The 71712-nt window shown below is 44.6% G+C and overlaps 2 protein-coding genes across 4 annotated transcripts in view; one reads left to right on the top strand and one right to left on the bottom strand.

Annotated features, from left to right (window-relative positions):
• SLC31A2 (solute carrier family 31 member 2) overlaps positions 1 to 3938 on the bottom strand; it is a 14353-nt gene extending 10415 nt beyond the window's left edge. Inside the window, exon 1 of the mRNA XM_035112813.2 lies at positions 3797 to 3938. Within this exon, the coding sequence (XP_034968704.1) occupies positions 3797 to 3805 (9 nt within the window). The 5' untranslated portion in view covers positions 3806 to 3938. The remainder of the gene's footprint in view (positions 1 to 3796) is intronic.
• A 10333-nt stretch (positions 3939 to 14271) lies between these two features.
• On the top strand, positions 14272 to 70698 carry STXBP1 (syntaxin binding protein 1). 3 transcript variants are annotated; one of them, XM_035112798.2, is made up of 20 exons: positions 14272 to 14477; positions 32409 to 32458; positions 35186 to 35267; positions 36167 to 36243; positions 37599 to 37677; positions 39120 to 39223; positions 44190 to 44338; positions 45325 to 45409; positions 45774 to 45904; positions 46541 to 46648; positions 47906 to 47966; positions 49183 to 49248; positions 49447 to 49527; positions 51071 to 51209; positions 52020 to 52129; positions 54154 to 54255; positions 55761 to 55846; positions 57957 to 58111; positions 63997 to 64128; positions 67377 to 70698. In XM_035112798.2, the coding sequence occupies exons 1-19, from the start codon at positions 14441 to 14443 to the stop codon at positions 64104 to 64106; spliced, it is 1812 nt and encodes a 603-aa protein (XP_034968689.1). In that variant the 5' UTR covers positions 14272 to 14440; the 3' UTR covers positions 64107 to 64128; positions 67377 to 70698. The 3 variants fall into 3 exon arrangements, with proteins under 3 accessions (XP_034968689.1, XP_060126129.1, XP_034968691.1); XM_060270146.1 differs by lacking the exon at positions 32409 to 32458; XM_035112800.2 differs by lacking the exon at positions 63997 to 64128.
• Positions 70699 to 71712: the final 1014 nt, after the last annotated feature.

Raw genomic sequence — 71712 nt, 5'->3', positions numbered from 1 at the left:
CTTATTTGAGAGCTACTTTAGGGATGGGCAAATATGCAAGTTTCTTATTTTTCCAATGTCAGGTTCACTTCTTCACGTTTTTACATCACTCTACCATTTTTTATTTTTTATTCAGTTTTAAAAAGGCCTCTTTAAAATACAACAGAATTTGAGTGCAAATGTCCCCATATAGAGAGAGAGCCAAATATACATATTTTTGCAAACCGAGTAGGCCCCCAACACAGATATTAATATAGGCACGTACACTCTGTCTTGGTATATGCAGTTTCGTACCTGTTACAAGGCTAGGGAAAGGCCTTACAAAATTCGTAGAAGTTCAAATTTTGACAGTGGCGCTGTTTCAGTTTGTGACGTGTATTGTTTTGGAAAGCACAAATTAAACCATCTATGGCTTTTAAACTGTGTGTGAGAGGGTAATTGTTTTTGTTTGTTACTACCGGTATGTTGCGTATTTTGGTGCTTTTATATTGTAAAATGCCCTGTGATTCTCAGATGAAGGTGGTATGGAAATTTAATTATTATTATTAATAATAATAATACAGTGATGCCTTGCAAGACGAATTTATTTCATTCCGCGAAAAATTTGTCTTGCGAATCACAGTTTCCCATAGGAATGCATTGAAATTTCTTTTCCTTTTTTTGCCCATAGGAACGCATTAATTAAATTTCAATGCATTCCTATCGGAAACTGCGATTCGAAAGATTAATTTTTCGCAAAACGAATTCGTCTTGCGAGTCACCATCAGATTGCAAGACGCATTCGTCTTGCGAAAAATTCGTCTTGCAGGGCATTCGTCTTGGGAGGTACCACTGTAAATTAGTCAGGCTTGTGAACGGAATCAGATTTCTCCATCCATCCCTACAATGAATGCAGTGGGACTTCTGAGAAAATAGGAATAGGACTCTTTCACATTGAAATCAAGGGGGCTTAAAAGGACTTTGCCTTGACTGGCTTGTTCTCATAGTGTTTACGCTGGGGACTACAATAAATATCAGAGTCCTCTTCCATAGGAAGTTGCATCAGCCTGTTGCAGCAAATGCAAAAGAATGTGACTGGCCTATTGAGACCTACTTCCAAGTATGCATACACAGGATCGCTCTACTGAGGTGGGACAGTTTGGCACATCCTCAAGTAGGGCTTCCTGAGTAAACTGGCAGGTAGTCAGGATGCGGAAGCTGTACTGTCTAACCCACTTTCCTGGAACCAAAGAACAGCTTCCGATTATGCTGGGAAAGCCCACTGAGGAAGCATGACTCATATCACCCGACTGCCTTTTTCATGCACACACACGTTGCATTATTTTAACTAGTAAAACACTTCTTTAAAAGCCATTAGTAGGGGGACGGGATTGCAACAAGAAAATTCAGAGCCTTGTCAAATTACAGCAGAGTCACCTCCAAACCCAGTAGTGGCTGGCGCCCTCTGAGAGACAACTTTTCCTCAATTGGTGGCCTTCGGAATGACTAGGAAATACCTGGATGCAGTGGTGATTGGTGCCCATTGAGACAGATGGTGCCATAGTCAATGAGAGGCAGAGGCAACTCATTCTAGTTTTGCTCCCCCCCTCCCTGTTGAGTTCTACAAGGGCAACACTGAAACCAAGGAGCAAGCTGACTGGCAGTTCCACCCCCTGGACTGGCTGTAAGTACGGTAGGAAGGCAGGGAGTAGGAAGGCTGGCTGTGGTTGGTAGAACAGGGCTCCATTTGTCCCAATGGACCAGCCCCCATTCTCCAGCTCTCTCTTGTCCTCCACTTGCCTTTTGGGAAGACAATAGGATTGGGTTGAGACTCAGGCTGCAAATCCACACACAGCAGTCCAAGGGCCATTTCACATTGCTAAAGGCTCTTCTGTTTCTGCAGCCCATTTACCTGGTGGTAGTCCAGTTTAGGCTGGTCCAGTTGGGCACTGCCCCATCAACCCCAACTGCTCCTGCCTGTCTGCCCTTTTACTTGCAACCAGTCCAGGGGGTGGCCCTGCCTGCCAGCTTCCTCGTCCTTAGTCTCAAGTGTTGCCCTTGAAGCCAGAAAGGAGAAGGATGGCAGGGGACTAGACCATAATTAGTTGGTTCTGGCTCCACTGGTCTGAATGAGCTCCAGCAGTTGCCTGTCTTGTGCTGACCTCTGAAGCAGGAAACCCATCTATCTGGACAGGAGGTTATGGGGGTGGGGGAGGAATGAAAGTCTGTGTGGGGGCATTTTACATCCCTAGCCATACCAATTAGCTCTCAGGTACAATTTAGCAAGGACCTTTCAAACCCTAGCTTGGAGCCAGGGTACTTGAGGGATCACCTCCTCCTGTACTCTCCCAACGATCAGGAGGAGATAAGTGTCAGACCTAGGATAGAGGCATTGCTGGTGGTAACAAAGGTGGCACTGTAAGGGAGGATTTGGGGGCAGGTGCCTGCAGCCCCACTCAGCAACACAAGTAGGAAGGTTCTCAAAGCATCAGGACTCTCTCATTACATTCTGAAGTAACAGGTAGGTAGCCATGTTGGTCTGAGTCGAAGCAAAATAAAAAAATTCCTTCAGTAGCACCTTAAAGACCAACTAAGTTTTTATTTTGGTATGAGCTTTTGTGTGCATGCACACTTCTTCAGATACACTTGAAACAGAAGGGTCTGACTCTTCTGCTTCAAGTGTATCTGAAGAAGTGTGCATGCACACGAAAGCTCATACCAAAATAAAAACTTAGTTGGTCTTTAAGGTGCTACTGAAGGAATTTTTATTATTATTCTGAAGTAAGTGAAACAACACATGTCTCCATCTAAAGAGGGTCACCCTTGCAAAACCATGAAGTCCAGAGTCCGAAATTGCCTAACTATACCACTTCCAGACAGTTAGGGGGAGATTCTATAGCATAGCAGCAAATTCTGGGTGTACAATTCAGGGTGATTAGGCATGCCTGTGCAACAAACCTATTCCAGCCCACCCCACCATAATCATTTTCATAGCCTTCTATATACTATGACGTTAGATTCTTCTGAGCTGCCTGCATGGTGCATAGCCACTGGGAGAGCTGGACCAAAATTTTCTTTATATATCTAAATTTTATATTCATGCACTCTGGACCCAAGATATATCTCCCCAACCCCACTCAAGGATTTAGTGCCGGTAAGGCAAGGGCATAGCCGCAGCTCAGTGGTACAGCATCTGCTTAGAGAAGGTCCCAGATTCAGTCCCTGCCATCTCCAGGTAGGAATGGGAACAGTCCTTTTCTGAAATGAAGAGCAGCTGCCAGTCAGTGTGTGTAAACAATTGTTGTTGTTCTGGCTGTGTAAACATTAGGTGAGCTTGATGAGCAATGGTTTGACTCTGCGTGAGGCAGCTTCTGATGAAACTCGCCAAACGGTAAGAGATGTATGTACATCAAGTCATCCCAAAATCTCTCCACTCCACCCCCCCATTAGGGACAAAATAAAGCTCATTGTTTTACTGTACAAGGAACCAAACAAAACAACAGTCTGTTCCTGGTAAACAGGCAACAGATGGAGACGCTGACTCGCCCAGGGTGCAAATTAAGATCGCAATCGAAATTTCATTACGACGCTCTTAAGAGAGCTAAATAAAGGCTACTTTCTGTGCACAGTTACGTTGTACAGTAGTAAAGTAGTTGATTGTCCGGCATTTGTTTATAAAAATTGGATCAGCATCGATCTCAGCACGAACGAACACGAGCGAGGCGGGGAGAATTTGTCACTTCACTGTCCACAAACTTTAGTTTTTTTTAAAAAACAAACTCTGCATTTTAATAAGTAAATTAAATAGACACCCTCTACAGTTTTGAAACAGACTTGCCTGCATCATCTTGCTGCAGTATTTTCTTCACCTCTTCGTTTTTTCCTCCGGCAGAAGCAGCAGGCGAGTTGCCGTCTGTGTGCAATTAAGTTCGTTCCACTTGATCAGGTTCCTCCTAAATTCAATCCCTCAGTAAAAGATAATGTATTTAGTGAGGAGTCACGTGGGCGAGGGCGCGGAGCATCCTGGGAATTGCAGTCTTATGATTCTGGTTTATTTCCTCTCCCGTCTTCCTCCCCAGTCCCACCCCAGAATAAATGTTATCTTTCGATTTAGATAAGCGACACATTGCAAACCCTTGATTGACTGCATGCATCGCTTTGTGCTTACTCTAGAGTAAGTGGAGAGTAGGAGTTAAGCTCTCACCCATATTTAAGCAGCTCTTCAGGGCGATTCCAAAAAAGATTGCAATAATACTGCGAATCATAAATGTAAATCTAGGTCAGGTAGTCCTAAGGCTCTTTGCAACGATACCGTTTACCTCGGTTCATAGTTGTAGTTCCCTATTTTTAGAGAAGGGAGAGAGGGAGGGAGAGATTGTACACTTTCAAACTACACCTCCCAGAATGCTTTGCTCGGCAAGCCCGGATGCAACAGCTGTAACAGCTGGTGGGGACGCTGAGGGAAGCACTTCTATTCCTGCAATCGAAGAGGGCCTCCCTGCGATTATCTTATTCGGCTAGGCACAATATTAGTTCTATATTTATTTTATCTTACCATTTATAAGCCGCCTTTTAGGCCACCTACCCTCACAAGGCTCCATACATGCACCCCTCGAATAACAAATATTTCAGTATCATCCTATTTATTATACCATCTTAAGCGTAATCAAAACCAAATACCAGAAACAAAACCACCATACTAAGCAACCTGTCGTTCTATTTACAACCAGTAATCTTTTAAATCTTTATAGCCAATTAAAAGAAAAAAACTACAGGATCTCACCAACTTCTTCTTTTTTATTGAAAAAAGATGAGTCTTAAGCACATAAGACAAGCATGTTGGATCAGGTCAGTGACCCATGTCCAGCATCTTGTTCTCACAGTGGCCGAACAGATGAAAAGGACTCCAATTTCACTCTCTCTCTCTCTCTCTCTCTCTCTCTCTCTCTCACACACACACACACACACACACACACACAGAGTGCATTATCTTGATGTCTGTCCTCTCTGGTTCTCACCATATATGTAAGCTTAACCACACATACCTTGTCCCAGATTTTAGTTATCCATTCTCTCAAGAATGGTGTTCTTACCTCCTCCCCAATAAAATTCTGGCACAGGGGTGCCAACTTGAATAAAATATTGTGGGGGCCCAGGTAAGCCCCTCCCTGCATAATCAATCACACACACCGTCAGTCACACACATGATCAGTACACACACACTGTCTGAATGGGTGTCTGAATGCCCATCAACTTTGTGGGGGCCTGGTGCCCACAAGTAGTTTATTGTGGGTGCCGAAGCCCTCATGACCCCTAGGAGTTGGCTCCTAGGTTCTGACATTAGTTAATAGATGATTAATTCCCTGTCCTCTGTGAGTACAATTTTCTTTAACATATCCAAATAGGAGAATTAAAGGGTTCCCATCACTATACTTTCCAGAATTTTCTGGCATGAACTCCAAATATCTCAGCATTTGCAGCTTTACACCTCCAGCAGGTACCACTGGCAGTTGGGTAAATTAGGCTCAGACATTGTGGTGTTAGGTTCCTGCCATTGGTTAATTCGACAGCCTCCTCATCCCATTTAGATTCATTCCTCAGCAAGAGGGGAGAGATGCAACAGCCCCCTTGCGGCTTTGAGGCTCAGTCTTTGCAGCAGACTGCAGCTGAGGCCACCTGATGCTGCATTTAGAAAAGGGAGGTGGAAGAAAACACAGGAGGGTTCTGCATTTGTCCTTGCCAGCCAGAAGCAGGTTGTTGGGGAGCAATGATTTTAAAACTATTTTAAAAGCAGATTTTCCAGCAGCACGAACTCTGCATCAGACTCCACACACCAAAAAAGGAAAAGCCAAACAAATGCAAAGTGTGCCCTGTTCCTTCCTTACACCCTGAATCCGTGGTGGAGTTCTCCATAGGGAGCTTGTAGCTCTTATCCACTATACATCAGGGATTCATCCATCTATGAAGCGTTACCTGACCGAAGGGGAAGAAGAGGAGATTCCAGCCAGAAAGAAGAACGTGATTTAATATGGTCTGGGGAGTTTAAGAATGGAAACTGAGCACATTCTCCCTTTACATAATTTGTGTGTACACTCTGTCTCTGCAGTAGCGTGTAGTTTGTAGTTAAAGTGCTTAATACCGGTAAATGCCTACACCTAATATGTTTGATTTTTGCCCACCCCAATTTTTCAAACCTCACATCAGCTTTCCAACTTCGTGATGGCCTCACTCCAGTCCACATTTTGTACCCAACTGCACACCAAACAAACAAACGATTCACACTTTTTTCTGTGTATAAAAGAATAAAATTGTAGAGTTGGAAGGAACCACGAAGATCAAGGATAATCTATTCCAACCCCCTGCAATGCAGGAATCTTTTGCCCAACTGGGGCTTGAACAACCATGAGATAAAGTCTCATAATCTACCAACCCAGTTATCCTGAGTTATCCTTCGGGGCCTCAGCTTTCACCATGATTGCTTTCACCATGATACATTTTCTTCCACTCTGGGCAGATCCACACCATGCATTTAAAGCACACTCAACACACATCCTTGTGTGAAGCCACTACCCTGATAAAATGCCAATTGCTTGATTCCTCATCAGATTTTACACAGCTTTAAATATTGAATATATATTGTTACCTGAATGGTGAGAGACTCTGGGAAACTCCTTAGAATGAAGGTCAACGGTCAACAGAGACTGTGGTGTCTTTAGGATACAGTATATGGGTTTTTTATACATACAGTATATAAAACCTGAACCCAGACCCTCCAAAGTGTCCCTATTTTCCAGGGGCGTCCCTGATTTAGAGAAGCAGTCCTGGTTTCTGATTTGACCCCAGAATGTTTCACTTTTCCTTAGGATGTCCCTATTTTCATTGGAGAAATTTTGGATGGCATGGAGTTATCCGACCCCCAAGCCATCTGAAGGCAATCTTGTATAGGGGAGTCCATTGGTCTTGCAGTCCATCGGACTGTCAAGAGTCTCCTCCAGCACTATAATTCAAAAGCATCAATTCTTCGGCGATCAACCTTCTTTATGGTCCAGCTCTCACTTCCAAACATCACTACTGGGAAAACGATAGCTTTAACTATACAGACCTTTGTCAGCAAGGTGATGTCTCTGCTTTTTAAGATGCTGTCTAGGTTTGTCATCGTTTCCAGAAAAGCCCCAAAGACATGTAAAAGGGGGCTTAACAGGCTAGGCTAAAACTGTTAACAAAGAGACTAGTTTGACCACTTCCTATAGACTTCCATCTTACATACATCAAGTCACAGGATTGGTGGTACCCAAATATAATCCAAACCAACTCCCCAATCCTATTATTATTTGTTTCTGTTGATTTATTGGTTTATTAATAGTATATAGAAGATATTCTGTATTTTAATATTTGATGTTTTATTATGTTTTTATATATGCTGTAAGCCGGCCAGTGTGTTTGGGGGAACCCAGCCAGATGGGTGGGATATAAATATAAATATAAAACAACAACAACAACAACAACAACAACAACAACAACAACAACAGATTTATGTAGTGTACATTAATAGCTAATTACTTCCAGGCAATAGTTATGGGATAGCCATTGGACTTCCTTCCCACATGCTCCTTTCTCTTAGGTAAATAAAAGCTTGAAAATCATATATTGGAAGCACTTTCTCTATGAAGAAAGACTGTTTAGATCAGGCATAGGCAAACTCCGGCCCTCCAGATGTTTGGGACTACAATTCCCACTATCCCTGACCACTGGTCCTGTTAGCTAGGGGTGATGGGAATTGTAGTCCCAAACATCTGGAGGGCCGGAGTTTGCCTATGCCTGGTTTAGATTGAGAAAAAAGGAAGATGGGAGTTAGTTTATAAGACTTCTCCCTCTACTCACAATAACTGGAAACCATGGCCACCCAAATGAAAGAGATTGGCAGGCAATTCAAGACAGACAAGGGACAGAAATTATTTATCAGACAAAGTGAAACAAAACAAAGTACTGTACCCTGCTATCATTTGTTTATCAAATTAACTGCTGCAGAATCTGGGAATGACCACTAGATGGCTTCCAAATGGGATTTTGAGAAATTAATGGTGGGTTTTTTATTGGTTTTTCCAATCATCAGGTGGTGTTTGTTTTAATGGAGAACAAAGATCCCTCTATTTATGAGCAAACTTAAGAAACACCAGTACTGTAAGTACAAAAAAAACAGGGCCAGCTCTAGGTTTAAGGGACACCATGGAAAACTAGTTACAGGTAGGTAGCCGTGTTGGTCTGTCGCAGTCAAAATAAAAATAAAAAATCCTTCCAGTAGCACCTTAGAGACCAACAAAGTTTGTCGTAGGTATGAGCTTTAGTGTGCATGCACACTTCTTTAGATGCACTGAAACAGAAATCACCATACCCTTATGTATAGTCGGTGTGTGTGTGATGGGAATGGGTGATGGGCTGATAGGAATGGTGAACCTGTTAATGACTGTTAATGACTGCAATTGGTCTTGCAGGAAAAAGCAAGGGCTGAGGTGCTAAAGAAAGCTTGATCATGTATAATGAGATAAGAATCCTATGTCTCTGTTCATACCAGGTCTCTCCATGGTTTTAAGCTTGGTAATGAGTTGCAATTCAGCACCTTCTCTTTCCAGTCTGTTTCTGAAAATTTTCTGCAATAAAACAGCTGCTTTGAGATCTTGTATAGAATGTCCTGGGTGATTGAAGTGTTCTCCTACTGGTTTCTCTGTCTTATGGTTCCTGATGTCAGATTTATGTCCATTTATCCTTTGGTGTAGGGTTTGGACTGTTTGTCCAATATAGAGAGCTGAAGGGCACTGTTGGCATTTGATGGCATACACAATGTTAGAAGATGATGTTGGCATACTGTGGGGCCATGCGGGTGCCCATTGCTGTGCCGCTGATCTAGAGGAACAGGTCATCACCAAATTTGAAGTGGTTGTGGGTAAGGACAAAATGGCAGAGTTTGGTAGCAAAGTCCGCTGTGATTTTATCTGAAATGGTGTTCCTTATGGCTTGTAAACCATCGTTGTGTGGGAACCATCTTCTAACATTGTGTATGCCATCAAATGCCAAGAGTGCCCTTCAGCTCTCTATATTGGACAAACAGGCCAAACCCTACGCCAAAGGATAGTAAAGGTAAAGGGACCCCTGACCATTAGGTCCAGTCGTGACCGACTCTGGGGTTGCGCGCTCATCTCGCATTATTGGCCGAGGGAGCCGGCATATAGCTTCCAGGTCATGTGGCCAGCATGACAAAGCCGCTTCTGGCAAACCAGAGCAGCACATGGAAACGTCGTTTACCTTCCCGCTGTAGCGGTTCCTATTTATCTACTTGCATTATGATGTGCTTTCGAACTGCTAGGTTGGCAGGAGCTGGGACCAAGCAACAGGAGCTCACCCCGTCACAGGGATTCGAACCGCTGACCTTCTGATCAGCAAGCCCTAGGCTCAGTGATTTAACCCACAGCGCCACCTGGGTCCCTACGCCAAAGGATAAATGGACATAAATTTGACATCAGGAATCACAAGATAGAGAAACCAGTAGGAGAACACTTCAATCTCCCAAGATCTCAAAGTACTGTAGCTGTTTTATTAAGAAAAAATTTCAGAAACAGACTGGAAAGAGAAGTTGCTGAATTGCAACTCATTAGCAAGCTTAAAACAATGGAGAGACCTGGTATGAACAGAGACATAGGATTCTTATCTCATTATACATGATCAAGCTTTCTTTAGCACCTCAGCCCTTGCTTTTTCCTGCAAGACCAATTGCAGTCATTAACAGTCGTTAACAGTCATCAACAGGTTTACCACTCCTATCAGCCCATCACCCATTCCCATCACCCCCCCCCCACACCCTCTGACTATACATAAGGGTCTGGTGACTTCTGTTTCAGTGTATCTGAAGAAGTGTGCATGCATGGAAAACTGTGCCTCTGACATAAGTAGGTGATGGGGTTGCTAGGTGGTAGGGGGTAAGCTTGCCAACAGCAGTGTAAAATAAGGTGGGCAGGGCAGGTGTAAGCTCCTTGGCTTTTTTGTCCTGATGTTGGGAATTGATGCTGGGCAGTTAAGACCCAATCTTGAAGCCGCTGCCCAACTAGAGATAGCCAAGCACTGGAAGTACTCCATATAGTTCTCATTGGGATGGTGGTCCAAATTCTGGTCTCTTGCCGTAATGGCTTATGCAAATACAAATAGTATTGAGGAGCAGAGGCAGGAGGGACTGCTAGGCAGGTACACAAAACCCCTTTCTGCATTATGTCGCTAGTCAGAGAGGTGTAATAATACAACTGCCACTTCTGCAGAATTTTGTTGGATTTACAACCAAGATACCTCCCTGAACAAGCAGCTCCTGGTGGATATTACTAAGTGGTTTATTTCGTGTGCTTGTGGATTTCCCTTTTCAACATGTAGTAAACTGCTGCTGTGCACTGCATTTTTTATGTTTATATTAAGATTCCTTTGCAAAGTTATGTACTGTATAGTATGATGCTATGATGTCATGGCAGTGGCAGACTTTGGGCTCTCTTTCAGCAGTGCCCTGTACGATGCTAAAATTCAATGATACCCCACTCCCCCACCTCTCATGCTCCATTCTACAGCATTGTTTTGGTGCCACCTGAAGCTCTAAAACCACCTCTGGTCACGCAGAGGTATATTTTTAAAAGGGGGCAGCTATCAGATAATTTCTAATATTAGATACTGTTAGGATTTTTATATATCCTCTGCTGCACAAGCAAGGAGCACATGTGTGACTGTTGTTTTTCACACACTGAGTCTGAGATACTTCATGAGAGAGGAAGTTTATATTATGTCTCTTCCTGATCATGTGATGTTATTCTGTACACTTTCGCTTCTGGTTCTCAGTGGAGAAGGAGGCAAGATGTGCGTGCTGTCTTCTACAGAGGGGGGGGGGGGTCACATATCATTGGCCTCTGGTCTGTCCAGGCATCAACAGCCAGGGAAGGCCATTTGGAAGTGTCCGGATGGCTGGGGCTGTTTCCAGTCGCCCCACGCACGCATTGCCAACATGCGGCAACCTTCGGATGATTCCAACAAGTACAACTTAGGAACACATCCAAGGTTTCTTGTGTGTGTGTGTGTGCGGTTGGAGGGAAATTGTGCTGTTGGAAAGTTTGACAATGTGCAATTTGAAAAAATGGGTGGGGGTGGAATTGGGCAAGTTAGGTGTAGCTGTTTATTAAGCACTTAACTGAGAGCCAATGTCAGGGACAGCATGCACACAAATTATAGAAGGGTAGAATGTGCTTGGTTTTCATACATAAAAGATATTGCCCAAACCAAATTAAAACACTGTATTCTTTTGGGCTGGAAACTTCTCTTCTTCCCCTTCATCTTTGGGCAGGTCATGCTTCACAACACATCCTCATAAATACATTTAAAGTACTCCTGGTTTTGCACCTGTTACTGAACTAAGGCAGACTGATAACGAACCATTGCTCCATAACAAATACAGGCTCTTGTGGAGAAACCACCAAAGATACAGGGTGTGAGGAAGGAGCGAGCAAAGCACACTTTTTATCATTTGGCTTTTCTTTCTTTTTTTAGTGGGGTGTGTCTGATGCAGAAGTTGTGAAGTTGTAAACAACAACAACAACAAACCTGAACTGGCTAACAAATAGTCACACACAATTTGGGGGAGGGAGACTCAATACTATAACAAATATATTTGAAGTGTATGAGTTCAAAACTCTGTGCAGTCCCACATTCTGAAATTGAAATTAATTTTCTTCTTCTTCCTTTAAGCAGGAAGCCTTAACAGCAGCAATGTCTGCAGACGGGAAGCTTCCTGTGTTGCCAATTAATTCAATCCTGTTTTCAGAGTCACAAAGAGTTGAATCTTTTAAGTGAAGAACAATTCTGTGGTAGTGTGAAGTTTTTATGCAAAAAAAGGTCCCAGGTTCAATGCCTGACAACTCCATGCAGAGCGAGGAAAGTTGCCTGGCATCTAAAACCTTTGTGAGCTGCTCCCATTCAGTTTAGAGCAGGCACGGGCAAACTCGGCCCTCCAGATGTTTTGGGACTGCAACTCCCATCATTCCTGACTACTGGTCCTGTTAGCTAGGGATGGTGGGAGTTGTAGTCCCAAAACATCTGCAGGGCCGAGTTTGCCTATGCCTGGTTTAGAGCAGTGGTGGGTAGGAGATATATTGGGATCTACCACTAGATTTCTGGGTGATTTTTAGTACATTTACAAAGATTTCTTATTCCTTACGGCAGCAATATAGAGGGTCTCCCCTGGAGTTGCTGTAACCAAGAAAATTGGGTAGAGGAAACAATAGTAGATTTGTACATGCTAAAGATTGTAAATTCCATTGCTGGGGTAGAAAAGTCTTCATCTGCCAATGGAAGGACAACAAGAAGGGAGCCCAGGGGCATAGCCAGGGAGGTGCGGTGGGCAGCTGCCCCCCTAAATCAAGTGGCATCAAAAGCTGCCAAGAGGTCCAGCAGAACCAACAGGTTCCTTTCCATCCTAAATAGGTTAGCCAAACCTGCCATTTTAGGTCCTGTAACAGTGCTAATAAACCAAAACAAACCACCACAAACTGGCTAATAAATATAAAAGGGAATTTTGTTGTTGTTTAGTTGTTTAGTTGTGTCCGACTCTTCGTGACCCCATGGACCATAGCACGCCAGGCACTCCTGTCTTGCACTGCCTCCCGCAGTTTGGTCAAACTCATGTTCGTAGCTTCAAGGACACTGTCCAACCATCTCGTCCTCTGTCGTCCCCTTCTCCTTGTGCCCTCAATCTTTCCCAACATCAGGGTCTTCCCCAAGGATTCTTCTCTTCTCATGAGGTGGCCAAAGCTCCAATAATAACTGGACTAAAGATAGACTAAAGACCATTCAAACAAACAAAAACATGTTACAATGCCATGTGCAGATCAATACTAGTTCTGCCAAAGACATGGAATGAATTATATGCACAGTGAACGTTTTAAAGTCTGCATAAATGAACCATTCAACAAGTGGGTAATGTCCAAGCACTGAACAGCAACCTGCTGGCAATAGAAAAATAAAGAATGTTCACGATAGTTTGTAAAAACTGAACTGAATAGAAAATTCTTCAGTTGGTCTTAGGTTGCCACCACCCTGGTGAAGTTAACACAGGTGGATGAAAGGAAGAGCTGGATGGAATGTTCTTCAGTAGGTCTAAATAACCACCACCATGATGAAATAAACGCAGGTGGGCAAAATGAAGGAAGACCTGTCGTCCGGATATGCAACAGGTTTTGCCACAAAGTTCATCAGTTCAAAAGGCCAGTCAGACAAAACAGTTTACACAAAATAAGAAAGTATTCACAGGCACAGCTAACACATTGCCTGTAACAGTGTTGCCAAAGTAGACATTATAATCATCATCAATATTGAGATTGTCTGTAATCTGCTCTTCAGCCTAAAAAGGCTTCCAGAGTGGTTTACATACAATCAATTAAACAAGACTGTCCTTGCCTGCAGGCTTACCATCTAAACAAAATGAAAATACATGACACATAAGGGGAAAGAGAAAAGGACAGAAGGGGTGGGGGTGGGGGTGGGGACAGGCACCAGTTCTTGAAGAGTTGGCATGGAAGTTGGCATCTGGGTCTGAAGCAGGGTCTCATCTTAGTGTCTATATCCCTGTGTCTCTTGACATGTGGGTCTGGTGAATAGCTACCGGTATCTGTTTCATTGGGACTGGGGGTGGTGGTGGTAGCGGAAGCTTCCTATATTTTTAATTATTTATTTATAACCTGCTTAGTGTATTTGAAAAAAATAAAATCTCTAAGCAGCAGTGCAATATCAGTAAGAAAAAAAAGTGTTGCTGTTTTTAAAGCAGCATAAAACCTGCAAATCCAGCTACACGAAAGCAAATTTATAACAAGGACTCTGTGGCAGTGGTTTAGGGGGGATGCCACCGAATATTTGCATTCTGCAAACAAGTAGGCTACATGTGTAAACGCATGTAAGGGAAGTTCATTCATACAGCAGGAGAGGCTGTAATTCTTTCTTTTAGCCACCCCCATCCCTTTATTTGCAGATGTTGGCTCCGCCCCTCACCAGAGTTGGCCGATGAGCAGAGCCGCAGGCGGTTCGTGTGCGTATGTGTGTGTGTGTAAGGGGGGGGGAGAGAGAGAGATGCTGAGCAGGCGGCGCGCTGATTGGCCGGCGGGGGCATGACGCCATCCACGGCACCACCAGCCTCTCTCTGCATCAGCATCAGCAGCCCGCATCACAATCCGACCACGCCCTGCCTGGACCTGCCTCCTCCTCCGCCGCCGCCTCCCTCCGCATCCTTGCCCAGACTGCCCTCCCTCCTTCCTTTTGCAGTCAGCTGAGAAGCCAAACCGGAGTGCAGTTTTGTGCGGGGTTTTGAGCCGAGCAGCAGCAGGAAAAGGAGAAAAGGGGAAACCAGACGCGGGGATTCCTCCCCACACAAACACCTCAAGAAGAAGAAGAAGCAGCGCCAGAGAGGGGCACCATGGCACCCGCTGGGCTTAAGGCTGTGGTGGGAGAAAGTAAGATTAAACTCTTTCATTTAATGGGCATTGAGAGGGGGGCTTTCTATTCCCCCCCCCGCGCTCCGTAGTCCCGATTGTAAAAATAAATAAGGGAGGTAGCTGCTGAAATCTGGAGAGTTGGTGGTAGTAGTGAAGGAAATAGAGTATTAAGAGGGATGGAAGGGGGATATTTGGAGTGCCACTGCAGACCTTATGTTTTTTTTTGTTGGGTGGGGGTGCCCTCGATGGTCGAGGACACTACGGGTAAAGAGATCCCTTCTACCACCACCCTTTTTATACAATTAGTATCTATTCATATTATTGCTAGTCTTGGCCAAAAAAAGAGAAGCGTTCATAACTGGAATGGAAAAGGCAGAGGGGGACGCTGTTATTCTGCAGTATGTACAGTGGAAGATGGGGGGGGGGGACAGCACCGGTTTGACTATCCGCCTCATCCTTGCCCCGTTGTAAAAGGGGGGGGGCTTTTTACCAGTAGATGTATCCTTAACAGATCGGTGTAAGACTGGTGTCTCCTGTGTCCTTAACGGATTTATCTTTTACTGGAAATTATATCAGTTTTATTGCCTGCAATACACAACATGGAGAATGTGTGTGTGTGTGTGTGTGTGTGTGTGTGTGTGTGTGTGTGTGTAACTGTCAACTGAGAAATCCTCTTGTACTTGCAGGTTCATTTGGGGTGGATTCCCCCCCCTCCCCCAAATCCAGTCCTTTATTCTCTCTATCCAACCCCCCTCCCCCATGCACAGTGGAAGATCTAGCGCATATCCTGCAGTGTCAGTGCAAAACAGCCTGGTTGTTATCTCCCCCCCCCCATATCTCATGTATTTTCCTCTCTGCCATCCCCCCTTCAATAAAGCAAGTGCACCATAATTATTGTGTGTGTGGGGGGGGGATACTCGGCGAAGAATCCAACGAAACTGAGAAGTCCTTAGAATGACAGCATATAATGAAAGCTTTTCCCTGCATGGGAGGCTTTTTCCTGAAAATGAGAATTTGGTTTATATGTGCTCGCACTGATTCAAGGGAGGGGGGCCTTTGCGCACGGAACTGAAATGCTATTTTTGGTCCTTTTGACTTTAGGAGTTGTGCATTCTAAAGTATATCCAGGGAATGGTGTGGAAGGGGGATTTGCTTTATTGCTCATGCTGCAAAATTTTGCATTGTGGGTTTTTTTTTTCTTAATGTGCCTGCCACATACTAAAATGTCTCGATTATATAGGTCAAGTGACATATTGCCAAAGTCCTCTTCCATTTGTACAATGCAAGTAAATGATTTCAGCCCTTTGTAGGTACGCAGATAAATAGTGAAGACGATAAGGTGGTGGTTACTTTTAATGGGGGTATGTTGCTATGGCTCCTTTAAATCCTCCGTCTGTCTTAAGCAATTAAGGTTAAGCCATGTTTTCAAAGGCAGTGTTGTCCAAATTACATCAGTCGTTTAAAAAAGAAAAGCAACGTAATGCTAAATTATTATTATTTTTGCTTTCTCATAGAAAATGAAAGGAGCAGAATCATAGCTGGGAAACAGCCCAAAAAGGTGGCAGCTGGGGGGGGGCAGCAGCGGGTTTTTTTTTTAGTATTTAGGAAGGAAGGCATCTTCCTCCATGTTATGACACTGGTTCAGCACTGCAGTCAGATGAGGCTGGAGATGGTGCGTGGTGGCATGACTTGGCGAGGTGGAGGCTGGGGGAAAGAAATAATCCTCTTAGATTTATGGCCTGCTTTATGTTGCACTAAATCACCTGCCTAGAGACCACTGATCAGCATCTCTGCCTGACTGTTGCGTGTTCTCAATTCTTAAAAAAATGCATTGAGACTCAGGTACTGCTAAAGGGGCAGCCTAGGGGGAATGTTTCCCCCCGCTGCTTTAGCCCAAATGCCACCCTTTTCTGCAAGGCAGGGCAGATCCCCCCCTTATGCTTCAAAATTTAATTTTTTTTCAGAGGGGGCAGCATGAAAAAAAATGAGAAGAGATTTGTTTGTGTTCTGTCCCCACTTGCTGGAAACATTCCTAGGTAGGAACTACACAAAAATAAAATCAAAGCGTAATGATTGAAGCAACGAGGGAAATGCTGACCAATCTCAGTGTTTGCTTTTGGTGACCTCTAGCCCATGCACTGTGAATCCCCCCCCCTTAGGTATATTATACCGTAACACAGTTCTGTTACAGCAGCAATTAATCATTACAATCGTCAACCAATGAAGATGCAAATGTGAATTTGTTGGTGGTGATACGCTGTGAAAATTGGACAGAATTCAGGGCCCTGTTCTGGCGTTCCCCTTACAAGCCATGCTTTAGGTCTCTCAAAAGTGTGTGCGGGAGATGCTTAACAGCTGACTATCTGATTTATATTGATAGGAACCTGGCTGCCTATTGAGATGATCACCAGAGGCCTTGCTTCAGAACATTCGCCTTTTATAAGGGTGTCACTGAGCAGGGATTAAAACTCTTGTCTCCCAGCTCATAGCCAGCACTCTAACCACTATATGCCACACTAGCAGTCCTCATAATGTTTACCCTCCAGCACATATTCAGTAGCATACCTACAGTGTCTGAACATCAATATCATTTTAAAGTTATCATGTTTTTATCCTGTTGATAAAGCCAAGGTCAATGAATACCCTATAAACCCAATTGACCATGTCTTGTGACTGTGAGTTGCATGAGTTTTAATGAAGCAGAGGTGCAGAGATACTTAAAAAGCTGTTGGGTGGTTCTGTTGTATCTAAAGGAAGGGTGAGGAACCCATGGAGCTCCAGATGTTTCTGGACTATAGCTTCCATTACCATTGACCATACTATCTAGGGCTAATAGGAACTGGAGACCCAACGACATTGGGTGGGGATTGGGCGGGCACAGGTGCCCTACCACTGATTCTTAAGGCAGAGATATAGGCCTGCCTTACATGTCATGGGCTGTATCCAAATAAGTTCTACTCAGAATAGACCCAGATACCGTAAATTAATGGATTCATGGGAGTCAGCTCCATTATTTTCAGTGGGTCTCCTCTGAGTAGGGCTAGCATTGGATACAAACCAATGCTGTTGTTTTCTGATATATCTGCAATACCAGGGTTGGCTACAGTGCCTTGTCTAGTGTATGTCAATGACAGACATTATTATGATTGTCCATCACTGCAAGCTGCCTTACTGCATTTCCATCTCCACCATTCCCATTCAAAAAAATTCCTGCATGGTTCACAGAGCTTAGCTCTCTCAATTCCTCCTCCCGCATTTGTATTTCTGTCTTGGCAAATCCTGATTTCAGTGAGAGTTCTAATTTTGATTTTCTTTCCTTTTTAAAGTAGAACTTGTGATTTGTTCTTAATTAGACTTTCCTTGGAGTGGGACCCATTGAAATCAATGAACCTAAGTTAGTTCTGCCCATCAGTTTCCATGGGTTTTACAGGTGCTGTACAATACTCATTCCTCACTTGTAATAAAAATTTATTCTGGTATGGCAGCACCTACACTTTGGAACTCCTTGCCTGATGACACCAGGCAAAGGCAGCCACCTTCACAGCTCTCTTTTGGCTCCTGCTGAAAACACTTTTGTTCAGGCAAGTCTCTCCAGATACATAAGATGTTAATTACTTTTAACCCCTCTTAAAATGTTTTGGGTACTTGTTTTTGCAGATCACTTAATTTTTTTTTATTTGAGGTTTTTGTTACAATCAAGTGGTATATAAATTGTTGTTGTTGTTTAGTCGTTTAGTCGTGTCCGACTCTTCATGACCCTATGGACCAGAGCACGCCAGGTACTCCTGTCTTCCACTGACTCCCGCAGTTTGGTCAAACTCATGTTGGTAGCTTCGAGAACACTGTCCAACCATCTTGTCCTCTGCCGTCCCCTTTTCCTAGTGCCCTCCATCTTTCCCAACATCAGGGTCTTTTCCAGGGAGTCTTCTCTTCTCATGAGGTGGCCAAAGCATTGGAGCCTCAGCTTCACAATCTGTCCTTCCAGTGAGCACTCAGGGCTGATTTCCTTCAGAATGGATAGGTTTGATCTTCTTGCAGTCCATGGGACTCTCAAGAGTCTCCTCCAGCACCATAATTTAAAATATAAATATTATTAGTTAAATAAACATTAGGTATGACCCCATGAAATTCATACAATTTGATAAGACCTGATCAAACCCACCCAAGTGAGTGGGATAAATCCTTGCTCATTTCACAAAGGGTCATCTTCCTTTACCACATGGGTGTGGAATCCCAGGCTACATTTCTCATGGATTCTGCTCCATACCCTGCACTGAATCTGAATTGGACCCCTTTGTGGCTGCTGTTTAAAAAGAGGAGGAGGGGGGGGCAACAGTTCAATAGATGACAACATGTTTTGTGTCTAGGTGTGCCCTTTGAATACAACCAGAAAGTGACTGTCAGACTGATGTAGCTTCTGGGTCGAAGTTCCCTAGATGACTCTCAGTACTTTTAAGGTTTGGTGGGTGGGGGAGCTGTGAGCAACTCCCAACATCACTTGACCATTGGTCAGGCTGTCTGTGGCTGAAGCTATCATCCAGCAAAGCCTGGAGGGCCACAGCTCTCCTTACCCCATGCTACTTGAGGGGTGGTTTCTTTCAGCAGTGTGAGTTTGATGACAGTGAACACACACTCTCCCAGTGTTCGAAACTCCCATTGTTCTAGGCACATTTTGCGACAGGGAATTTCATTAAGACAAGCAGTTTCTGAGCTCTGGGCACAGTACTGTGCCTAAGATTTCAGATTACAACTGCAGAGTGGAAGGAAAAGAGGACCTTTTTTCTGCTTCCCCACTTCCAGCTGCTCTCTGAAGACTGGAGAAGAGACCCTCTTGAGAATATTTGGGGAGTGTTAAGAAACCAGAGGCCTTTTTATTGGGAATAGTCGGAAAGGAAATATCCAAGAAAGATGTTACTTTCTTTTTGTATGCCACAACGGCAGCAAGAATGTTGTTAGCAAAGAATTGGAAGACACAAGAAATACCTACGGTGGAAGAATGGCAGATGAAAATGATGGACCATATGGAATTAGCTGAACTGACCAGGAGGCTCTGCGACCAGGGAGAGAAGTCGGTGGAAGAAGATTGGAAGAATTTTAAAGATTATTTGAAGAAATATTGCAATATCAGTCAGTTTGAAATAGATTTGGAAAAATATATAATGTTGTAGTTTTTAGAGATTATTTTTAGGATTAAGATATTATGAAAGAATGATAGATAATGGTTAGATTTAAAATATGTATAGATAGATGGATATAAAGTATGTTTAAAAAGTAAAGAAACAGAAATTGCTAAAGAGGAAATACAGTGAAATGTGGCATGGGGGGTACGAGGAAGTCACCCCAAAATGATAAGAAAGGATGAAAAAATGTTGAAAGATTTTTTTCTTTTTGTTTTTTTCCTCTCTCTCTTTTTTTGCTATGTTGTTTGTTTGTAGTGGTATGTTTTGTATTTTATGTTTTTCTCTTTTTGTTGTTAAATATTTGTTATCATAAAAACAATAAAAATTTGTTGGGGGGGAAAGAGAATATTTGGGGAGTGGGCAGGGGAAAGACTAGACCATGTGAAAAATGAACATAATATTTTGGCTGCAGTTCATTCATTTTCACCTTTGTATTCTTGTTATAAATACGTGCACCTAGACATTCCGTTGTTGCACCCATAACCTAGATTTAAGGTGCTATGTAGCTCCTGGCTTTCATATCTCAGTTTCTGACACTGTTCTCTCCTGTGTACATCCTGTTGCGAAGCAAAATATTGTTGGCAGAACTGTTGTGGCTTTATGAGTGCTGTGCAGGGATGCTTTGACCTCTGCCTGTGTTTATCTGAGGGGCCTCCATAGCGAGACATTGGCCAGATCGTGCAACATGCCTTCACAGCCCCTTTAGTCATGACTTCCTGATGCTTTGCATCCTCGGGGATGAAGTTATTTCCTGCCTTTCAGTTTCCTCTCTGTGCTCATTCCTTGTTTCCATCTGAATTGTCTTGTGATGGTGTAGGTACCTCTGAATGCAGCCAACTTTCTGACCCTCAGGAGGCTCCCTGTCCTGTCCTTGCTGCACATCCTTGAGTTCTTTATTTTTCTGGCTGGGATGTGCCTTGTGGTGATGCCTCTCTCTTGCCAGGATGGAGAATAGAGAATGATGTGTGACTATTGGTAGAAACTTGCCCACCGTACAAAGGTGTTGCTTGCATTTTCTGCTCTGCCCACTTCTGCCTCTGGCTCTGACCCAACACTAGGAATGTGGCCCCTGGAAAGTTGTATTGAAGTGTATACGGCCCTCAGACTGAAAAAGGTTCCTTGCCCCAGTGTACCTTCTTTGAAAAGGTACCTGCTACACCAAAGGCAGTCACATCCACACAATGCATTAAAAGCACATTTAAGGCACATTTATTTATTTATTGTTGGAAAAAACTCCAAGGAGTTTAAGGTGGCACCCATGGTTGTTAACCTCCACGACAACCCAGTGAGGTAGGTTAGACTGAGTGGCAGTAACTGGCCCAAGGTCACCCACTGAGCTTTAAGACCGAGTGGGGATTTGAACCCTAGCCCCCCAGGTCCCAATCTGCACCACACTGGCTTTCATGGCTGCCCATCAACTACCAATCTAGGAAACTACAGATTGGGGGAAGAATGTGGCCTGGGAAGAGCCCCAGGGGCCAGATAGGGACACCAAATTCCCCCACCCCTGTTGTAATGTTGAACTGAAATCCTGCCTTCCTCTGCTTTTCACCCACTGGTTCTAGCCCTGGCCCCTGAAGCAACAGTAACCAACCCTGCGCCAACTTTTCTTCAACAACCCTTCTGATCATACCATGCCTTCCCTGAATCTGGAGACCCAGCATGGTATAGTAGTTAAAGTGTCCTGCTAGGACCTGGGAGACCAGAGTTCAAATTCCAACTAATCCATGAAGCTCGCTGGGTGAACTTGGGCCAGTTACTCACTCTCAGGCTAACTTCCCTCCCAGGGTTGTGCATATGAAATGAGGAGGGAGATAACTGTGTAGGGCACCTTGAGCTTTTTGAGGGAAGGGTGGGATATAAATGCAGTGAATAAATATGAATAAATAATTTTCTCTTCACCAGGCTAACAATATTATGCTCTGTTCCTGAAAGGACATGGTTTCCAGACCCTTAGCATTCTGGGCCTCATCTACACTGTACATTTAAATCAGTATCATACAACTTTAATCAGCTGTGTCTTCCTCCACAAAATCCTGCAGACTGTCGTTTGTTCAGGGAACTGAGAGTTTTTAGATTTCCTGACACCTCCCTTGCAAAAGGGGACATTAAAGTTTTGCTTGACCTGACATTTACAGCATGTTATATGTTAAAAGAGAATTATATGAAAAATAATATATAGGTGGTATCTGCTACCAAGTAAGTTAGCAAAGATGTATAAATCAGAATCATATACCTGCTGGAAATGTAAGGGGATAAAAGGTACAGTACCTTATTCCACATGTGGTGGACATGTAAAGCTGTGAAAGGCTACTGGGACATGATTTATAATGAAATGAAAACTATGTTGAAAAGGGCTTTTATTATTAAAAAAAAACCAGAAGCCTTTCTCTTAGGAATATTAGGTTTGAATATACCTAAAGATCAGGAAAATCTCTTTATGTATGCATCAACGATAGCCCGAATAGTATATGCTCAGAAATTTAAGGAAGGTACAATGCTGACTGAATTGGCTAGTTTAACTGGCAAATTATGAAAACAGGAAGGGATAATTTTTTAAGAATGATTGGAAAATGTTTGTTGAGTATTTGGAAGATTATTGTAAACATCTAAAAACATTAGCGGAATAGAAGAAATCTAGCAGTGAAAATATAAACAAAGGAAAAAATTGGATGAGTTAAAATAGGGTTTTGCAGCAATGAGGGAGAACTGTAATGAACCATGGGGCGGGAGGCGGGGGAAGGAAGTCAATCTTTAATGCTTTAATGTATGGATTGTTCGATGTACTGTATGTTGATTTACAATACTGAAAATGATAAAGTATTTAAAAAACAAACAAGTTTTGCTTACCTGTTGCACTGAACACAGGTACATGCTGTCTCTCCACATGTGCAAGTGTTTGTGTGAAAGTGTGTACATTTGTACCCCTCAGCTGTTCAACACAGGCTGTAAGCTTGTTGAAAATGAGATGTAAATAATTTTACCGGTGTACTGCCCAACAGTTAGGGCTGTTCACATCCAGCAAGGATACAATGAATGACATTCAGCAACGATACAGCTGTACACTTGAACAATCATTCACTGGTATCATTCAAGAGAATACAGTTCTGTGTATACCAGTATACCACAGTTGAATGTACACACATCAAGTGTTCACTCTTTCACACAGATGCTGTTACATTTGTACTTGTACCTGTGGTCAGTGTAGCATACGAATGGACCAGTTGTGTACATATATTGCACGTTCATTGACTGTTACCTGGGAGAATATCTGTACAGTAAATATGCTTTCATATTTGCCAGACAGCTGTAACCTAGGGCTGCATCTCTTTGTTGATTTAGGAATGGAGATGAATTGTTTAAAAATGTTTTGGCTAATTTAAAAAGGCACTCACCCTGATTAATTGGGTTAATTATTTTTAATCTCAGTCCTCAGGGGGTGGGTAGAAACATGGGTGGCTGGTGCCATTTTGGAAGAGGCTTATTTCCTCCTCTTACACAGAACCAGTTTTTTATTTATTAAAATATTTATATTCTGATTTTCATAGAAGTTTACATTTATACATAAAATCACCCAATAAATATAAAAATATTATGATGAGAAATCAGCTAACTAATTATGGAAATACATTCTTAATTGCCTGCTTAAGCCTAATGGAATAGAAAAGTTTTCAACAGGCATTGAAAATTTGAAACAGACGGTGTCTGCTGAATGTTTTGGAGGTGGAGGGAGGGGGTGATTAACAAAATAAATCTTCCTGGCAAACTGGGAATATCCCCTCAGTCACACAATTTAGTACATACCACACCTTTCCTCAGCAGAGTTGCTTTTTCTTTGAGAAAAATAAGTCGCTCACATATATGTAAACTAAGCTTTATCAATAAAGAAAATAACTTAATGAGAAAAACTCAATACAATAACATGAGACAAGTCTGAGGCAAGAAACAAGAAGAGGCAGTTGGTCCCTCATAACTGACACTCTAGCATTCCCGGTTGGACAGTGTTCTTGAAGCTACCAACATGAGTCTGACCAAACTGGGAGGCAGTGGAAGACAGGAGTGCCTGGCGTGCTCTGGTCCATGGGGTCACAAAGAGTCGGACACGACTAAATGACTAAACAACAACAGCAACTGACACTCTTAACTGAACACACCCTGAAGGGAGGGGCTGATTCTGGAGCAAAGCACACAAGTCCCGCCCACCAGATACCAGGCACTCTACTATTCAGATTAGGCCCCAATGTTTTTCTTACAAACCACTTCTCATTGTGCCCACTTTGAATTAATCAATTTTAATTTAGCATGTAAATTCTCAAAACCTTATTTAAACATTCAACAATTTCTGTATAATCTTGTTTGATCTCGGTATACAAAATTGTATCATCTACCTTGCTTTATACCTTTGTACATTTCCATTCTTATCTAACTTTTTCTTAAACACCTATTTGCACCATATAGCCTTTTTACCCTTTGGCAATTTAGTAAGTCTGCAAGTGTTGTTTTTATTCAGTGCTTAAAATTCTTCCTTGGCTGCTTCTATCTACTTGTCAGCTTCTTCTGCAGGAGGTTGGTCAATTTCTTACCATGTGTCAGGTTCACCATTAGGCACTGCTGTTAGGATGCATGATAGTCGCTCTGCTGGCACACTTTTGTTAACTCATGATGTGTGTCTGATTAACGGTTCTAGTTGTTCATCCATATCAACACACACAGCTTCTTCTCCTGACTGTCCTGCTGGTAGATTTTCTGTACTTGGACTAGTTTTCTTTGATCAGTTTTACTTCTTCTTCTTCATTTTGTCCTCAAAGCAAACCTGCAAGGGAAGTTAGTCTAAGAGGTAGTAGTGACTGTGGCCAAGGTCACCCAGTGGGATTTGTGGCTGAGTGGGGTATTTGAACCCTGGTCTCCCAGCTACTTAGGGACCCAGGTGGCGCTGTGGTTAAACCACTGAGCCTAGGGCTTGCTGATCAGAAGGTCGGCGGTTCGAATCCCTGTGACAGGGTGAGCTCCTGTTGCTTGGTCCCAGCTCCTGCCAACCTAGCAGTTCGAAAGCACGTCAAAATGCAAGTAGATAAATAGGAACCGCTACAGCGGGAAGGTAAACGGCGTTTCCATGTGCTGCTCTCGTTTGCCAGAAGTGGCTTTGTCATGCTGGCCACATGACCTGGAAGCTATACGCCGGCTCCCTCGGCCAATAATGCGAGATGAGCGCGCAACCCCAGAGTCGGTCACGACTGGACCTAATGGTCAGGGGTCCCTTTACCTTTACTCCCAGCTACTTAGTCTGACACTCTAACCATTAATACAGCACTGTCTCTCTGTCAAGGTAGTTATGGGCATCTGCTTACAAATCTCCCTAACTAGATTGTGGCTTTTTAAAAGAGTAAAATAAAATGTTGCCCATAGACATTTATGTTACGCAGAGTTTATTGTCGACAGCCCTGATGCTGAGGGATTTGTACCAGCACCAAGGTGAATCGGCAGTAGCGGAAGCTGCTACAGGTTTGTTGATTCCTTTAGTAGGTCACCAGCCTGGCACAGTTCTTCTTTCTTTTTGTTGATTCTAGGAATAAGAAGACTGCCAGCTTCCTAAGATGGCATGGGCATGATAGTATGATTTGTATTTATTAATAGCTTGCTTTTCCTCCAAGGATCTCTCAAAGTGTAGAATGCGTTGCCCGCTAACAATCCCATGGCATTTGGTAGGTTCGTTTTGCTGTGTTCTACCGTACATGGCAACTTGGGATGCGGGTGGCGCTGTGGGTTAAACCACAGAGCCTAGGGCTTGCCAATCAGAAGGTTGGCGGTTCGAATCCCCGCAATGGGGTGAGCTCCCGTTGCTCGCTCCCAGCTCCTGCCAACCTAGCAGTTTGAAAGCAGGTCAAAGTGCAAGTATATAAATAGGTACCGCTCCGGTGGGAAGGTAAACGGCATTTCCGTGTGCTGCTCTGGTTCGCCAGAAGCAGCTTTGTCATGCTGGCCACATGACCTGGAAGCTGTACGCCGGCTCCCTCGGCCAATAATGCAAGATGAGCGCCACAACCCCAGAGTCGGTCACGACTGGACCTAATGGTCAGGGGTCCCCTTTACCTTTACCTTTACATGGCAACTCAAGACTGGAAGACAGGAGTGCCTGGTGTGCTCTGGTCCATGGGGTCACGAAGAGTCCGACACGACTAAACGACAAAACAACAACAACATGGAAACTACTCAGGGGGTGCTATTTCCCCACCCCTCAGAAAGCTAGCACCTCATGGAGAACACTTTTAGCCTAGTTCACACCCTGAAGTGCTTGCTTTCCAGCTGCAAAGAGGATTATTGTTGTAGGCTTTCCCCCCTAATGCGGCAAGTGAATGCGGCCTGAAGTGGAACATAGGAATAGAGGAAGCTGGCAGGTGCATCTAGCTCAGTACTGTCTGCACTGATTGATGATGACTTTCCTGTGTTTCAGGCAAGGGTCCCTTTGAGCCATGGGAGCTTTTGCATGCATAGCAGATGCCCTGCCATTGAGCTATGGCCCTTCCCTTAAAACAGGGAAAATATGAAGCTGCCTTATACTGACTAGGCCATTGGTCCTGCTAGCTTAACATTGTTTACACTGGCTGACAGTGGCCTCTTCGGGTTTCAGGTATGGAGTATCTCCCAGCTTTAACTGAAGATGCTGGAACATTCTGCCATAGCTGCCAAGTTATCCCTTATTTTAAGGGATTTTCCCTTATGCTGAATAGGCTTCCTCGCAAGAAAAGGGAAAACTTGGCAGCTATGACATTCTACATGCAGAGCCATGAAGCTATGACCCTGGTACAGCTCTAGAAGGATCCTTCAGTTCTGCTTGTTTGTTTGTTTATTTAGATCTGCTGGAAAGCAGCCCTGAGAGAGGGCTGGACAGCATGCTTGCATGTATGTTACCATCATACTGCTCAAGCTATACATCTGTAAATAAATGGATCAAAAATATTTAAGGCTTTTGTGCAATGATCTTCAGAGGAAAATATAGTCTCTTTGGCTGCCCAGAATACGTACTATCTCTCTAATAGCAAAATGGGCTAGTTGGTACTGATAGGACTGTAGCCAAAATTGGGCTACTGAGAATCAAGTGGGTGTTATTCACATACTGTGTGGAACCTCAAGCTTTGCAGACATGCAAAAAACCTAGGAAAATACCCTCCGCCGACCCACTGCAGTAAGGACTGCGTGTGTTTGGTGGCCACCGGATGCCGAGGGCCTGTTTAGGGTGGGGAAACAGAAAATGGGGGGGGGGGAAGGAGGTCGGGAATGGAATATATTGGAAAAGATATATCTGGCTATCACCCTGAACAGGAGTATCCTGCACTGCAACATTTTGTTACAGCTCTCACTAGTTACTTATTGGCAATAGAGACATGGGGCTCTTCCAGACTTCATTTTGTGCCATGTTTCTAGGCACTGGTCTGGGCTTTAAAGCGTGGACCGATGTTTGGAAAGCCCAGTGCAAAAGGAAGTCTGGATGAGCCTATAGTGCAGGCACCCCCAAACTTCGGCCCTCCAGATGTTCTGGACTACAATTCCCATCATCCTTGACCACTGGTCCTGTTAGCTAGGGATCATGGGAGTTGTAGGCCAAAACATCTGGAGGGCCGCAGTTTGGGGATGCCTGCTATAGTGCCTTTAAAAAATACTACTAAAATGTATTCCAGTATCGCATAAAGCAAAGGGTGTCCTTTATCTGAGGAACAAGTCCCGCTGTCAGGTCAAGCACACATTTTTTTCCAGCATGCTATTTTAGCAATGTCATGGTGACGGTGTCCATTCTTATCCTTCCTTCTGGGTGTTGTCCTTTATTGATCTGGTTTGCTTTCAGGTTACTCACCTCTCTCCTCTCTTTCCTTTCTCTCCTTCCTAGCAAACTCATGTTGTTATTCGTCCATGTTTTGAGACAGTGTTATTATCCAACCCACACACCTTTTTGCATTTTTTTCAAAAAACCAAAACAAAGAACCAACCGGTACTGTATAGGGAAACTAGACGGTCCCAGTCTTGTGTGGAGTGTTTTAGAGGAAGCGCCCCCCACACACCCAGTTTCCAGAGAAATTCCCCCACCCCTGTGTGTCCCCTTGAAACCTCCTTTCCCTCTTTTCCTTCTTATTAGATTTCCTGAGCTGAAAGCAGAGGGAGAGAGTGTGTATGTGTGACCTGAGCAATGCTGCAATGCAGCTCTGAGGATCAAGAGCATGGCATAAGAAATGGCTGAGAGGGCCATATTGTGCTTTGCTGCAGAAGGATGGGGAGGTTTGCCACTTCACACATCTCCAAAATAACACATCCATCACCCAAATTAATAATACTGTAATAATAATTGCAGAAAACTTTAAATTTAAGAGAGAGAGAGAGAGAGAGAGAACTTTTAATTTCTATGTATATGTGCAAGTTCAGAAATGGTGGCTATAATTCAAATGGAAAAGACTCTGTGCCTGCTCAAGTGCTCTGGTGCCCAAGTGCTCATAGTTCTTCCAGTGTTCTTTTTTACAATCTCTAAGCAGACTTGTACCGGGCAGCCCTTGAAATAGAGCTCTCACCTCTATTTTCACATGGTTAAACAATGAAATATACACCCGCAAGAAATAGCAGTGGCCACTGATTCAGAGGGCTTCAAAAGAGCATTAGACAAATGGAGGATCAGACTATTAGAGATGATGGATATGTGCCTCCTGTACTGTTGCCTCTGAAGACCAGTTCTGGGAAATCACAAGTAGGGAATTGTTATTGCAAACTGGTTCAGCTTCTAGGCTTCCCACTGGGGTGCCTGGTTGGCAACTGTGAGAGCAGGATGCTGAACTTGGTGGGCCTTTGGCCTGATCCAGCAGGACTCCTTCTATGTTCTTAAGATGACACTTTTGAAAAAAAAAACCAAAGGCACCTTCTTGTGGCTTTGAGTCTCGAAGCTTGATCTCACTTCGTACGGTCTGCCCTGTGCTGCCTACGGGGAGCCAATAGTGTCATTCCTTGGAGGTATTGATCACTGCCAGGAGATTTGGTGAGTGGGAATTGGCGGTTACCTCACTGCAAGAAGTGAACTAAGGGAACTAGGCAGAGGGCCTTATCAGCAGTGGTGCCCTCCCTGTGGAATGCCCTCCCATCAGATGTCAAGGAGATAAATAACTACACAACTTTTAGAAGACATCTGAGGGCAGCTCTATATTAGGAAGTTTTTAATGTTTGACATTTCATTATGTTTTTATATTTTGCTGGAAGCCGCCCAGAGTGGCTGGAGAAACCCAGCCAGATGGGTGGGGTGTATACATATGTTGTTGTTATTAGCAGCAATGAATATTCTCTACCTATATACCCACTGTAGCAGAGGGTGTATGCCGCTTAAGACCAGTTGCTAAGAATAACAAGTGGGGAGAGCTCTTATTCTGGGTCCTACTTGTGGATTTCCCTTTGGGGCATCTGGTTGGCCACTTTGAGAACAGGATGTTGGACTAAATGGGCCACTGGCCTGCTCTAGCAGGGCCTTTCTTAAAGTAGATCACAAGGCAGCAGCTCTCCAAGGTACCGGACACAGCTTTCACATCACCTACTGCCTTTCAACTTTAGATGCCAGCAATTGAACTCGAAACTTTTTGTGCAGAGGGAACTGGTGCTGTATCACTGAGCTGTGGCCTCTTCCCTCTCCAGGAAGATTACTGGGAGAGCTGTAGTATTCTTACTTCTGTACATCTTGAAACACAACAGGAGCTTCTGAAGCAGAAATAAACCTGTGCGTATGGTGGTGGTGTTGTTGTTTTTTAAAAAAATTGCTCTTGCCTTGCTTAATTAGAGGTTAAAAATATACACATAGCACAAATGAGGTGGTAGAGTCAAAGAGTGGTAGAAAGGACTGTACCATGCCCAGCTGAAGCTGGAAGTGTGTTCTATTCATAAGGAGATTTAAAAACAAAAATGAAGGAGTCGTTCAGAAATTGTATGCCTCCCCCCCCCCACTATAAGCTCGAAGTGGTGTGATCTCCTCTTCCTCCTGCTGCTGTTGCCTGTGCAGCCCATGCCTAGAAAAGGGGAAGCTGGCAATAGGCTGCGGTTTGGTGCAGATCATAGGGTGGGGTGGGGATACTCTGTGCAAGCTACAGGGTTTGGTTTCTTCTTTTTGCTGAGGCAGATTATGTAAGCAGAAGGTTTGCAATGTCTTGTTACTCTGGAAACTTCCCCTATGCTTTCTGCAGAAAGGGGTGTGTGCAGCTGTGTGTGTGTGGATGTGTGTGTGTGGATGTGTGTGTGTGGATGTGTGTGTGTGGATTTCCCCCTTTTGTCTCATAAAGTATTTGTTGAAAGAAAAATACCTTCACTTTTTAAAAAAGTGAGATAAAAAAAGATGTGTTTACTCCTGCACATTTGCTGTGCACTTTTCTTGGTAGGGATTGGCATAGCTGCCAAGTTCTCCCTTTTTTTAAGGGAAATTCCCTTATGCTGAATAGGCTTCCTCGCGAGAAAAGGGAAAACTTGGCAGCTATGGATTGGTCTGCCAATTTTATTTTCCCTCTGTTTCTCAAGTTCAGTTTTCCACATTTCTGCAACACTTTGTAGTTTTTTGAAATGGTATATGTTCATGAAAGTTAGTCAACATTTTAGTGCAAATTTCTAACTTTCACATTTTTGCAAGCAGTTTTTTTTAAAGCAGTGTTCCAGAAGAATCCACATGGATGACCAATCACTCTCTGCCTGAGTCTTTCCAGAAGACTATGTGGATGACTAACACCTGTTTGCTTACCACTCAAATCATCCTCACAAGGACAATATATATATTTCAGGAGGAAGGGGGAGGGCTATATTAGAGAAGGGAAGTAGCTCAGGGGCGGAGCTCCTGCTTTGCATGGACAATGTCTCAGCTTCAATCCCTGGCATCTCCAGGTAGGTCTGGGAGTGTGTGCTGCCTGAAACCCTGGAGAGCTGCTGCCAGTCGATGTAGACAATACTGAGCTATACATAGACAAATGGTCTGGATTGGTATAAGGTGGCTTCCTGTGTCCCTAGGAGCCAACAGTCCAGATCTCAGCCCATGCAGAGGGTGAAAGTGGTGGGTGATTTGTGTATACAGGGGTCTGGTGTGATGTCACTTCCGCTTAGTGTAAACCATCCATAAAAGGGTTGCCAAATGCGATTTAGCATGGGGATTACAAGGCATCACCTCAAGCTGCTTGTTTCTTGTTTCTAAATAAGGTTCTGATGTCTCTCTCTCTCTATGTGTCAGATTATCAGCTCCTTGCACAGAAGGCAAGCGAATCGAGGGATTGATGCCTCTCTTTGTGTGTGCTCAAAACAAAATAAAAAAAATCCTTCCAGTAGCACCTTAGAGACCAACTAAGTTTGTCATTGGTATGAGCTTTCGTGTGCACTTCTTCAGATACACTGAAACAGAAGTCACCAGACCCTTATATATAATGAGAGGGTGGGGAGGGGTATTACTCAGAAGGGTGGTGGGAATGGGTGATTGGCTGATAGGTGTGGTAAATCTGTTGACGACTGTTAATGACTGCAATTGGTCTTACAGGAAAAAGCAAGGGGTAAGATGGCTAAAAATAGCTTTATCATGTGTAATGAGATAAGAATCCAATGTCTCTATTCAGACCAGGTCTCTCCATGGTTTTAAGTTTGGTAATAAGTTGCAGTTCAGCAACTTCTCTTTCCAGTCTGTTTCTGAATATATATTTTTTGTAATAAGACAGCTACTTTGAGATCTTGTATAGAATGTCCTGGGAGATTGAAGTGTTCTCCTTCTGGTTTCTCTGTCTTGTGATTCCTGATGTCAGATTTATGTCCATTTATCCTTTGGCGTAGGGTTTGGCCCAGGGTTCCCCAAACTAAGGCTCGGGGGCCGGATGCGGCACGCGAGGCTCTTTTATGTGGCCCCCGGCACCCGCCGCCACCCACTGCTGCAGAAAGTTGACATCTGATGGGAGGGCATTCCACAGGGAGGGCACCACTGCTGTTAAGGCCCTCTGCCTGGTTCCCTTAGTTCACTTCTTGAGCTAGATGAACCAATGGCCTGATTGACTCATTAGAAGGCAGCAGTTTCCTCTGTTCCTAATCATGGAAGGGGAAGCTCAACCCTCAATTGTGCATTTGTTGGGAAGAGTGTCTTAGAATCCAGCTACAGGGAGGGGTGGTACTTTGGAGGAGGGAATCCTCTTACTCCTCCCTATCTCTTTCACTTTTGCCTCCTTGCTGTTGTTACCTTTCTTCTGATTACAAAAATAAAATTTGAAGGGCAGGGAGAAGGCAGAGTGCCAGTTGAACATAGGAAGAGCCCTAATGGATCTGCTCAGTGACCAATCTAGCTCAACACAGTGGCCAACAAGTGCAGTAGTACTCTTCCCACTTGAGATTTCCAGACGAGTATTCCCTCCATCAAAGAAGGCAGAACATAAGAGCCTGGCTGCTGCATCAGGCCAGTGGTCCACCTAGTTCAGTATCCTATTCTCATAGAGGCCAGCCAGATGCCTCCAAGAAGCCCACAGGCACCAGCACCATTCCTGCTTATGATTCCTAGCAACTGGTATCCAGAGGCATACTGCCTCCTGAAGTGGAGGTAGAACATGGCTGTCATGGCTAAAAGCTATTGATGCTTGTGCTGTAAAAATAGAAAATAAATAACAGAGTAAACCTTGCTCAGCAAGGCATTCTAAGGTGGTAGAAAAGGAGACGGGCAGATCTCAGCCATAGGACCTTGGGACTGTGTGTAGCATAACACTTCTATTTTCTGATCTTGTTTTCTTCCTTCCTTCCTTCCTTTCAGAAATTATGGCTGATGTGATCAAAAAGGTGAAGAAGAAGGGAGAATGGAAGGTGAGAGGCTTGATCTTGACAGATTGTGAGTGTGTGCTTATGTGTGTGTGTACACAGTTATAACCAATTCTAGCTAGCCATCTGCTGCCTTGTCCCACTTTTCCAGAGAAGGATTAGTTCACTGTGACGTCTTGGGAGGCTCGGGGTGTGCATGTTTTGTAGCATTTGTCACAGAATCCCATGATATGATTCAGGATTTTGCATCCAGAGAAACCTCTTCAATTTTATTTATTTGTTTATTGAGATTTCCTACCTGTCCTTCACCATAGGGTCTGTGAGTTGGTTACAAGTACCTTTTAAAATATAAATTAAATCTTCATTATATCTTCCATTATTGAGACTTTTGTGTGTGTGTGCCATTGCTTCATATATGCTTTTATTGCATTGTAAAACATTTTGAGATGCCTCAGGAGAAGCAATTCATAAATGAAAGAAAGAATAATAATACAGCATACAGATAAAAGCAGTTTAACTATAAAACAACTGAAACCATTCCAAGTGGAACAGAAGAATACAACTTCAGCAGCAGAGGTGGGTCCCACAAAACAAATACCACAGTAAAGACCATGGTAATGAGGTGCATTTTAACATACTGTACAGGGAAGGCTGTATAGGGAAGATGCCAGGTGCATCTCTGTGGCGAGGGACTTTCACAATTTAGGGGCTGCTGCCCAGAAGTGTCTCCCTCCTGGGCTACCATTCTCTGCACCTCTGAGGGTGGCAGACCTCTGCACCTCTGAGGGTGGCAGACCTACCTAGAGAGCCGCACACACATCTTAACACCTGAGAAGGTCAGGAGTGATGGAGATGGTCTTTCAGATCTTTGGGGCCTAAGTCATTTAGGGATTTAAATGTTAATGTGAACACCTTGACTTGAGCCTGGAAATGAACTGTCAATCAGTGCAGCTGTTTTAAAACTGGGCTCATGTGAGTTCCACTGGAACCCTCGACTCAGCAGTTACTGCTGTTCCATATGAAGCATCCTGTGCCATAGTAGGTGATGTGTTGTGGGATCAGTTTCAGCCAATGCGGACTGCTGATGTGGACAAGGTGCTTGCAGCTATACACCTGACTACATGCCCTCTTGACCCCTCTCCCTCCTGGACTACTAAATCTAATAGAACAGGTTTGATTGGTTGGGTCCAGAGTATGGTACATACTTCCTTGCACGAGGGAGTGGTGACTGCTGACTTGAAAGAAGTGGTGGTGTGGTCTCTCCTAAGCAACTTTGGAACCGTTGGACTGGAATCCACGAACCACAAATTCTCCCTTCTTGGGAAGGTGGTGGAGAGAGTTGCAGTGGAGCAGCTGCAAGCATTCTTGGATGACACTGGCTATTTGGATCCATTCCAGTCTGGGTTGAGTTGTCCTTGGTCACTGTAATGGATGACTTTTACAGACAATGAGATAAAAGGAGTGTGACCTTGCTCCTGCTTCTCGATTGCTCGTTGCTGTTGACTATGGCATCCTCTGAACCAGCTCCATGGAATGGGAATTGGGGGCACTGTGTTACAACAGTTTTGGTCCTACCTGTGGGTCTGAGTCCAGAGAGTAACACCGGGATAATGTTTTTCCGTGGTTATGCTATGGGGTGACTAATACCTGAAGTGACTAGGAGCAGTCCTTAAGTAATTTGGAAGCAAGATGCCATCAGTATGGTTATCACACACCTTCTGTTCCTTCTAAACCTCTGAATGAGAGGGTATGGGGCCCTGGACTGCATTGGTGGGATGGATGAAGTAAAGGAAATTGGGTTAAATCCTCACAAGGTGGAGGCACTGTGGATGAATGCTTACCAAGTATGAGTCAGTTGTCTGCCTTGAATAGGGTTGTACTCCTCCTGAAGGAGCGGGTATGCAGTTTGGGGGGTTCTTCTACATCCAGATTTGTCACTGCAAGCCCAGATAGCCTCAGTGACTAGAGGTGGCTTTCACCAGCTGCAGCTGGTGCAACAGCTGCAACTGTTCCTCTGAACCTGGAGAGCTTGACCACCGTAGTTCAGTCACTGGTGACTTCAAGGTTGGATTACTGCAATGCAGAATCTACAACTAGTTCAAAATGCTGCAGTGTGATTGCTTACAGGAGTGAGACCCTGCTAGCATATAACACCTCTGCTTGGGACCAGTTTATCTGCAGGATCACCTTACTCAACACATATGCCTGCTCAACCACCTTGATCTGAGGAACTGTCACTCTTACAGACACCACATGATACTCGTTACACATGTGTAAGAAAACAGTCTTTTAGTATGACAGTACCTACACGTTGGAGCTCCCTGTCTGTTGACATGAGTCAGGTCCCTTCACTGTATCTCTTTTAGTGCCTGCTTAGAACATTTTCATTCAGGCAAGCCAATGCAGACATGTGGAAGCTACATGTGCCTTGTTTGTTTGTTTGAACTACAGTTAGCTACAGTTAACTGTTGTAAGCTGAAGACTAGCCTCTTTATCTGAACCTTGGGCACATGAGATACATATTTTTGGATCCACCATATTATCTTGACTGCAATTCACTTTAAACTGATTTTGATATTGTGTTTTAAAATTGCTGTTACCCCGCTCTAGGGCCTTATGTGAAGGGCAGGTAAGTGATGATGATGATGATGATGATGATGATGATGATGATGATAATGGGGAAGAAGAAGCTCATATGCAGGACAGATTTAGTTCAACCCCAAGCCAAGTCGGCGGAAATTTTTGCATGACTTCTTTATCCTTCTCTCTCAGGTTCTGGTGGTGGATCAGTTGAGTATGCGAATGCTTTCTTCCTGCTGCAAAATGACTGATATCATGACTGAGGGCATAACAAGTGAGTACATTGTTCAGGACTCCCCTCTTCCCTTTCTCCAGCCACCTCCGCCTCGTCTGCTTAGAACCAAACCTGGATACCACCTAGTTTGCCTGGCTTATGGGTTGCCAGGATGATGATTTCAATTTATATACTGCCCCTTATCAAACGCTCTCAGGGCGGTGTAGAAACATATTACAAAACACCAATGGCAAAAAGCATACTGACAGACAGCCCGTGGGCCCACTTGGATTTCTGAGCGAGTGCCATGGGTGCCAATCTCCTCTCAGAGACAGTTATCATACATCTTCTTTTGGACTTAAGCTGTGTTTCCATGAAGTTTCATCGTATGTGAAGCCCTGTTCTCTTGAAACTGAGGTGTTTTCAGTATTCCTAAATGTTTAGCTTTGGAGCATACAATGGTTAAAAAGCTCCTCATTTATACTGAGGCCTATTGGACTGCTAGTTGAAACTTATACCAATACTAACGAAATGATAATGTATTTCACTTCATTAGCGGGCAGCAGGTTAGTGTGGGGGGCCAGGGGCACATGACATTCATAGCTCTGGCCAATCCCCCATCTCAACTTCTGCTGCCTGAGGCAGCTGCCTCACTCTTCCACATCTTAGGCCCTGAATATATCACTGCTTGTCTTCTTGGGAGGTGGCTTCATTTAGTAAGTCAGGAGCACAACAGCCACCCAAGTCCATTTTCTTTTGAGTATTGGCTGTGTTGCTGCTGCTGTTGTTGTTGTTGTTAGTATTCCAAGGGGGAAGCTAACTTCTCACATGGACTGATTGAATTGTAGGCTATTGATCTCTGAGAATGGAGCAATAACTAGTTGCAGGACTTGGTAACCACCTTGAATCTGCCATATTTTCCTCCCTGATTAAAATCTCTGTTGCGTTGCCTTTTGCAGTTGTGGAAGACATCAACAAGCGCCGGGAGCCACTGCCCAGCCTGGAGGCTGTGTACCTCATCACCCCATCAGAGAAAGTAAGTGTCTTCCCTGAGTGGAGATGCTTATAAACCTGAGCATGAGATGGGATCATTAGGGGCTGTTTTGTTTAGAGAAAAGGCAAGTAACAGGGAGCATGATAGAAGTGTATAAAATGCTGCATGGTGTGGAGAAAGTGGAGAGAGGAAAGTTTCTCTCTCTCTCTCTCTCTCTCTCTCTCTCACACACACACACACACACACACACACACACACAACTCTTAAAACTCAAGGACATCCAGTGAAGCTGAATGTTGGAGGAATCATGTGTTTCATTACACTGTGCATAGTTAAACTGTGGAACTCACTCCCACAGGAGGTAGTGATGGTCATGCACTTGAATGGCTTTAAAAGAGGATTAGACAAATTCATAGAGGGCAAGGCTATCAATGGCTACTGAATGTGGTGGCTTATGTTCTTCTTCCATTGTCAGAAGCAGAATGCCTCTGAATCCTAGTTCCTTGGACATTGCTGAGCTCAGGTCCTGCTTGCCAGCTTCCCATTGGGGCATCTGATTTGCTGCTATGAGAAGAAGATGTTGAGCTAGATGGGTCATTTGCCTGATCCAGTATGGCTTTTCCCATGAGTAAGCATGCCTCTGAAATGGGTAGTGGGATTGGCTATTCTGGAATGCCCACCCTGCACAAATACTGCAATATTTTTTGGTGTGCCTGGTCAAGACTTTCTTTGTTTAGACAGACTTCTAGTCAGAAATGTTTTCTGCCCTAATTTATTCTCTATACTGTATTATGCTGTTTGTTTAAATATATTGCATGCCATGTGAATTGTCCTCACAGTTTTGTACTCTACCCTGGACTCTTTGGGTGATGGCCATTCAAGGAATGACTTAAATAGAGCTGGTGCAGTGTTGGGGTGAGAGTGTTGAACTAGAACCTGGGAGGCCAGGGTTCGGATCACAACCCAGCCATATGAAGCCCACTGGGTATCATTGGGCCCAACTGGGCACTATCTCTCAGCCTAGCCTACCTTATAGGGTTATTGCAAGAATAAAATGGAGAGGAGCAAGAATAAGGTATGCCACCTTGAACTCCTTCAAGAAAAGGTGGGATATGAATGTACTAATATTTCAAATGAAACTAGTAGGGTTGTATTTTGGGACAAAACTGTATTGGCGAGTTCTCCTGTCCAAAGACAGAACTTCCCAACCTCATTTTAAGCAAGCCAAGCCTTGTTATAATAAGGATCAGGGAGTCAAGGGAATGCCTTTACAAAGCAGGCTCACCTAGCAAACTAACTTGGGGGAAATTGTTTTCATACAAACCAAGGTCTGAACTTTGAGCAGAACTAGCAAACATCTAAAACTGATTGTTTTTAATTCTTCTTCTTTCTCCTAGTCTGTTGAGTCTCTCATTGGTGATTTCAAGGAACCTCCGAATGCCAAGTATCGAGCTGCTCACGTCTTCTTTACTGACTGTAAGCATACTGGGAATTTCTCCCTGCCCCTCCTTGTTATAACTGGAAGTTTCAAGAACTGCACTGTATGGTGCTATAAACCAAACATGGGGAACTTCTTTCACCCCCTGCTGTCTATGTAGGATTGCCATACATCTGGGAAATCCCAGACATGTCCTCTTTTGGAGGACCAACAGGACCATCTGGGGGTATTTTTACATTTTAAAGGAAATGTCCAGGCTTTTTATTTTATTTTTGCATGGGTGGTGCGGCTGTGGGCAGCTTATCTGCAGGTGGCTCTGCACACTGCGGCTGCTGCTAGCCCAAGCCAGAGAAAGAGGCATGTGGACATGGTGGTGGCGGCCCCACGCCCCCGTGTGCCTCTTTCGCTGGCTCAGGTTGACAGTGGCTCAAGATGTCCTCTTTTTTGCTCTTCAAGATGTGGCAACCCTAGCCTATGCAACCATCTGGGGGCCACAAGGCATGGTAGGCAAAGCTGGATGCAAAAGTGGGTAGACCAGAGGTCACCATACTTTTTCAGCAGGGGGCCGGTCCACTGTCCCTCAGACCTTGTTGGGGGCCGGGCTATATTTTGAAGAAAAAAAAATATGAACGAATTCCTATGCCCCACAAATAACCCAGAGATGCATTTTAAATAAAAGGACACATTCTACTCATGTAAAAACATGCTGATTCCTGGGCCATCCGCAGGCTGGATTGAGAAGGCGATTGGGCCGCATCCAGCCCCCGGGCCTTAGTTTGGGAACCCCTGGGGTAGACCAAGTAATGCTAATATAACATTTGTTTGAATAGGCTTGTTTCTACACACACAAACCTTTCCCTCAGGCAAGCACAAAGAAAGATCTGAGTTCAAGAACCTATTACAATCCAGTAAAATCACTCAGGGAAGGTTCAAAGTATGGCGGGGGAGGGTGTGTGGCCTGTGGGAAGTCCTGAGGGCCAGAAAGAGAGGGCTGGACAGCTGCCTCTGGCTTCCCAGGCTGAAGATTTCTACTTAAAGCAGGTTCTGAAGGCGGTGCTGATTGGTGGATACACACCATGTCCTGCAAGGACCTGCTGGTCTGTAACTTCTGCAGAAAGGGGAGGAATTCCTCAAGTTGCAGCATCTGAAATGACATTGGCAAAAATCCTAGCAAGGGATGCTGCAGAAGATGACATTGTAAAATGTAAATGTTCCTTATGTGGGAAAAAGAAGATTGAAAAGCAAAAGAAAGCAGTGGCTTCAGTGATGAACGAATGGGAATGTGACATAGAAAGGAGGGATTCAGAGGCAGCAATGGATTGTGTGTCACCTATGGTTTTGAGAAAATGGCCCTGTGGCCCATTTGTATGTTGTGGGTTGGCCTGATTGGGCTCCTCACTTCATACCCCCGCTGAGGCATCCAAATGGTTTTTGAGTTGGCTGTTTGACTATAGTGGCTACTTTTACTCCATTCTTCCAGCTTGCCCCGATTCCTTGTTTAATGAGCTGGTCAAGTCCCGTGCTGCGAAAGTCATCAAGACTCTGACAGAGATCAACATTGCTTTCCTGCCCTACGAGTCTCAAGTGAGTCCACAGAGTGGGGGGGGGCAAGTGGGGTGTGTGGGAGCCCAACTCGCTTTTGCATGGAAAAGGTCAGCCTGTTTGTCCAGCTCACCAGTGTCACCCTCTGGCTGACAGTGGCTCTCCAGCTTCCCAGTCATGAATCTTTCCCATCATTTGCTACCTGATTGTTTGAACTTGAAGTGTCGGGGAACTGAACCTGGGTTCCCTTTCTATTTGATATTCTCGGCTCATTTCGTCCAAAAATGCTTTGACCCTGTGCAACAACTGAGAAAGGACTCTGCATTTCTAGCGGGGGCATGCAATAACCACAGTTTTCAGTCTGAGCACAGATTTAGTGTGTCAGGGGGAAAACACCCACTTCATTTCAAGGTTCAATTTGGGTCTGCATTTCAATTTGAAAAGAAAAAAAAAGTCATTTCTTTCATTTCTTTCTTACATGTACCGGTATATACCACATTTTCCTCCAAGTTGCTCAAATCAGTGTACAATTGTAGACTGCGGAGAACTAACTTTTGGATTTGAGAAATTAGAAAGTTAAGAAATTTATTTCCTTATTGCATTTATGCACCAGTTTTGCCTCTAAGGAGCTCAAAGTGGCTTACACGCTTCCAACCCCATTCTATTTTATCATCACAACAACCTTCTGAGGTAGGTTAGGTTGAGAATGATGACTGCTCCAGGGTCACCCAGTGGGACTTCATGGCTGAATTGGGATTTGACCTCTGGTCTCCCAGGTCTTACCTTCATGCCTCCCCCATTCATCATTATTGGGAAATAATAATTTTAAAAGCAGATGTAACTTTTATTTTACTTTTGACATAACTGGACAAAATTTGCAGATGATGCAACAGAATCATGTGTGGTGTAGTGGTTAGAGTGTTGGACTAGGGCTTCGTAGACCAAGGTTCAAATCCCCAACGTGGCCCATGAAGTTCACTGGGTTATCCTGGGCTGGTCACTGTCTCTCAACCTACCTATCCCATCTGTTGTTGTGAGATAAAATGGGGCCAGGGGAACTATGTACCTCACCGTGAGTCCTTGCGGTGGGGAAAGGTGGGATTATAAAATGTAAGAGACAACAACAACAACAACAACATTAACAGAAGATTCCCCCACTCCCCCTCAGTGAGCAGGTCTGGCTACCAATTAAAGGACTGGGCCAATTAAGACTCACATCTCCCTAGGGGGGCCCATTGATAAGAGCCCCACCCCAGTCAGCAGTGATGACAGTTCTCTTGTGTGTGCTTCATTCAACAGCCCCTGAAACCTGACGCTACAGCCTCATCTGTCTTCTTATATGCTTTTTAAGTTGCCTACAGAGGAAAGAGAGGATTACAGGCTTACATAAGGGCTTGAAGTGGGAATTGCAATTCATGCAACAGCTTTCTAGGCGAGGGAGTGGCCTCCTTCCTTCCTGCCCTCCTGTGCTTGTCTTCCTTGATTTATTTATTCTTTCTCCAGGCCTGCCTCTCTCTGTTGCGGCCTTAGCCTTCCTGCTTGCACACCCACACGCATGCACAAACACAGATGTTCCCTGCATTCTACTATTTCTCTTCTACCATTGGCTGGTTCTCTCCAGTGGGAGAAGCAAGGAGCCTTCCTTGGCCATCTGCTTCGCAATTGGCCCTTCCTGTGCCATACCAAGGGGTGGGTGGGTGACGTGAATAGGAACAGATGGCAGGCAGGTGTACAGAGCTATAAATACTAAACAGGTCACTTTTGTCTGGACAAACATGCCCTTGGAAAATAAGCACAGAGGTGACTTCACTTCCTAGTGGAACTACTGATGACGAACAGAAGAGAACCATGCATGCTGCCTGGATCTCCTTGGTGGGGGGGAAAAGAGAGAGAGATAAAAACGCAATAATAAATATAGCCCAAACTTCATCGGGCACAGATATGAGGGAGATATAGTGAGAGCTCAGAGAGCCTAGAGATTTGCAAAAGTATAAAAATGAAATCTTAAGTGGGGAATTTAAGATGGAGGATATGCCAGAAAACTGCTCAGTAAAGACTGAGGAGAAGAGGATGGAATGGGGCAGCTGGAACTTGGGCAATCCATGCTGCCAGGTACTATAGTGGCACCAGTGTAGACAACATTTTACAGACATTAGCAAAAAGGCAAATCCCTACTCTGACAGCCTTAACAACCTGCTTTTCTATGCTTGAGTGAGCAATGATAGTGGGAAACAAGCATGGGAAGGGATGAGTGCAAGCAGATCTAGGCATGCAAAGATAAGTTTTGTTTTAGCCCTCCTGGATCAAATCTAAGTCCATCTAAGTCCTGCAACTTCCTTCCTACCATCAGCACCCTGATGCCTTTGGAGCACCCCAGAGCAAGAATGCAATAGACCTACCCTCTATTGTTGCCCCATAGGAACCAGCAATTGAGTAGTAGGCTGGCTCTCAAGCTACAGGCTGCATTTAGTTACCATGACTCATACTATTGATAGACCTCCTGCATGGATTTGCTTCATTCTTCTTTAGAGCCATCCAAGCCATGGTGGTCGCCATCACATGCTATGATGGGGAGTTCCATAAATTGATTGTGTGATGAACTCCCTACTTGGTCTGTTCTGTGTTGGCCTACTAGCCAACATATCCTCTGAACTCAGGGAGGCAACTGAACAAACAGTGTTGAGAGGAAAGATTTACTCCCTTCCCTGCAGCAAACTCTGTCCCTTTTTTCACCCAGTGGTGATGTTGCATCCCACTAAACCAAGTAGCAACCTGGGAGCAGTATGTGGCCCTCAGTTCCATTTTGTGTGCTTTGGAACATTTCCCTGGTGCTGCTCTATTCTTCCGACCCATCCAAGAGTGGCTTCCTTTTTTCAAGTTTTCTTTTTAAACGTCCCACCCTTTTTGTGTTTAGTTTCAGAACAGTTGGAAAGGGTAGTGTTTAAGTGGTGAAGGTTGGAGAATATTGTGCTAGCCCACAGTTGAGCATGATGTTTGATTGTGGCCATTGTTACAGCTGTTTGTGATGGAGCAGACGAAAATCTCAAAGGGTGCTTTGCCATGATATATTTGGTTTCCCTTTTTCTGCAAAGGTATTTGTTGGAGATATTTGCTCCCCCTTAATCCCCAACATCTGCTGCACCATCATGCCCTGCTTTTGAACTCTCCCTGAGACATGTGTCAGATCTCCTCCAGGAGGTAGAATATTAATCTGAATGGACCATTCTCATGACTGCGCATGGCAGCAGCCAAGATACAAAAACAGCAACAAAAAAGCTACAGACATACCTCGGGTTAAGTACGCCTTGGTTTGAGTATTTTCAGTTTAAGTACTCCGCGGACCCATCTGGAACGCATTATTCCACTTTCCATTACTTTCAGTGAGAAAGTTTGCTTCAGGTTAAGTACACTTCAGGTTAAGCGCAGAGTTCCGGAACCAATTACACTCATACTTTGGGTTAAGTACGCTTCAGGTTGAGTACTCCGCAGACCCGTCTGGAACGGATTCATCCACTTTCCATTACTTTCAGTGGGAAAGTTCACTTCAGGTTAAGTACGCTTCAGGTTAAGTACAGACTTCCGGAACCAATTGTGTTTGTAAACCGAGGTACCACTGTAGTTGCAGAGGGGGTTTAATTTGAGCAAGATTTCTTCCCTTTTAGGGTCTGTTTTCAGCCCCAGGACTTGCTGCTGTGTTTAACTACTTTATGTTCAGTTCAGCTAATAGGGTCTACAGACCATAAAAATCCCAATATAATAAAGGGTTATCAAGACAAGCACACAGCTGAGAAAAAACCCCCACAATATACATGGACACAAAGTGTGCATTTTAAAATACGAACACGATAAAACCCATGTACAATCAGAAATGGTTTTTTAAAGACAATTTCGGCATGGGGCGCATCTTCTCTTTAACAATTGTGTCCTGGTTTTAATGGCTATAGCATGGGACTATATTTTCTGTAATCTTAGGGTTGGAGTTCCCTGTGGCTACTGAAACATAAATTTCATCAAAGTTCCACTGGTTTTATCTGTGGTGTAAATGTCCCCTGGCACTGATGGAATTGGGATGATGCTATTACTGGAATAAGCCTCATTGTATGCTACCCCTTGTTTAAAGACCAGAATCTGTGCTTATGATGCATATTTTCGGGGGATTACACAGAAGCACTTCCTGAGGACTTGATAAGGTTTATGCTTGTGGGAGCATGTATAATTACAGCACAGCACTTCAAAATATTTTGGGTCTGACTGTCCAGAAGTTTTGCATCTAATCTTGGGACTTCGCAGTAATGAAGAAACTAACATGTCACCCTAATGCCCCATCTGCACCTTACATTTACAGCAGAACTATACCATTTTGAAGAGGCAGGGTTCCCCCTCCCCCCAAGAATCCTGGGAAGTATAGTTTATTAAGGGTGCTGAGAGTTGTTAGGCGGCTCCTATTCCTCGCGCAGAGCTACAATTCCCTATCATATCTCTCTCTCTCTCTCTCTCTCTCTCTCTCTCTCTCTCTCTCTCTCTCTCTCTCTCTCATCTACCTACCTACCTACCCTTAATCCAAAATTTAAGGGTTCACAGTTCACAACATAAAAATACAAAATGAGAACACAAAACACATAATAAAACAAAAAACAAGTAACCCCCACCCACAAACACATTTTAAAAGCCATAGAATGTGCAACCAGCCAAATGAATGTTTTTGCCTGGTGCCTGAAGATGTGTAATGAAGGGAGCAGACGAAAGTGGTTTAACAGTCACCCCTTCTTATCAGGGAACTCTACTAGGCTCAGTTCCCAGCATCTCCTAAGTAGGGCTGGGAATGTCCAACTCTGAAATGCTGGAGAGCTACTGCCAGTCAGTGCATGCAAACCTGAGCTAGAGGGACTTGGGATAAGTCAGCTTCCTATCTTCCCACCTTGGAGAGGTTTGCTGGCTGCCATGTATGATATCCATTTACAGTTTAGCTCATTTTGTCATCCTGCTGTTCTTTTGATGCCCTCTGCAGGTTTACTCCTTGGACTCTGCTGACTCTTTCCAGAGCTTCTACAGCCCTCACAAGGCCCAGATGAAAAACCCGATCTTGGAGCGCCTGGCAGAGCAGATTGCCACCCTTTGCGCCACCCTGAAGGAATACCCTGCTGTCCGATACAGAGGGTGAGTCTGGGTTCTGGACAGGGGTCTCCTAAAGGAAGCACCTTGTGTTCTGCCAACCCCAAACTTTCTTCCCTTTACTTACCTAGTAGTAAATAGCAACAATGAATAGGCTGCTTTATTTACTTTCTCTCTTCCTCCTCCCCTCCATCCTGATGTGTCCTGAATATATTTATAGTTGGTAGCTTTAAGCCAGGGTTTCACGTACAAGTTATAGCTAAAACAAATCCTTAGAAATAACTTCCCCAAACTGACTTATATTGCTCAGGTTAATGAATCACACTTGCAAATCAGCTCACTTTTCTTTCTTTTTGAAAGGTTTGCTTGAATTCTCCATGCTAGCTGGAAAGGTTGGGGGCTGGGAGTTTTATTGATTTATTTTATAAAAAGTATTATATGTATGCTGCCGTCTCTTAAAATGTCAGGGTGGTGTACAACAACACAATGAAAACATAAAGCACCATTAAAAAAAAGGTCTGGGAAGCCACAGGTTCCTTGTGCCTGCTTTGGGAAAAGGAAAACAAGATGAATCCTAGTCCCACCCAGCAAAGCAGTTCACACCTTCTTTAAAATGGGAGCTGAACTGAAGTATTTGTGGGTTTTTTCGGGTCCAGCAGCGTGAACGACTCTGGGGTTGCAGCACCCATCTTGCTTTACAGGCCGAGGGAGCGTCCGCAGACAGATTTTCTGGGTCATGTGGCCAGCATGACTGAGCCCCTTCTGGCGAAGCTAGAACAGTGCACGGAAACGCCATTTACCTTCCCGTCAGAGTGGTACCTATTTATCTACTTGCACTTTGACGTGCTTTCGAACTGCTAGGTTGGCAGGAGCAGGGACTGAGCAACGAGAGCTCACCCCGTCGCGGGGCCTCAAGCCACCGACTTTCCGATTGGCACGTCCAAGGAGCACAGTGGTTTAAACCACAGTGCCACCCATGTCTCCTGTAGATATATATATATTTATTGCATTGTTTTTCTGCTTTTTTGCAGGGATTACAAAGACAATGCCATGTTGGCCCAGCTGATCCAGGACAAACTTGATGCTTACAAGGCTGATGACCCTACCATGGGTGAGGTGAGTACTTCAGTGTGGAACAACCAACAAGGTCAGGTCATATAAACTGGGCACCTTTCCTCATAAGGGGCACATCTCTAGCCAGGTTCCTGACATTTCTGGGGTGGGAAACTAGATTCAGCCAGCAGGAGGACCTGCCTCACAGAACCCCAGGGGACACTTTGTTGGGTGGGGGCACCAACCTGCCATTCACCTAATGTCATCATGACATCAGGTGGCAGCTTCAGAGGGGCTTGCTGTCCTTGAACTGGGAAGGTCAGGGATTGGGTGTGACACATGATGGCTTTGAGGGCGGGGCTTGTCCATGCTCCCCCTGTCCCCACCCACACTTTGAGCCTTTCTGTTGTGTTTCTCCCCTCCTAAGGGTCCAGACAAAGCCCGCTCCCAGCTCGTCATCCTGGACCGCGGCTTTGACCCCAGCTCTCCAGTGCTACATGAACTGACATTCCAAGCCATGAGCTATGATCTGCTGCCCATTGAGAATGACGTCTACAAGTAAGGGTCCTGCAGACACCCTGGTGGTTGCAAAAGCCCCAAGGACAGTGTTCCACTAAACCTTTGAGCGAGTGGAATGACTTCCACCTTACCCCCCCCTCTTCCCCATGCACGCCCTAGGCCTCCAAAAATCTGCTCTGAAAGTTTGGGTGAACCCCATAACAAATTTAGGGGGTACATGGGGAGAGGAGGGGGGGAAGCATCGCTGCACAAGTGAAAATTACTTGTGAATGAATTTTAAGATAGATTTTTTCAAAAAGTACTACTGTACTTACCTTCTCTCCCCATAGTTAAACTGCAGAACTCACTCCCACAGGAGGCAATGATGGCTTTTAAAAAGGATTAGAGAAATCAATGGAGGAGAGTGCTGTTGATGACTACGGTACTAGCTATGATGGCTATGCTCTGCCTTCCCAGTTTGAGGCAGCAATGCTTCTGAATACCAGTTGCTGGAAACTGCAGGTGGGGAGAATGCCCTTGTGCTTGAATCCTGCTTGTGGGTTCCTCCAGGCCTCTGGTTGGCCACCGTGAGAGCTTTCCCCAAATAAACCTGAGAGCTGTAGTTTGTTAAGGGTGCTGCTGGGAGTTGTTAGGAGGCTATTCTTATGTTCTTACATTCTCTTTCTCCCTCACTAGATATGAGACAAGTGGCATTGGGGAGGCCCGTGTCAAGGAGGTTCTGCTGGATGAAGATGATGACCTCTGGGTCACCTTGCGCCATAAACACATTGCTGAGGTCTCCCAGTAAGAGCGCATCTCCTCCTCCCTCTTGGTGGCGTTGAGTTAACTCTGCATATTGCAAAACAGTGTGCTGCCTTTTGTTCCTGTTGCCTGAGGTTATTTGGGGAGGGAGCAGTCTTCCAGCTAGAAATATTGTGCAAAAGGAGAGATTATATATGGTTTTTTTGGTGGGGGGGGGAAATCATAATGCAGAGCAGCACTGCAGAATCCTAAATCCAATTAAGAAGGTTTAATTTATTAATTGAAGCTTGATACCACTTTTTTATTTTTTAAACAGCAAAGCACACACCCAACTGCATAGTATACAGACTGTCCTTTTTTCCTCCCCACCCCCTCATTAGTAAGAAGCTAACATTAATAATCGTAATTTGCACAGCACTTTTTCAAGTGTTTGTGGTCACTGTACAAACTCTGGTTTTCTCACTGTGCTTCCATACCAGTAAAAAGTTAACTTTAATTATGTTTTTCCAAGTGTTCAAAATACTTTACATGCATTGCCTAGCATAGTCTTTACAGTGACCCTATGAAATTAGTGGGTGTTATTATTTTCCATTTGCAAGCGGGGATATTGTTGTTGTTATTATTTGCAGAGGAGGGAGGACTCAGGCTGAGAGTGTGTGTACTTGGGTTGCTTAAGGCCATCTAGGGGGTTCACGGCCCACAGGAGACTTGAATCAGTAGATCAATCACTACCATAATCTGTAGCTCAGTCACTCCACTTAGGCAGTTCAGCTTCTTTAGTGAAGCCCATTGGAACTGATGGGGTCACACACACACTCGTAACCTCCCTGTGTTGAGTTGCAACCCTATAGACTTACATTTAACCTCCTGTGTTGGTCTGTGGCCTGAAGCTAAGCTTTTAGGAAGTGAACTGTGTTTCCTGTCTGGGCAACCTCCTGAGGGCAATGTGCCAGTGGTGGGTGGGGCCAGAAGCAAAAGTGCGTGGAGCAATGAATGTAAATTTTACCTTCATAGAGTAGGCAACTTTCCACATGCAATTGCACCCTGCTCTCTGTCCTCCATCCAGACAAGGGAGAGGCATTATTAGGGTTGAAGGACACATTCTAGCCCTACTAGAGATGCTTGGGCCAGTGAGGGGTGTGGCCAGGGGAGAGTTCTGAGGGCCAGATAGAGAGATCCAAAGGGCCTTATTTGACCACCAGTCCTGAGGTTCCCCACCACTGCTCTAGGAAAGGGGCATGGCTTGAGCTGGATGTAGGGAGGACTATACTGACTTGCTTGGCCTTCATTTGGTTCCAGGGAGGTCACCCGCTCTCTGAAGGACTTCTCTTCCAGTAAAAGGATGAATACAGGTGATAAGGTGAGCTTTAACAAGCAATCAAATGTTAGAATGCTTAGGATTGAACAGAGAACTAGATGCAGGGGCAGGAAAGGTTCCTTTTTATTCCTATTGATACAGATATATACTCTCCCCCCCCCTCAAATGTAGCAAATATATAAAAGACCAAGTACTACTATGAGGGATTGGTTGAAGAATCTGGGGATGTTTGCCCTGGATTAAGAAAGGATTAAGATCACATTGTCAAATATTTAAAGGGCTGCTGTACAGCTGAAGCAGAGGACTGATGATTGAGGCATTGATGGGTTCAAATTACAGAAAACGGATTAGACTATTATGAGGAACATGATTACACTGTTAGAGGTGGTGGGTTCCCCTTCATGAGGTGCTAGACTGGACCTTTTGAGGCTCCTTTGAATTCTCTGTGTTGGATCCAGATGAAGTTAGTTAAACATGGTCCCATTGATTCCAAGTTAATCATGACTTCACTTAATCTTTATTGATTTCATTAAGAACTCCAGGGAAGTGTGCACCACACGTTTAAAGGCCTCTTATACCCCTTCGGCAGTTGTGACTTCCCACAAAGAGGGAACTGTAGTTTCTTAAAAGTCCTAAGAGTTGTTAGGAGACACACTGTTCCCCACACCGAGCTACAATTTCTAGAGTTCCCTGGGAAGACGAATTGACTGTTAAACCACTCTGGGAACTGTAGCCCCCTACCAACTCTCAGTACCATTAACAAACCACAGTTGGTTACTTTTAGTGATGCCATGACTGTTAAGGGCACAGAGAGTTGTTAGGATGCCCCTATTCCCCTCACAGGGCAACAATTCCCAAAGTAGTTTATCAATCAATCCCTCTTCCCAGGGAGGTCTGGGAATTGAGGAGGGGTTCACCTAAGAACTCCCATTCCCCTTGACAAATTACAGTTCCCAGGATTCTGTGGGGGAAGCCATTGCCATTTAAAATGCTATACAGGTTTTTTTTAATGAGTAGTTTGCCATTTAAAATGCTATACAGGTTTTTAAAATGGTGTTTGTCTGGGTACAGCTCAATGGTTCTAGTAAGATTTTATCCTCCCTCCTCCAAACCCCCTCCCCCCCAACAACCTGGTTGTCTTGGTTTAACTGTTTAAGGTCTTTATTGTTTAGCTCTGGTCATCTGGTCCAAAAGCTGCCATTTGCCCTTTGGAAGCAAGGCATGTGGATGATTATTGTTCTCTGTTTAAAACTTGTAGACAACCATGAGGGATCTCTCCCAGATGCTGAAAAAGATGCCCCAGTATCAGAAGGAGCTGAGCAAGGTAAGACCTATTTGACTCTCCTTTTGTGGAGGTTTTTTTTAAAAACAGAGGTTGAGTGGCCATTTGTCGTGCATGCTTTAACTGAGATTGCTGCATTGCAGGGCATTAGAATAGATGACTATCAGGTCCCACCCAATTCTACAAGTCTATGGTTCTGTGCACTGAAGATGGACCCTTTTTTTTAACATTCCTTTTCAGTACTCCACTCACCTTCACCTGGCCGAAGATTGCATGAAACACTACCAAGGCACTGTGGACAAGCTCTGCCGAGTTGAACAGGTAAACCAACTGATTCAGAAAATTGCTGAGCAGGTTGTGCTGATGGAAAGACATTGCTGCAAACACATTCTTATGTTAGCAACACCATGTTGTTTTTGTGTGTGTGTGTGTGTGTGTTGATGCATTTTTGCATGATTTTCCAGGAATCTCAAGAAAGAGCTGACTTAGGTGCTGACTAGGTTGTTCCATTTCCCCTTTAATGGTGGAGTGTAGTCTTACAGGGGGTCACCTTTTGTTTTGTTTTTAAGTGCTCTGTGACATGCAATGGCATGTGTCATCCTCCAAAAGGGGGAGATGCACATCAAAGCTTTGACATGCACATGGACATGATATCTGGGTGGCTCTAGGCAATGTGTTTATTAAGCATGGGAAGCTGTAAGGATCGGGAAGAACTTGGATTAACTTTTCATTTGCAGGTGAGAAAGAATAAGCAGGCAGTGGGGGAATGGAAGACTGGGTGGGGAGGAGTATCCTAGTCTGTTGGAAGTTTTGGAACTCAGCTTGCACTGGAGGCTGGCGTGTCTGCAGGGGAAAGAGCAGATGGAGAGAGAAACCTCCAACTTTCTTAGCCTTCTCCTTTCTGACCTAACCTGTGCTGACCTTCCTTTAGGTCAGGCATGTCCAAAGTCTGTTTCGGGGGCCTAATCCAGCCAGCCAGTTGATTTAATCCAGCCCCTGTGGCAGTATTGTCCTGGGGTAAAATCCTTAAAAAAGCTCAGTGACTTCAATTCAATCCTAAGAAAAGCTCGACAACTTTGGGGTAAAATTGTACAAAAAAGCTCAACAACTTTGGTCGGCCCTCATGCATGTTGACTTCATCATATCTGGCCCTCTTTGGAAAAAGTTTGGGCACCCCTGCCTTAGGTGCTACACTGATACTCTTGGGATTGCTGACCTCATTTCCTACTTCATCCCACTCCATGCTTGCCTTGAGGGTCCAGCAAGATCAAGCGTGGTTCAAGGCATCTCCATCTTAGACAGAAATACTGTAGGAGCTTTCCCATCAAACATGCAATAAATGCAGTGTCTTACTTTTCCCTAAATTCAGAATCTCAGTGTGATTTATATTAAGAGTAAAGTTGTGCTCCTCCAGCATTTTCTCTCCCTGGATTTGACATGAACATCAGGACAATCTACAGGCGAAACTCGGAAAATTAGAATATCGTCGAAAAGTGCATTTATTTCAGTAACGCAACTTAAAAGGTGAAACCAATATATGAGATAGATGCATGACATGCAAAACAAGATATGTCAAGCCTTGATTTGTTGTAATTATTTGTCTTCGGTGGGTCAATTATAAATAGAATGTAATTAATGAAATAGCGATGTTTATTTATTTGTTTATTTTTGTATTATTGTAACTATTTGTGGAATTTCCAAAAGAAAGCATTTGTAAAAATAAAAGTAATAATAATAATAATAATAAGTTGCATTACTGAAATAAATGCACTTTTCGACGATATTCTAATTTTCCGAGTTTCACCTGTACATTGTAGATCCAAAGTGGGCAAAGACTGATGGATGCTGTATGTTTCTTCTTCAGGACCTGGCCATGGGAACTGATGCAGAGGGGGAGAAAATCAAGGACCCAATGAGGGCTATTGTCCCTATCCTGCTTGATGCAAATGTCAGCACTTATGACAAGATCCGTATCATTCTGCTCTACATCTTCCTCAAGAATGGTAGGTGATGTAGCGGCTTCCAAAGTGGTTTGTGTTGATCCCCACCTCACTCCAAAGGTCGATGGGGCAGTGCAGAGGCTGAATAAAGACTTTGTGGTCAAGAAGGGGTTGTTAAACTCCCGGGATGTAAAAATGAATCTCACAAGATGTAGTGCAAAAAGTTTAATTGGGAACTATGAGCCTGAGAAATAAAAGGCCTAGGCGTGTGTGGAACCATGTGTTCTCTGGTGAATGAGGAACCTCTGTATTTATTAAGATGATTCCACAATACAGTGGTACCTCGCAAGACGAATGCCTCGCACAACGAAAAACTCGCTAGATGAAAGCATCTAGTGATTCTTTGTTGCCTCGCAAGACGAAGGTTTCTATGGCTGTGTCTCACAAGACAAATTTTTTTGGGCCGCTTTTTTTTTGACGTCTGCCGTTTGTTTCCGCAAGACGAAAAATTTCCTAAGATGGCATGACCCGCGGAACGAATTATTTTTGTCTTGCGAGGTACCACTGTATACTACACAGATTTGCATACAGGTATACTTCTTTCTACTTGTTTTACTTCCTTATTTTTCTTTCGTTTTATGATTTCAAGTCATGGTGATCGATGATTAATAAATGTTGATGCTGGTATTTCTTGACTTTATTTCATTCACATTCTTAAAAATTTGGGTTGGGGTCAATGACAACTTTATAAGTCCATCCATGGGGGTCAATAAACTCAGAAGTTCAGAAAACCTGGCGAAAGGGGTGCTTGAGCAACATGTAAAATTATTTATCTTTTTTGGCCTCACTTTTTATGTTTTTCTACCCTCCCAGGCATCACTGAGGAAAATCTCAACAAGCTGATTCAGCATGCTCAGATTCCACCTGAGGACAGTGAGATCATCACCAATATGGCCCACCTTGGAGTACCCATCATCACAGATGTAAGTTTTTGCCTGGTCTTGAAGATTTTTTAGCAATGGCTCGGATATGCCTTTCCCAGTTGCTGAATGGGAAGGGCTGTAGCTCAGCATGCAAAACTGGAACACAGACTCAGTCACCAACATCCTGAGGGCCTTCTCTGTGTGCCACCTTTGAAGGAGGCCCTGAGAGTGGCAACAAAAGATCAGGCCTTCTCTGTATAGTAGCCACTGTTGGGATTTCTATGCACTGGCGAGGCTTCGCAGCTTGAGCCAGGCTAATGGTGTTATTGTGTCTGTTCCCAGGAGAAAGGAAGTTCTTATCTCCTGGTGCTCATGTGATGTTTATCACTGTACTCTGTACACTTTCTCTTTTGGCTATGCAAGATGCTGGACACAATACTGCATCTTTCTCTCTACAATAAAGTAGTTAAACACTACTTATTGATTCCTGTGTGTTGTTCTTCAAGCTGAAGGCAATCACAATTTGCTCTAGCTTCTGTTAGCTAGTCTAACAGTTAGCTTTGTTAGCTGTGTGGGGGCAGACTAACACACACACCCCCGGCTACGAGGTGCTATCAGCCACCTGTTCATTGAATGCTCAATTTTGCATTGTGGGGGGTTAGACTAGATAACCCTTGAGATCCCTTCCAACTCTACAATTCTATGATTCTATGATAATATTAATATTTGCTTCCCACTTCTGGTGGGAAGCAATACATCTACTAGATCTTTTGGGAAGTTGTTTGCCTGCCCGCTCTCTATGCATTTGGATACCTCTTTATGTTGTCATAAGCAGATTTTGCATGATGGTTCCTGAGATCAAAAAGCAGATTTTTGTCTGTGTTTGGATACAGTTGGACACCATTTTGGAACACCATTTTGCTTCTCCAAACTGCACAGGTTTTGGGGGTTTCTTGGAATTTCTGGACAACACCAAGTACAAGGCTTCAAGTAAATTTAAGAAAGCCAATATACCTAACTTAAACCTTTTCTGAATCGCAGGACATCCACTGACACTCCGTAGATTAGGGGTGGTGCCTTTTTTCTCTATGAAGGGGCATTGACGTATGGGAAAAGTAAATTCTTCTGACTTTTCCATTCCATTATTCAAAGATTTTTGTGTCTGTCAACAGCCGTGGACTAATTCAACAATTTTTCCATATTCCCAGGTGTAAGGGTGTTGTTGCGACTACTCTTGAGTAAGGACGCCCAACTCCGAACTTGTCTTTAAAGTTCTTATTGTGTATAGTATTTACAGTGCAGAGGTAGCAGAAAACATGACCTCCTAGTCACTCGCAGAATCCGGGAGTGGACGTTTCCTGTTGCGTGCCAGCATAAGAGTTTGGGCACCCCGAAATGCCTCCTCCAGACCTTACATTTAGTGGCGCGCCTTAATTTGGGCACAGGAAGGGGCTGCCTGTTCAAGATGGCGCAAAGGCTCTCCAACATCGCTGAGCCTTGCCACCTCCATACCGCTAACTTCCTCATTCCACTCACCTGATGCACTGCTGCTACTCTCACTGGGTGAAGATCTGGTCAACAGATGGGGGGAGGTTCCTTGTAGGAAGGTCCCCTGACACCAGGGATTCATGGTAAATATATTTCAGTGTGTGGAAGAGCTAGGGATATCTACTACAGTCTTTGGGACTCTTGCCAGACTGCAGTTCACAAAATTCTGTGGAAGAAAGCCATGAGAGTTAAAGGGGTATAAAAGTGATGTATGTTGGTGGTTTAAATGTATAGCTGGAATTTATTTTATGCTTCTTCCTATGATATTTTCTCCTTTTGTGGGGAAGGGTGCCAGCAGCTATCATGAAATCTTCACTTTGTCCACCAGACACGGATCTGATTGAGATAAATCCCTTATCTGGTCCTTGCAGCTTTCAGCACCACCACGAACGAGCTTAACTTGTTAGTGGCTCGTTTGCAAGGCACAGGAGTTGCCCTGAACTAAAGCATGAAAAAGAAAGCCAGTTGCATGGTATGTCTGCTTTTTTTGTCTATACTCCCTCCATGTTTGCAATTGCCTATTTCCCTCTTCTCAGTCTACCTTACGCCGCAGAAGCAAGCCTGAGCGGAAGGAGCGAATCAGCGAGCAGACCTACCAACTGTCTCGATGGACCCCAGTGGTAAAGGATATTATGGAGGTAAAGATTTAAACTAGAGGAGGGGAACCTTGAGGCCCAGGGGTCAAATATGGTTCTACAGGCCTATCTGTCTGGCCCCTGAGATTGTCTTTAGGCCACATCTCCAGTCCAGCCACACTTTCTGCTTCGCATCCTCCCTTAGAGTTGTTGTCTGGCTGGAATGTGTGCTTGAGCTGTGATTACGCCTCTTGCTTACCTGGATGGAGGGGAGGGGCAGAAACTAGCCAGCTGTACTAAAGTAAGATTTACCTTTGTTACTCTTGCCTAGAACCAGACTAGCTGCTCCTATGAAGTTTGCAGGTGGGCATGTAATGGACATGAGCAGCCTGGGTCTCCCTGGATCTGGCGGTCATAATAGGGCTGGTGCTGACAGTTGATAGGGTCAAGCACTTGATGAAGGCATCTTTGGGGGAGAGTGCCATTAGCAACAGCTTAAAAGAATGAGAGGCATCCAAGGGCTGGCCCACCGTAAGGGAAGGTGAGACAACTGCCTATGGTGGCCAAATCAACAGTCTCCAAATACGGTATACATCACTTCCTGCTGCAATCACCTTGGTAGCAGCCATGGCTGTGGCATGCTCCTTGGAGGCTGGATCTGCTGCCTCTATAGTGGCCTCTTGGCAAATAGGAGGCATTGCTGGTCTTCTTCCCCCACCCAAAAGGAAATGGTAGGGGCTGCCTTCTGGGGTCAGCACCCACTTGGCGTGATTTCCCCTCATGACAGCCTTTCATTCCCTCTTTAACCACTGGGTATGGTTGATTTGCTTGCTCCCATTGTTGCTGATGTAGATCTTCACTCACTGCTTCTTTCCTGGTGGTGGTGGGGCTGGGGATGGGTCTACTATGAAACTAATAAAGCTTAAGCTTCAGAGCTCCTACCGGTAATCCCAGGGGGGGCCCAAGAAGTGACTTTAGTCCACATTGCTTAGAATTTTTGGGTCTAGTAGACCCAAACTGAGTTGCACAACTCAAATTGATTATTTTTGTTGTTGTATATATTTCAACAGTCCCTAGGTTCGAGAGACAGTAGCACAGATGTTATAAAGGTGTGGTGATCTGTTATGGAACAAACCTCTTGAAGAAGATAACAGTGGCTACCCGGACCTCATTGCTAGTTGCAAAGGGGGCCCCATAATAGTTCAAGCTTCAGGGTCCCAAAAATGTAGATCCGCCACTGGGTGGGGCACTGTGGCACCTCAAGCACCAACATGTATTGGGCCAACCCTGAGGCATCTACAAAAAGCACCTGCAGAGTTAAAAACACCAGTAAAGCATCTTCAAATATTGGTTGGTTAGAAAGAGAAAATTCATATTGTGAAATTCATATTGTCTGTCTAAACAGTTCCATAAAATTGGACCCACAATCCTAAATGCACGGCTCCTAATGGACATGAGATGCGCATTGAAGCCATGGGGGCAAATTGCTTTGCTTAGAAGAAATGACATAGAAAAATGTGGCTATAAGCTCTTCCAAAACTGCTGGTCTTCTGCTCTTCTCTTTTTAGGATGCCATTGAGGACAAACTGGACACCAAACACTACCCTTACATCTCCACCCGGTCCTCTGCCTCCTTCAGCACTACAGCGGTCAGGTAGGAAGAAGGCTTCACACCTCGCTCCCAGGTCGGCAACAGCCACAAAGGCATTCCTTGGGTTGTACCTTCCTCCTTTTATCTCCTGTTCTAACACCCCTCCAACCTGGTTTGCGCTGCCTTGTCATGAAAGCACAGCATAAAAAGCAACCACATTATTGAAGGAATGGAAGTGTGGAAGAATTTGAATCCCATGTTGGGAATAGGGCTCGCAAATACAGGATGGGAGACACCTGGCTTGAGAGCAGTACATGTGAAAAGGATCTAGGAGTCTTGGTAGACCACAAACTTGACATGAGTCAGCAGTGTGATGCAGCAGCTAAAAAAGCCAATGCAATTCTGGGCTGCATCAATAGGAGTATAGCATCTAGATCAAGGGAAGTAATAGTACCACTGTATTCTGCTCTGGTCAGACCTCACCTGGAGTACTGTGTCCAGTTCTGGGCACCACAGTTCAAGAAGGATACTGATAAGCTGGAACGTGTCCAGAAGAGGGCAACCAAAATGGTCAAAGGCCTGGAAACGATGCCTTATGAGGAACGGCTTAGGGAGCTGGGTATGTTTAGCCTGGAGAAGAGAAGGTTAAGGGGTGATATGATAACCATGTTCAAATATATAAAAGGATGTCATATAGAGGAGGGAGAAAGGTTGTTTTCTGCTGCTCCAGAGAAGCGGACACGGAGCAACGGATTCAAACTACAAGAAAGAAAATTCCACCTAAACATTAGGAAGAACTTCCTGACAGTAAGAGCTGTTCGGCAGTGGAATTTGCTACCAAGGAGTGTGGTGGAGTCTCCTTCTTTGGAGGTCTTTAAGCAGAGGCTTGACAGCCATCTGTCAGGAATGCTTTGATGGTGTTTCCTGCTTGGCAGGGGGTTGGACTGGATGGCCCTTGTGGTCTCTTCCAACTCTATGATTCTATGAAATAAAAGCTGCCCGTGTCTTAGTGCTGTTTTACCTACTGGTGGTAAGGCCACCCATGGAATACTGTGCGCAGTTCTGGTTGCCTTGCCTCAAAAAGGATATTTGCAGAGCTGCAAAAAGCTCACAGGAGGACAAATCAACTCCCCTATGAGGAAAGGTTGCATAGTTTGGGTTTTTTTAGTTTAGAAAAAAAGAAAGTAAGAAGAGACATGATAGAGGTGTATAGAAACTATGTGTGGTGTGGAGAAAGTGGATAGGGAGAGGGGTTTCATAATACTAGATATGGGAGGGACCATGGCTGTTTAAAGTGGAATAGTAGTGATGACTCTGTGGTCTAAACCACAGAGCCTCTTGGGCTTGCCAATCAGAAAGTCGGTGGTTCGAATCCCTGTGACAGGGTGAGCTCCTGTTGCTCTGTCCCAGCTCCTGCCAACCTAGCAGTTCGAAAGCACACTAGCGCAAGTAGATAAATAGGTACCCCTGCAGTGCAAAAGTAAACAGTCCCATTGCACCAGAAGTGGTTTAGTCATGACCTAGAAAGCTGTCTGTGGAAAAATGGCAGCTCCCTTGGCCTGAAAGCGGAGATGAGCACCGCACCCCATAGTCACCTTTGGCTGGACTTAACCATCCAGGGGTCCTTTACCTCCCCCCCAACCTTGTAGCGATGCCAATGTATAGTGCAGATGGGCCTTGCAGGGGTTGTTTGTAAGGATTGCAACAGGAAAATGTGTGTGACCTGTCACTTCTGACTACAGTGGTGCCTCGCTTAACGAATGCCCTGCTTAACGAAATTTCCGCTTAACGAAAGGTTTTTTCTAGTGGAGGTTGCCTCGCTAGACGAATTCATTTTACGAAAAATTCGTCTAGCGAATCGCGGTTTCCCATAGGAATGCATTGAAATTCAATCAATGTGTTCCTATGGGCAAAAAAAAAAAAAATCAAAAAAAATTCAGTGCATTTCTATGGGATTCGCTAGACGAATTTTTCGTTATAAGAAAAGACCCGTGGAATGAATTAAATTTGTCTAGTGAGGCACCACTGTACTCACAAGCCTGTGTAGTGTGCAATCCTAGCCAGGATCATTTAGTTCATGTTAACACAATTGCATGTATTTTAAAATTGTTGAACTTCTGCATGATGTATTTTCCCCTCTTCTTGTCTGTCCTTCCTTTCTCTCCATATCCAGTGCCCGCTATGGACACTGGCACAAGAACAAGGCTCCTGGGGAGTACAGGAGTGGCCCCCGCCTCATCATTTTCATCCTGGGGGGTGTGGGCCTGAATGAGATGCGCTGCGCCTATGAGGTGACTCAAGCCAGTGGGAAGTGGGAGGTGCTAATAGGTGAGTCGTCTTGGCAGAGTCATGCTTGGCCCCACTTCCCTTTTCTTCACTCCATCATGAGCTTCTCTGTCTCATCTTTCTCTGTCTCTCTGTGTCTGTTTACCTGTCTGTCTCTTCCTCCTTCCTTATCCCTTCCCTATCCGCTCCCACCTGTGGCAAAATCCAGTCTCCAGGTGGCCTGTTCTAGAGAGTTCCCATTGAACGATGATTGGTCTAGCCAGATCTCCATTTCACATCCCTAACTCCTACAGCTCCAACTAAAGCATTGTTGTTATTACCGGTATTATTTTTTATGTAGGCAACCTTAACATTTAAAGCAGAACAGTGCCACTTTAAACAGTCATGGCTTCCCCCAGAGAATTCTGAGAAGTGTCTTCGTCATCTTCTTCTTTGGCAATCACTCGTAGCCGAGTAAGATTGTCTTCCACAAACACGGTCTTAACATTGAGTGCGTAAGTCTGAGGAGTGTACTTTGCTAAGGGCCCTGAGAGTTGTTAGGAGTCCCCTATTCTGCTCATGGAGCTACAATTCCCAGGGCAGTTTAGTATTTGGTGAACTCTGGGAACTGTAGTTCTTGGAGGAAAATAGGGGGTTTCCAAACACCTCTCAGCACCCTTAGCACAATACAGCTCCCAGGACACTTTGGGGGAAGCTACAACTGTTTGAGACGGGGCGTCACAACTGCTTTAAATGTATGGTGTGAATGTAGCCATAATTGATTCCCTGCACAGGCAACTCTGCTGTGGCAAGGAATCCCAAATTGTTTGATTGTGGGCAAGGAGCAAGTCAAGTCTGGTTCTTGCTCAAATGGAGCCTGTTTGAATTGCTTATCAAGTATCTGCCTCCAGCTCCCCCACTTCCCCCCTAGCGGCTTACCTGTGGAAGTGGGGGGGGGGGTACAGGGCTGGTGGAGGTTTTCTCCAGTTCCCTGGCAGAGCAGCTATTCCCTGCGAGGGGGACGTGAACGATAAACCCCATTGGGACCGGGGGGGGGGGGCAGAAGGCAGAGAAGCCCACGGTAAGAGCTGGAGCCCAATTACTGGTAGTGCCAATTCACTCTGCTTTTGCCCTGCCCACTTTCCTGCTAGGTTCTACAATGGCAACACTGAGACAAAAGAGGAGAAAGCCAACTGTATCTTTGAAAAATGAATTAATAAGTAACCTTGGTTACTGTATAGGCACCCTGAGTTTTTGGGACTAGGGGAACCAATTTGTCTAGGGCTGGCCCTTCCAATACAGAGGCCTTCTGGACCAGCCTTAACACCCCAGGCCTCTCATTTTTTCCATCCCAACAGGTGCCTATCCCAGGGATGGTGTGACCTGTGCCCCTCCAGGTGTTGCTGGGTGGCAGCTTTCATCATCCTGGCATATTGAATGTTGCAGCCAAGCATCTGGAGTGCTACAGGTTCTCCAATCTGAGGGAATGCCTCTTCTGAATAGAGGCTTCCTTCCTTCCGTTGCCTGCAGTAGGGAATGCTGCTTCTTAGAGCAGGGGTGTGCAATATGTGGCCCTCCAGGTGTTGCTGGATGGCAACTGCTGCATCCCTGACCATTGGGAGTGCTGGCTGGAAGGTTCACTTCCCTCATCTGAATACTCCTTTCAATTGAATGATTAGACCCTGCAGTCTCATATTATGTACAACTGGGGGCAGGTGTGGGTTTAAATAAGGCATAGGGAGCTTGTGCCCCCCCCCAAATGTTGCTGGTCTCATGCTCCCATCATTTGTGACTATTGCCTGTGCTGGATGCACCTCTGGTGACAGCCAGATTCTAGAATGTTCGGCTTCTGATAATTAGTTCTCATTGGAAACTTACAGATTCTTGCTTCACACAATTAACTCAAGGCAGTGTCAATTTACTCTTGGCAGAAAGCCAAGGTCTGCCTGGCCTGGCAACAGCTCTCTGATTGGTTAATGACCAGCACTGAACTCTGTTATCTAGGAATGCTAGCACAGTTGTTTCTTGTTGGGTGTTAGGAGTAGGAGTGCTGCGTATGGTTGAAGAGAGAGAGAGAGACAGAGAGGATTTATTTTGCTTTGCTTTGTATGCAGAAACTGCTGGTTTTATTTTCTTTTAATAAATCCTGTAAATAGTTATTCTGCGTCTAGCCGACTAGTCATTTCCATCTCAACTAGCTTCTGCGCTGTGCAGGAAAACTTTGCTACGTTTGGGCTAAAGCCACTAGAGCTATGCCTGACACTTCAAAATTCTAAGATAGAAATGTCTGGAGCACTACAGCTCTGTATCCCTTGCCCCCACCTGCTCACTGGATTTTTCCCTTCTTGGAGCTGAGCCTCCTCTATAACTCCCCCCCCTCTTTCTCTACTCTCATATCTTGGTTTTCCATGTGGCTTCACTTGTACTGTGCCTGTATATGTATGTATGTATGTATGTATGTATGTATGTATGTACATGTGACATGTCAGGTAACTGTTAAATGTAGCTTTTAATGTTGAACAATGCACACTTTGTCTGATCTAGGATTGTGATAGGTGTGTGTGTGTTTGTGTGTGTGTGTTTTAAATGTTCATCAAGATACCAGGCACCATCCCATGCTCTTCCTGGGTGTCAGGCATCGGTCTCCATGCCGCCTCTTAGTTAACTAGACCTATTCATTAACTGAGACCAACATTTCCATGATTGCCTTTTGGCCTCAAGGGCAATTAATGCACTCACAAGTGATGAAAACAAAGCACAAAACTGAAAGCAGTATGTATAAGAGCATCAGCTCTTATATCCATTGCATGAATTTAAAGTGTAAGGCTTACCCCCCCCCCAAAGAATCCTGGGAACCATAGTTTTCCCCATCACAGAACTTTCATTCCCAGAACACTTAAACTACACTTCCCAGGATTCTTTGGGGTCAGCCATGCGCTTTATATGCATGTTGTGTATGCAACCCTTGGTTTTTAGAAACAACAAACGCACAGAAGAACATAGAGCACCTGCTTTGTATGCATTAGGTCCAAGGTTCAACCCATGGCAACTTCAGGCAGGGCTGGGAAAGTTCCCTGGCTGGAACCCTAGAGAACCACTGCCAGTCAGTGTAGAAATCCCTCATCCAACAACACAATGAGGACAAGACCTAACCTAGGGGTCAGCAAACTTTTTCAGCAGGGGGCCGGTCCACTGTCCCTCAGACCTTGTGGGGGGCTGGACTATATTTTGGAGAGGAACAAATGAAAGAATTCCTATGCCCCACAAATAACCCAGAGGTGCATTTTAAATAAAAGGACACATTCTACTCCTGTAAAAACACCCTGATTCCCGGACCGTCCGTGTGCCAGACTGAGAAGGCGATTGGGCCAGATCCAGCCCACGAGCATTAGTTTGCCTACCCATGACTTAACCTAACTCCAACCTGCTGAGAAATGATCGCCACAGTAGATTATGGAATGCTTTTCACAGTTCTGGTCAGGAAATTTTGGAGCTGGGAAAGTTCCAGAAAGATGCATCCAAATTGACCAAGGGGATGGAGCAAATGAGGAAAGGCTGCAATGCATAGGGCTTTGGGTTACATGTGTGGTGCAAGCGCACTGGCAGTGTCAGCATCTTCACCAGATGTGCAGATGGTCGAATAAGCAGGTACAGTAGAGATGGGAGGAACCTGTGGTCCTCCAGACGTTGTACTACAGCTCCAGCACTCCCTTGTACAGTGGTGCCTCGCAAAACGAATTTAATTCGTTCTGTGAGTCAATTCGTTTTGCGAAAAATTTGTCTAGCAAATCCCATAGGAATGCATTGAATTTCCCCCCCTTTTTTTGCCCATAGGAACACATTAATTGAGTTTCAATGCATTCCTATGGGAAACTGCGATTCGCTAGATGAATTTTTCACAAAACGAATTTGTCTAGCAAGGCAACCTCCGCTCGAAAAATCTCTTCGTTAAGCGAATAATTCATCTTACAGGGCATTCGTCTAGCGAGGCACCGCTGTAATTGACAAGGCTTGGAGTTGGAGACCCCACAACACCTGGAGGGACACAGGTCCAGATTTCCTGAGCCTAGGGAATTGGGTGATTGACTTGCAGGCTTTAGATATGGGTTGAGGAACCTCTGGTCCACAGACTAACTTTGGCCTGCCATTTGGCCCACCAGACCTCCCCTCCTCCTTGAAACATAGGCAACTCCTGCAGAAAGTAGGAGTCGACTCGGGGAAGGTAGTGGGCTCTCCTTCATGGAAGGTTTTTAAAACAGAGGTTGGATGGGAATCTGTCAGGGATTATTTAGCTGTGACTCTTGCATTGCAGGGCATTGTACTAGATGACCCAACTCTACAGTTCTATGATTATATGAAATTCAGTCCTATAGAGAATTCTCTCATGCACTCTCATGCTGCAGAAATTATTGACCTCCCTGCACATTCGCTGATGTGCAGGCAGTTCAGACCTGCATGGTCACTATCTTCCTCCACCCCCATGAACCAACCTTGACAGAAGGGTCAGACTACCCCCTGTCAATTACCTGGCTTCATTGTGAAGTTGGATGACTGACAGCTAGGTGACCTGGCCCACTGGACCAAAAACATTTACAACCCCCCAGGTTAGATGTCTCAAAATAATTCAGCTGAGTGAGGGATGAGAAAATTCAGTTTGCATTTGAAGGCGGGGCTACTGAATTCACAGTTGCCAAAGCAATATATGAACCAGCCTTCCTTCAAACCTGGAGTACTGCAATGGACTCTACGTGGGGCTACCTTTGAAGGTGACCTGAAAACTGCAACTAATCCAGAATGTGGCAGCTAGGCTGGTGACTGGGAGTGGTCGCCAAGACCATATTACGCTGGTCCTGAAAGACCTACATTGGCTCTCAGTAAATTTCCGAGCACAATTCAAAGTGTTGGTGCTGACCTTTGAAGTCCTAAATGGCCTCAGCCCAGTATACCTGAAGGAGTGTCTCTACCACCATCGTTCAGCCCAGACACTGAGGTCCAGCTCCGAGGGCCTTCTGGCGGTTCCCTCACTGTGAGAAGTGAGGTTACAGGGAACCAGGCAGAGGACCTTCTCGGTAGCAGCGCCCGCCCTGTGGAACGCCCTCCCATCAGATGTCAAGGAAATAAACAACTATCTGACTTTTCAAAGACATCCGAAGACAGCCCTGTTTAGGGAAGTTTTTAATGTTTGATTTGTTTTTAATATTCTGCTGGGAGCCGCCCAGAGTGGCTGGGGAAACCCAGCCAGATGGGCTGGTATAAATAAATAAATAAAATAAAATAATTTATTAATATTTCTCCAAATTTCACAAGGCAATTCTCTAGCCCAAGTGCTGTCTGCAAAAATGCATGCACTACTAGGGTAAATTCTGCATGGGTTACATGGGGGGGGGGAATTGCTTAGTGAAAATGTGCATTCTAGGACACAATTGCATACAGACTTGTGCGTGTTGAGGAAGATTCACACCTAAATCTGAATTTGTATACATGAAATAAACATATTTTTATATGAAAAAATAATAATTACAAATGAAGGTGGCTAACTGAACTTAAGATTCGAACAACGAGAAATGGGGAGAAACCAAACTTGATGGATTCGCCCATTCCTAACTTCAACCCCAAACACATTTCTGCTGCGTACAACAGTTCCTGGAGGCCCAGTGGTGACTGCCAAAACCCAGTTCCATCAACTCCACTTCACTGCCTGTCGTGATGATGCTTTTCTCAGCTGTCCATCTGCCTTCCTCTCTCTGTTCGTATGTGTGTCTGTCTTTTCCTCATTTGCTTATTTCACACATGTTCACTCTGCTTCTTTGTACTGATACTTTCTGCTGATAATGAAGTAATGTTAAAGGCCTTTTAAAAGGAAAAGAAAAAAACTTTTTTCAGCATGTGCCCTTTTGAATTGTTTTTTTGTTTTTCTCTGAGTCAGCCCACACTCTGTTCTCCCGCAGGTTCTACTCACATTCTTACTCCCACCAAATTTCTCATGGATCTGAGGCATCCCGACTTCAGAGATTCCACTAGGGTATCTTTTGAGGAACAGGCTCCAACAATGGAATGAGAGCCAAAGAAAACAATAAAAAGTAAAAGCAGCTTACTATAGAAAAAGAAACTCTTCCCCCCCTCGGAAGGGCTTCTTTGATTATTACATCACTTTCTTTCTCTCTCTCTCTCTCTCCCTCCTATCTCTCTTTCTCTCTCTTCCCCCCTCCTTTCCTTCTTTGTCCATTTTTTTGGTTCTTTAAATGAGAAAATGCTTGCGATTTTTTTTCTGTCTTTAAAACAACAATTTTGAAAATGTGCCCAAAGTTGCTTCCATCAAATCCTACACCATCTCTTATTCAGAACTTGCCCATTCCTCCCACCAACGGTGATCTATTTCCAAATGAAATGGCAACACTTCCATTTAAATAATATGAATATGAATATGAATATGAAAAGGGGCTGCAGATAGACTTGGAAGTGTCCATTTGCCACTTCAGATTTAAACAGGTTTGAAACTTGTTTAAACATCAACCTTTTGCTCAGAGTCCGTTTTGGTCAATCGTAGCGTTGCACATGCCAATAATTATTTGGGTTTTACAAAGGTGCTAATAAGCTTACACCAGAGGTGGGGGAACCTGTCAACTCTAATCATCCCCGACTATTTGGCTGTGCTGGTCAGGAATTACAGTACAGGAGTTGGAGTCAAGGTCGGTAGGGCCACAGGCTCCCATCACCTGGCTTTACACACTGTTCCTACCAAAGTTCCAGTGACAGTCTCCCAGTCCCCCAGAACAGTTGATACATTCATGAAAATTTGCTGTTCCTACAGTGTATTCTCTCTGCCTGCTATCATCAGCCGAAACGCCTGCCTAACCTGCAGTTGTTCCTGTCACTGTTACAGGGTGTGTGGTGAGGGCTGGGTCAGCTGCCCCTTGGGAGCCCCTCCCCCCTTATGGGAGAATATATTGCATGGTCTAGATCAGGCATCCCCAAACTTTGGTCCTCCAGATGTTTTTGACTACAATTCCAATCTTCCCCGACCACTGGTCCTGTCATCTAGGGATCATGGGAGTTGTAGGCCAAAACATCTGGAGGGCCACAGTTTGGGGGTGCCTGGTCTAGATAGAATGAAAGAGTCCTGCTTTTGTTTCACTTTCAGCGAGAGGCCTTGTGGGGCTTTTTCTGCCTAAGCTGCCAAATTAGCTGGCCTATCCTTTGGTGCTCCTGCTTCTTGAGCTGGTGGGAAGGAAGTTGCATTTCCTGCTCTGCCTCAAAGAGGAACAGGAGGTGGAGAAAGTTGGTGACTCCAGAGAAGCAAGGGAGCGCCTCTGAAAAGCTTGCTGGTTTGTAGCTTGCAAGTTCCTGCCCCAATAGCCGTGATGGTTGTATGGCTGCTGTATGTTCAAAGGCAGGGCACCTCACTTGTTTGTCCTGACTGGCTTATTGCCTCCCAAGATCTTTGGTACAGCCTCGTCACACTTCTCCTGCTTTGGATCATTTTTTTTATTTTATTAAGTGGAGGTGCCAGCTAGTGAGTTTTGCATTGCTTAAGAGGGTGGGGTTCTTGACACTGGTGTTAAGGGAGCAGGACCTCAATGCAATCCAGATGGACAATTAGTGCTATACTGGACCTAGCTGCCATGCTTTGAGCATAGAGGTGCAAGGCTAGAGCAACACATACACATACACAAACCAAACCAAACCAAACACACACACACACACCCTCATCCTCATCTGTGCCCACAGAGTGTCCCAATTGGCAGCAGGCCTTAGAAACTTATTGTTTGTTGCTCTGTTTTTTATTTCCTAACACACACTTTGGTCAAGGGTAGCCATAATTGCATATTTACAACATTTTATACCTTGCCCTTTGAGCCCCCAAAGGCTCCCAGAGCAGCTTACAAGAATCATTATCCATTCTAAGACAATCTGGAAAATACCATGGCACGGGATAAAATAAGCAGTGGGAGAGCAGAGGAAAAAGCAAGTTCAGTCCCAGGTCCTGAAGAAGCGGCAGCTCTTACAACGCAGTTTTAGGAGCAGCATTTCCTTACCAGTCAGTGTCCATTGGCAGTTCTGGGCAACTTTGCCTTGTTAAGGGGTACACAAATCCCCCACCCACTGATGCTTCTCTACCTTACTGGGGCTACAGGAAGGAGACGTCTCTCTTTCTTCCCCCAAGGAGCCCGTGGTCATCATGGATTTCCCCCCTCTCCTTCTTTGTCTTCAGTGACATGGGCTTTCTCTTGAAGGCTCCTGCAATATTCCTTGTGTCTCACTCTCCCTGACTCCTCTCAACCCCCTTCTCCATATCTCCATATATGTATATATATGCACATTTTCAAGTATAGGCAATTCTTTCTTTCTTTCTTTCTTTCTTTCTTTCTTTCTTTCTTTCTTTCTTTCTTTCTTTCTTTCTTTCTTTCTTTCTTTCTTTCTTTCTTTCTTTCTTTCTGCTCTTCCCTCCCATCTGAGGCGGGAGAGGAAGAGGCGATCCTTTATCTGACAGCCTGCCATTTGCCACTGCATGCCAGGGCCTCATGAGCCACACAACCACTCCTGCCTCGCTTTCGCTATCTATCTCTGCGTCCTCGACGCCAATGTCCTTATGCTGCCCTCTCCAGCATACCATATGCATCATTCCTCCACCACACTTAACTCACGGGGTTACAAAGCCTCCATCTGGTATTCTATATTTTTTTTCGCTTTTGTTTCCGGTTTTCGCCTTTCCTTTCCTTTTCCTGCACTAGATGGAATCGTAGTTCCATAGGCTTAACATTTTTGCAAGCATTTCTTCCAGTGGTTAAAAATAAAAATAAAAATTGGTACGCTGTCCCCGTGGCAGGTAAGAGGTTCTGAGTGTCAGGGAGGGGGGGGACTGCATTCCTTCTCTCTTCTTTCCTATGTATATAACAGAAACTGATGTAGAAAGGGGATGGGTTGGGGCCACCTGATAAGGGGGCTTACAAATCCTCCCCCCCCCACACAGTGGCTGCTGCTCTAACTTACCACATCACCAGCATGCCACTTATGGGTGTCGGTGATTAATTTTGACCCTCTGTTCCACCCTGTTGCACCTCCTAAAAACTTTTTGATAAGCTTGCCTGATTTGTTATTGTTGGGGTGGGGGTGGGGCAGCTAGTCCTTAGCGCATGCATTTGCTCAGACGTGGGTGCAATAGCGCCACCCTCACCCCCACCCACCCAAACCCACTGCAGACTAAAGCCCCCACCCTTATAGATGACAACCCCTCCCTCTTTTCTGATGCCTTTTCCAGGATGGGAGTTCTAATATGCCTCTCTCTCCTCTTCTCCCCGCCTCCCACTCCCCCCACCCCCATTTGCAGGCTCTACTCACGTCCTCACCCCACAGAAACTGCTGGACACTCTGAAGAAACTGAATAAAACGGATGAAGAAATTAGCAGTTAAACACACACACACACACACACACACACACACACCCTTCCCTCTTTCTCTCCTCCCCCATTTCCTGCCCTTCCCTCCTTGACACCATCATAAAAAAAGCAGTGACATGACATTGGGGCACCCCATTTCCTGCCAGCTCTGGGGTGATCCTTGCCCCACTTAAATTTGTTGACTGGTTCCATTTCACCCTCTTCTTATTCTTCTTGGTTTCCCCTTCCCCTTCCATCCTACATTTGAAGCGAAGGTAAATAAGAGAAGGGTTTGGGGTGGGGAAATTGCATTGTCTCTAAGGCGGAGAGAAAAAAAGAAAGAAAAGAAAAATAATATATTCTATAATATAGATATTATCTCTATACGTATCCTCCAAAATAAACCACCAAAAACTAAACTCCCATCATTTCATCCTTGGCGATTATATGACGACGATGCTGATAATATTATTATTTTTTAATGATGATGTCCTTTTAGTTCTGGTTTTAGTTTTCTGCCCGGATGGACGAATGCTTGTGACTTATTTATGGCTATGTGATCTTGTACCTAACCTCAGATTCAAACTGTGAAAGGAATGCTCTTCTTTCCCCCACTGTGTATTGGGATTTTTGCTTGCGTTTTGGAAATAACTGTCATTTGACCTTCCCTGTCCTCCCTTGTCACCCCTGCTGCTACTGCTGCTGTTGTTGAGATTGTCCTCTCAATTTTCATATTTATTTAGTTTTATCAGTGTGTAGATGGTTGGTGCATTTCTGGGTTGTTGTTTTTTATTCCTTCACCCCTGACCTTTTCCAACTTTTTTGGAGCAATATTTTAAATGGAGTGTTTGTGGTTTGCAATTCCAGCATGTCTGGATTAATCTTCCTTATTAGATCTTTTTTGTCCCACCCAGGAATGATGATTTATCTCATCACAAGCATATTTGGAGACCAACCCCTGGTTTTTAATTGGTTTGAAACATGTTGGCAAATGTGTTTTTTTTCTTTTTCTTTAGGAAGGAGCTTTATTTTAGCACTTTGGTGAATCCTTTAACGTGGCAGAGTTCACTTGTGAATTCTGTAATATTATTTATCACATCCTTCCACCTGAGAGCCCAGTGCTGTGTCTCCAATTTTATCTTCACAACAACCCTGTGAGGAAGGTCTGAATGAGTCATGGTGAGAAACCCAACACCACTCAATAAGATTGTGGTTGACTGGGGATATGAACTCTAGCGCTTTAACCTCTAGATCACAGTATGTCTCTGATTTCATGGTTCAATGAACAGCAGGCAGGATTTTCTGGTTCTGGGATGCCTCCTCTTACTGGCTTTCAGAAGGCAGGCCCTGGTTGGGCAGGATCTACTGGGGCTCCAGACTTTTCTGGCCCATGAGAGCATAAGGCAACAGCTAGCAATGGTGTATTCATTCAATAGAGTTTGTTCTGGTTTGGGAGTCAATTTCCTTCCAGGAGTTTGCTGAGAGCAAAGTTGTCTTGAAACCACAATTCCCGCGATTCTCTGGAGGCGGCCGCAGTTCCTGTAAAATGATACGCTGTGTAGTATAGCCAGCTTGTTTCCTCTGCCCTTCTAACTCTGCCCCCTGGTACTCTTGCAAGCACATATCTAGAGTCCCTGGAATATGCGTTCCTTAGCGCAGACTCCAGAGAAGCTGATGTCAGTTTGAAAGAGAGTTCGCTGCTAGTGGGATGTAAGCTACACATCCTGCGCTTCCCACTTTTGATTCTAGCTTGGCAGATTCACACATTGCTGCTCTACCTATTGAGCAAAACCAAAAACAGTCCTGAAGGAACAACTGTGGGGCAGAGAAGCCTAATTTCTTTGCACCACTCTTTTAATCATCTTTTATCTGTCTCCAACTCTACTGTCCTGCCGACAAAGCAGAAATCTGCATTGTGCTGCATTGAGTTGACATTCCTGGACTACAACTCCCATCACCCTTGACCCTTGGCCATGCTGGCTGGGGCTGATGGGAGTTTGCATCCAACAGCACACCTGTGGCCCCTGCAGTATGCAATGTTGGCACTTCCTTGCTTTGCCTACTAAGGAAGGAGGAGACTCCAAGACTACCGTATACAACTTTCCTCTTTTCAGTGACAGATGGGCTGGGTGGTGTAGATGTACACTGCATGGTATAGATTGCATGATGCTGAATGTGTCAGCTGTTGTGAATCATTTAATGCCTCCCATTTGTGTGATTTGAGGGAGCTCAAGCGGCTTGAAAACTGTCAGGAAGGGGAAGTACATTTTTGAGAGAATGCCCCGGGTAAAGATAGAGTGACCAGGATCTTTGCTGTGAAAACAAGAGGCTGTATCCAATGTTAGTCCTACACAGAGTAGACCCATTAAACTTGGTGGCATGACCAACCTAGGTACATTCCTTTTAATGGATCTCCTCTGTGTGGGACTTGGATGCAGCCCACAGACACCATTTCTGGCAGCAAACATGGATGTCTTCCCCCCCCCCCCCGCCCCAGGTTATTTGAGTTCCCACAACACCCCCTTGTGGTCATGCTCCGACAAAGAATATAATATTGGGCTTTAAATGGGCTTAAAAGCTTGCTCAGCTCTGGGCTGGATTTTACCCAATTTCTCCCTGGCTTGTTTAGGAGCAAAAATTAAAAAATAAAATAAACACACAACGTATTTCAGGATTGAACTGAAAGCAGCAAAACGGATTTGGGAAATGAGAACATCAACCAGGCAGCCAAAGTTTAAGCGCTTCTATGTCTGTTAAGCTCATGGGAACATTACTATCCTATTTAAATGTGGGCCTTTGCAGGGGTAGCTAACATAGTGACTCAAGATAGTGTGGACTACAATGACCATCACCCCACAGTGGTTGTGGGGAGCTGATTGGAACTGTAGCCCACAATATAGTCTACAACAACATCCATCTTCCTGTGTTGTTGGGAAATGTAGTCCCCACAGTCTGAGGGGCATCATGTTGACTAAAGTTCAAGCTTAACTTCAGCTGGAGTGTCTCATTTCTCCTGCCGTCAACAATGGCATTTCTCGTCATCAAATTTTGCCCTGCACCCTTTGGATTCCTTCCCCCTTTCTATCTCTCATCATCCAGTAGTGAAACATTGCTGGCTGTGGCAAGCGCCAAAAATCCTTTCCCCAATTGTTCTGCATTTATAGATCCCTTTGCCAATCCTTCTGCTCCCCCTGCAGACTGTATGTATATGAATTAAATAATTGTGTATTGTGGTCGTCCTAACAAGCTTGAAGTAAAGTGGTTTACTGAGTCCTCCTTGTGTGTCCTTTTCTCATTTGACTCCCACAAATGGCTGTGTTCGCTTACTGTGATATTTTTTTTAAAAAAATGTATTTTCTTCCCCGCAGAGTTTTGGGCTGTCCCTCTTCCACCTGTCCCAGGGCATTAAGGTCTCTTCCTAGAATACTCCAACAGAGAGAAGAAAATACTCTTTCTGTTCGCTGCCATTTTTGTGGTCCATTTTCCCCCTCCCTTGCCCATAATATATTTGTTTTTTGGGCAATGGTTGTGGTCATTTTGCATCAGTAACTGTTTTGCCACCTCTCCAACCTTTTCTTGCACCCTCCCACTCCCCCCCGCCTTTCCCTTCTAAATTTAGCATTGCAACAGCTTCAAGGTATCTCTTTCTCTCCCTTTTGTTTATATGCGTTTTTGTTGTTTTTTGTGTGGTATATATATATATATTACACATACACCTATATATATATATTCACACACACACACACACTTTATCAAAAGAGAAAAACAACAGCAAATTCTTGTATGCAACTTGTTAAATTCTTGAAATTTCAGTGTTTGGAACTGTTGAAGCACAAACGTGTCATTTCTGTTTAGCTGTTCTTCTGTAACTTAAAAAAAAGCACTTGGAGTCAATAAATGATTTACTGTCCCATCAAGTGAGGTAAAAGAGGATTGATTTGACATGGGAACTAGTTTGGAGTGCGGGGGGGGGGGGAGGAGGAGGAGAGAAAAGGCAGACAGAGAGATGCTTAAGGAAATACTTTCACTTTGCAGAGCGTTTTCTAGATTTTGTCTCGTTGGGTACACAAGGTAAGCCTGTGGACGAACTCCACAACTTCTTGAGCTAAGGTTCTGTATCTTAAAAACTGTGGTTCAAATAGGAGGTGCTCCCATGAAGATGCTACTGATACTTTTTTCAAGATTTTAAAATGGCAGCATACGCTTCGAATGGGAGGCCAACTGCAAGCACAGTCTGACTCTTATCTCACAAGCAAGCCCTGGTTCAGGCTGTGCTTGCTATAACAA

Source organism: Zootoca vivipara, chromosome Z (assembly GCF_963506605.1).
Source record: "Zootoca vivipara chromosome Z, rZooViv1.1, whole genome shotgun sequence".
NCBI classification, from domain to species: Eukaryota; Metazoa; Chordata; class Lepidosauria; order Squamata; family Lacertidae; genus Zootoca; species Zootoca vivipara.
Note: the sequence above shows the minus strand (reverse complement) of the source record. Positions and strands in the feature narration are given on the sequence as shown.

Coding starts and splice junctions, on each gene's coding strand:
- STXBP1 (XM_035112798.2), top strand. CDS start 14,441: ATGGCACCCGCTGGGCTTAAGGCTGTGGTGGGAGAAA. Junction 52,130..54,153: donor GAGTACCCATCATCACAGAT/GTAAGTTTTTGC, acceptor CCCTCTTCTCAG/TCTACCTTACGCCGCAGAAG. Junction 54,256..55,760: donor TGGTAAAGGATATTATGGAG/GTAAAGATTTAA, acceptor TTCTCTTTTTAG/GATGCCATTGAGGACAAACT.